At 47.7% G+C, this 72,089-nt stretch overlaps 1 protein-coding gene across 1 annotated transcript; it reads left to right on the top strand.

Moving 5' to 3' along the window:
• Positions 1–1,485: 1,485 nt before the first annotated feature.
• On the top strand, positions 1,486–35,158 carry LOC106563761 (uncharacterized). The gene is made up of 25 exons (XM_082958286.1): positions 1,486–1,506; positions 3,078–3,104; positions 3,300–3,326; positions 4,527–4,553; positions 6,372–6,398; positions 9,657–9,716; positions 10,855–10,971; positions 13,324–13,359; positions 13,442–13,468; positions 15,529–15,582; positions 15,672–15,734; positions 17,263–17,328; positions 17,523–17,567; positions 20,371–20,415; positions 20,520–20,609; positions 20,728–20,781; positions 20,902–20,958; positions 28,007–28,033; positions 28,281–28,349; positions 29,115–29,177; positions 29,405–29,431; positions 30,172–30,225; positions 31,932–32,018; positions 33,162–33,200; positions 33,886–35,158. The coding sequence occupies exons 2-25, from the start codon at positions 3,090–3,092 to the stop codon at positions 33,886–33,888; spliced, it is 1,179 nt and encodes a 392-aa protein (XP_082814412.1). The 5' UTR covers positions 1,486–1,506; positions 3,078–3,089; the 3' UTR covers positions 33,889–35,158.
• The last annotated feature ends 36,931 nt before the right edge of the window (positions 35,159–72,089 follow it).

Raw genomic sequence — 72,089 nt, forward strand, 5'->3', positions numbered from 1 at the left:
CGTTAAACCATGGTTAATGGGGTTTTAGTAGATGTTTCAGGATCTCCAGTAAGTACCGTTCCACCATGGTTAATGGGGTTTTAGTAGATGTTTCTGGATCTCCAGTAAGTACCGTTAAACCGTGGTTAATGGGGTTTTAGTAGATGTTTCTGGATCTCCAGTAAATACCGTTAAACCATGGTTAATGAGGTTTTAGTAGATGTTTCAGGATCTCCAGTAAGTACCGTTCCACCATGGTTAATGGGGTTTTAGTAGATGTTTCTGGATCTCCATTAAGTACCGTTCCACCATGGTTAATGGGGTTTTAGTAGATGTTTCAGGATCTCCAGTAAGTACCGTTACACCATGGTTAATGGGGTTTTAGTAGATGTTTCAGGATCTCCAGTAAGTACCGTTAAACCATGGTTAATGGGGTTTTAGTAGATGTTTCAGGATCTCCAGTAAGTACCGTTAAACCATGGTTAATGGGGTTTTAGTAGATGTTTCAGGATCTCCAGTAAGTACCGTTAAACCATGGTTAATGGGGTTTTAGTAGATGTTTCAGGATCTCCAGTAAGTACCGTTAAACCATGGTTAATGGGGTTTTAGTAGATGTTTCAGGATCTCCAGTAAGTACCGTTAAACCATGGTTAATGGGGTTTTAGCAGATGTTTCAGGATCTCCAGTAAGTACCGTTCCACCATGGTTAATGGGGTTTTAGTAGATGTTTCTGGATCTCCAGTAAGTACCGTTAAACCATGGTTAATGGGGTTTTAGTAGATGTTTCAGGATCTCCAGTAAGTACCGTTAAACCATGGTTAATGGGGTTTTAGTAGATGTTTCAGGATCTCCAGTAAGTACCGTTAAACCATGGTTAATGGGGTTTTAGTAGATGTTTCAGGATCTCCAGTAAGTACCGTTAAACCATGGTTAATGGGGTTTTAGTAGATGTTTCAGGATCTCCAGTAAGTACCGTTCCACCATGGTTAATGGGGTTTTAGTAGATGTTTCTGGATCTCCAGTAAGTACCGTTAAACCATGGTTAATGGGGTTTTAGTAGATGTTTCTGGATCTCCAGTAAGTACCGTTAAACCATGGTTAATGGGGTTTTAGTAGATGTTTCAGGATCTCCAGTAAGTACCGTTCCACCATGGTTAATGGGGTTTTAGTAGATGTTTCTGGATCTCCAGTAAGTACCGTTCCACCATGGTTAATGGGGTTTTAGTAGATTTATGAGTATATATGAACCTAGTGGGCTGTGTTTCAGATAAGGTAAGTGAATGGACACATGGGAGGCAACAGCAGGTAAATAATAATTTTCTGCTCAGCTCAAGTGTATTTGCTGCAGTATTTGACCTCTAGGTGTAAAGGGTAAATGCTATTTGAGAATTACAGCATTAAAATGAAAAGTCTGCCATAATAGGATTTTTTAAAAGCATCCTGATTTCAATCCTAATCCTGGCCTTTAGTTGTCTTTTCTTCTCTGTGTAATCCTAACAGGGCACGCCTGGACGGGATGGTTACCCGGTAAATGTCACTCTTAATCTCTTTTCTGAGCAAGCCTTCTATTATTCTAATACTCTAAACCAGCACGATTTAACCTAGAATATGGTCTTCCATAACCTCTAGTCCTAGACTATGGTCTTCCATAACCTCCAGTCCTAGAATATGGTCTTCCATAACCTCCAGTCCTAGAATATGGTCTTCCATAACCTCCAGTCCTAGAATATGGTCTTCCATAACCTCCAGTCCTAGAATATGGTCTTCCATAACCTCCAGTCCTAGAATATGGTCTTCCATAACCTCCAGTCCTAGAATATGGTCTTCCATAACCTCCAGTCCTAGACTATGGTCTTCCATAACCTCCAGTCCTAGACTATGGTCTTTCATAACCTCCAGTCCTAGAATATGGTCTTCCATAACCTCCAGTCCTAGAATATGGTCTTCCATGACCTCCAGTCCTAGACTATGGTCTTCCATAACCTCCAGTCCTAGACTATGGTCTTCCATAACCTCCAGTCCTCGACTATAGTGATCTTCCCTAATAACCTCCAGTCCTAGACTATAGTGATCTTCCTTCATTGCTCCAGTTAAGTGGTTCAGCTATTGTGTGTAATGTCACCTGCACCTCTCCTCGGCCCGGTTTCCCAAAAGCATCTTAAGGCTAAGTTCATTTTAGAACCATAAGAGGGCCTGCCATAAGTGTCCCCTGGCCAAATTAATATAGCAATGTATGCTAATAGTTTATGGAATCCCATTGTGACGTAGAGGGGGACATTATTTGGCATGACAGGACCTCAGGAGGATAAGACAGCCCCATCTACTGAATACATCAGGAACAGCTATCTTGTACTACATAAATAATTCAAACAAGTCTACTGACTGCATCTTTCAGAAGTTTCTCCTCAAGAAAATTATGTTTTTATGATGCTGCTGCAACTTATCCATCTCTCGGGGACTTAAAAGGTGTTATGTTGTGGTCTCAAGCAGTCACACATTTGGTGAACATCAAATGGTTCATTCTATTCAGACGAAGGTTTGAGCCAGTTGTTCTGGCATTAGGTCCAGATGCATTGGGTTGCATGTGTTGGCATCCCGCATGCTTAGATGGGATCAACAGGGAAATGCACTAGCCTGTGAAGTCGCTCCAATAATAACAGTGATGTGAGCCCAAACTCTGTGTTCAGGACAGAACCACATGTGGGCCCAGTTGGACTCACAGGTCCCCCCACAGTATTCACAGAACAGTTCATGTATGTCTCTTTTGTTTTGAATCCTTGCTTCATTCATCTGTCTTTTTCTTTTTCACTTCAATGGCTGTGGAATATTATGATAGTTCTTTGGACAGAGTTCAAGAGCATTTCAGCACTTGTGCAGCACTGGACAGCGACCTACATAATGACTTTGCTATACAGTGAACATGTGGACTCTAGACTGACTGGAGTTTTTACCTGTTTGTCTATGGCCTGCTAAATCATTTGGCCAGCAGTGCACCCAATTGATATTATATTTTTGCTACCAAAACATTCATGTACTGTACACAACTGTGTTCATCTTAAACATAATATTTATCGTCTATCCATGTTGTTGTATTCTAGGGCCCACTTGGGATGGATGGGAAGCCTGTAAGTAGCCTTCTTCATCATGCTAATGTTGTGATAACGATGTTGATATTCAGCTCACAGTCTACTTCATACAGTACAGCTCTAATTAACGATGTGTTTATTTAATTACCATAAACATTGTATGTGTTCTACTCTTGCCATGAACGACTTGTGATGTGATCATTTTGTGAATGAAACATTGTCTTCCATATACAGGGTGGTCCTGGTCCTATGGGAAGCCAGGTATGTATGATGATCTTTTTAAATATCTCTTTAACTCCACGTTTTGGATGATCAAACACCAGATGTGGACATGTGATGTAGCAGAGCTGACCGTCTGCCAAAACACTCCAGTGTTCTCCACCTGTCATCTCATTAGTATGGCTCAGTTGGTAGAGCATGGTAAATGGAATATATACTTATTATATATTCCAAAGCTGTGTTACTAGTCTGGAAAGGTGTATCCATTCTTCTGTGTGCTATATGAGTCTCTGAAGTCAGCCCTGAAGCCAGCTTTGAAGGCAGCCTTGAAGCCAGCCCTGAAGGCTTTCCTGAAGCCAGCCCTGAAGCCAGCCCTAAAGGCTGCCCTGAAGCCAGCCCTGAAGCCAGCCCTGAAGGCTTCCCTGAAGCCAGCCCTGAAGCCAGACCTGTGTTTATATCCAAGGGGATAAATGGGGTGTGTCTTGACTGACGTGAGCCTCTTTAAAAAGCAATTTCTTATTGGTCAACTGTTTAGACAGTTTGGAAAGTGAAATAGAGGCTACTTATAATTTAGCCAGAGTTTATTTTAAAGTACCCTTTTCTTAGAAGATGATCTGATTCATTAAATAGTTCCGAAGGCCTTGGCTTTTCAACACTATCCCCACATGTAATTACTCAATGATGTGTACTATATACAGAGGAAATGATTGCAAGACCTGTGTAAAGATGTTGCCTTGCGTGTGGAGACAGTCTGGGCTTTGAGGCTCCTGTTATTCTACGGTGTAGGAACATGCAACAGCCCAATGCTCCAACACCAGTATAATATATATACGGATAGAAACTACAGACAGAAACTCAATCTGTGTGTTGATTATAAACCGCCTGTGTCCATTCATTCACAAAGCCCATTCATTAGTCGCAATCTAAACACACTCCAAGAAGACCTCATCACAGAATGAATTGTAGAGTGTAATGCACTGAGGCCAAAACTCTTCATATGTCCTCCAGCCGTTCTAAGAGACACAGAGAGTTAATTAGTGAACAAAAGCTGTGTTCTTCAAACCCACACAACCCTGATCTCTGCCAGAGGTGGGGGGGGGGGGGGGGGGTCTTTGCATGGAAAGTGAAAAGTGAAAAAATCGCTGTGAATATCTTGGAAGGAATGAGATGTGTCAGAGTTCATTAAAGTCCATTATTTCCTTGTTCATAATCATGTTTTGTTTTTCTCACCTCTATCGTCAGGGACTGTCTGGGCCAAAAGGAGAAAAGGTATGACAAAACACCCCTTTTCTATTGTATAATTCATTCAGTTATGATACAATTTGAAACATGAAATGGAAAGAAATTCTGGAAGCATGATAGTAACTTGCTTTATACCTTTGATACCTGTGGTACAGTGAGGGAAAAAAGTATTTGATCCCCTGCTGATTTTGTACGTTTGCCCACTGACAAAGAAATGATCAGTCTATAATTTGAATGGTAGGTTTATTTGAACAGTGAGAGACAGAATAACAACAAAAAAATCCTGAAAAACGCATGTCAAAAATGTTATAAAATGATTTGCATTTTAATGAGGGAAATAAGTACTTGACCCCTCTGCAAAACATGACTTAGTACTTGGTGGCAAAACCCTTGTTGGCGATCACAGAGGTCAGACGTTTCTTGTAGTTGACCACCAGGTTTGCACACCAAGGGATTTTGTCCCACTCCTATTTGCAGATCTTCTCTAAGTCATTAAGGTTTCGAGGCTGACGTTTGGCAACTCGAACCTTCAGCTCCCTCCACAGATTTTCTATGGGATTAAGGTCTGGAGACTGGCTAGGCCACTCCAGGACCTTAATGTGCTTCTTCTTGAGCCACTCCTTTGTTGCCTTGGCCGTGTGTTTTGGGTCATTGTCATGCTGGAATACCCATCCATGACCCATTTTCAATGCCCTGGCTGAGGGTAGGAGGTTCTCACCCAAGATTTGATGGTACATGGCCCCGTCCATCGTCCCTTTGATGCAGTGAAGTTGTCCTGTCCCCTTAGCAGAAAAACACTCCCAAAGCATAATGTTTCCACCTCCATGTTTGATGGTGGGGATGGTGTTATTGGGGTCATAGGCAGCATTCCTCCTCCTCCAAACACGGCAAGTTGAGTTGATGCCAAAGAGCTCCATTTTGGTCTCATCTGACCAGAACACTTTCACCCAGTTGTCCTCTGAATCATTCAGATGTTCATTGGCAAACTTCAGACGGGCATGTATATGTGCTTTCTTGAGCAGGGGGACCTTGCGGGCGCTGCAGGATTTCAGTCCTTCACGGCGTAGTGTGTTACCAATTGTTTTCTTGGTGACTATGGTCCCAGCTGCCTTGAGATCATTGACAAGATCCTCCCGTGTAGTTCTGGGCTGATTCCTCACCGTTCTCATGATCATTGCAACTCCACGAGGTGAGATCTTGCATGGAGCCCCATGCTGAGGGAGATTGACAGATATTTTGTGTTTCTTCCATTTGCGAATAATCGCACCAACTGTTGTCACCTTCTCACCAAACTGCTTGGCGATGGTCTTGTAGCCCATTCCAGCCTTGTGTAGGTCTACAATCTTGTCCCTGACATCCTTGGAGAGCTCTTTGGTCTTGGCCATGGTGGAGAGTTTGGAATCTGATTGATTGATTGCTTCTGTGGACAGGTGTCTTTTATACAGGTAACAAGCTGAGATTAGGAGCACTCCCTTTAAGAGTGTGCTCCTAATCTCAGTTCGTTACCTGTATAAAAGACACCTGGGAGCCAGAAATCTTTCTGATTGAGAGGGGGTCAAATACTTATTTCCCTCATTAAAATGCAAATCAATTTATAACATTTTTGACATGCGTTTTTCTGGATTTGTTTGTTGTTATTCTGTCTCTCACTGTTCAAATAAACCTACCATTAAAATTATAGACTGATCCTTTCTTTGTCAGTGGGAAAACATACAAAATCAGTGCGGGATCAAATACTTTTTTCCCTCACTGTATAACTTGATCACCCGTAGTGTTCCTATCTGATAGTTATCGGATCACTTCCTATTTGATGTAACATTTTCTAATTGTCCTGTTTTTTTCTAGGGAGACCAAGGAGATATGGGGCCCAGGGTGAGAGAGTTAAATATGTCATAATATCATTCAAATACCACCAGAACTCATTTTACCAGCTCCACTCTCTCAGGTCAAATACAATGCTAATACGCACACGATGCATACCCTCATCCATTGTTTTAGCCTACAGTTTTTTCTGTCCACCACAGGGAGAGATATGGACCATGTCAAATCAGGAGTCCTGAAGAAAATCATGTTTCATTTGCTATATATATATATATATAGCCCCATCAGGCAACCCTACTGATTCCACTGTAACCCACAACCCAACACACTTCTATTAGAAACAGGTGTCCTGGTCTGGCTTGTTAAATTACTATTACCCTGTTATTGTATTTAAGCCCCAACTAAAATATATTCTGCTGTTCACTGTGCACATAAGTCTAGATCTCTAAAGAAAGACCCGATTACCAGCTGTCCGTGATAAGACCAAAAATAAACATGTTTTTCTGGCACTGCAAGAATGCCCTTTGGATTCATATAGTCAACAAAACTATGTGTACTGTGAGAAACAAAAAGAGATCAGCTTCATATCGCTCTGCTCAGGCTGTTGTCTTTGATGTATCTTGGTAACCTGGCAACCTGTTTTGATTGAACTAATGCCTGAGTATATTACACATAGATTCACTTGACTGTCCCCCCCCCCCCCCCCCCCCCCCCAACAAGTCTTACTGTCGCATCTGTCTTATACGGTCTGTCTTATTAATTCCTTGCCTGAGTTATCATTGCAATATCCCGTGAAACTGAACTCTGACTGGGAAGAAGTAAGGGTGTGAATGTGTAAATGTCCCAGTTAACAGCAGCTTGGTAGGAGTACATGTCACTGGAATTGTACTATACTGTAGCAGCTGTTTGGGCCTGTGTTGTGTTGCCTCTCCTGACCCTGGAAGGGAATTAAACCTCTTGGAGCAGTGTAGACATCTGGCAGAGCCCAGTGTAGAGCACATGTGGATAACTGACCCATTGGACACTGGGCTCCTTACTGTTGTCCTCTCTGCCGGGGTCAAGGCAAGTAGCACCGCGGTTAGTCATGTTCATATATCTCTATTAAGAAGCAATTAGTTTACCATCAGTTACTCTTCGCTATTAACATACTTTACACATTAGTTCATTTTTATATTGTGTTGTTGAGGCAGATGCAATGATGTGTTCGAGACCCCCTAAAGAGACAGATCCGGGGAGACCGAGTCAAGACCGAAACCGGGAGGGGGGCGAGGGGCCCGAGACCGAGTCAAGACCGAAACCGGGAAATGTCCAATTCAAGACCATGATTATAATTGCTTCAAATCGCGACTATAATAAGAGTTCGACATGTCCAGTATTTCTGTGTTCATATTTCAGAAGAATTCTTTAGACATTTAGAATGGTGAAAAGAATGCATACTGAGGGTAAATAGAGAGCCACTATAAATGATCACTGACCCAAACAGGAAAATAAATTATCACTGACCCAAACAGGAAAATAAATGATCACAAATCAAACAGGTTTATAAATGATCACTGACCCAAACAGGAAAATAAATGATCACAAATCAAACAGGTTTATAAATGATGACTGACCCAAACAGGTTTGTAAATTATCACTGACCCAAACAGGTCTATATTAGATTTAAAAAAAGACAATATACACAGAGTGTACAAAACTTTAGGAACACCAGCTCTTTCCAAGACATAGACATACCAGGTGAATCCAGGTGAAAGCTATGATCCCTTATTGATGTCACTTGTTAAATCCACTTCAATCAGTGTAGATGAAAGGGAGGAGACAAGTTAAAGAAGGATTTTTTAGCCTTGAGACAATTGAGAAATGAATTATGGGGTGAATGGGCAAGAAAAAAAATGTAAGTGCCTTTGAATGAGGTATGGTAGTAGATGCCAGGTGCACCGATTTGTGTCAAGAACTGCAACGCTGCTGGGTTTTTCACACGCAACAGTTTCCCATGTATATCAAAAATGGTCCACCACCCAAAGGACATCCAGTCAACTTGACACAACTATGGAAAGCATTGGAGTCAACATGGGCCAGTATCCCTGTGGAACACTTGCGACAACTTGTAGAGTCCATGCCCAGATGAGTTGAGGGGGTGCAACTCAATATTAGGTGTTCCTAATGTTTTGTACACTCAGTGGATGTAACAACTTCCCCCGGTCTCCCCTAATAATACTGAGCGTGCAACTTTCAAACAATTTCCCCCATTCTTCCCTACTAGGGAATCAAGGAAATTCTGAAGAGCGCAACAAAGTTTGAGGATATTTTTAAATTAAAGTAAAGGACCTTAATGTTACTAGTGAAGTAGGAAGCCCAGGTTTCAATAGGAAATAAGTTATGAATGGGTCATGAGGGAGTGTGGATATTTGGCCTGGCGAAGTGGTTTTATGAGCTGATAATTATTTGTTTTTTTACTCGGCTGGTCTCGGGAAGACATTATGAGTTTATGAGATTGTCTAAGACCGAGTCAAGACCGAGTAAAGATGTATCTGACACCGAGACAAGGCCGAGAAACTCAATATGTGGTCTTGAATACTACAACACTGAGCATATGCATTCCTGTCAATCTGGAGCCATCTCAGTCTGTCTCAAAGTTGATTCTGGCCTGCTTTCCATTTGAGTTCATTGTTCCCTAGTCGGCACTCCAAAGGGATTCTTAAGGAATAAGTACTTTAGAGTTCATAATATTAGACAGATGAGGGCACTGTTATGCTCTTTTTGTCCATACAGTCTACTGGGGGGGGGGGGGGGGGGGGGGGTTAAATTCCAGTCAATTCAGAAAGTAAACCAAATTCCAAATGTCCTTCTTTGAAAAGCAATTGAAATTTCAGTGTAGTTCCTGAATTGACTGGAGTTGACTCCAACCCTGGACAACCCCAGGGAGATAAAGCCTCTAAACCCAAAGCAATTCATATTGACCACAGCTCTGACACAAACATCATGTACAAGACTGCCAGAATCTCTCCATGGATGGTCGATAATTATATGAAGTCAATCATAAAACTTTGGGCCGCGAGACAACTAGGCTTCTATTGTTTGAGGCTTGAAACCAGACAGAAGAGCTATTATCTTTGTATACTCTAGTCTATAGTTATGGTTGAGTGGCTTTACACATGCTGGAACTGTGCCAACACAGATGGATCAATAACCTCAATAACACCCCTCTGTTGTCCCTCACTGTACTCACCCTCGTCTTTCATTATCCCCTTCTTACCCACCCCTCCTCACTCCTCCCTCCATCCCAACGCTGTCCAAACCTCAACCCAGGGACTCCCTGCACTTGCTGGCTCTGCAGGTCTGCTCAGTAATCAGATTCTCACGGTCAAGGTTTGTCCCACCTTCCTCACCCGTCTCTCATTGACCGGGTCCTCTGTCTCCATCCAGCCAGTCCCTTCTCTTTGCTTCCTTCTCCATCTCTCTTCTTCTGTTCAGCCTATAGAGAAAACGAGTTGCTGACATCAGTTGTAAATGACTGTTTAACCTCTCTCTCTCTCTCTCTCTCTCGCTCTCGCTCTCTCTCTCTCTCATCTCTCTCTCTCTCTCTCTCTCTCTCTCTCTCTCTCTCTCGCTCTCTCTCTCTCTCTCATCTCTCTCTCTCTCTCTCTCTCTCTCTCTCTCTCTCTCTCTATAACTCATTTTATTTTACTCTGTGTCTCTGGTGGCTTCTCTCTCTCTCTTCCCTTTCTCCCTATCTCTCTGGAGTCAGATGGTCTTCCCTCACTTTGACCACGGCTTTCTCTCTGGCGACCAGCACACATTTCACAAACGCCTCCTGAAGGTACTGTACAGTGGGCACATCTCAGCCCTCTTTTTCTTATCTCTTCTCTTCCTTCAAGCTGGCTCACCCTCTCTTCTTCTGTGACTTTTCCTCACTCTTTTACACCTCACACATGTACAATGTTATTGGCCTCAAGCATTTCTCTGTTTGCCGCTCTGCCACTTTTTTTCATATGTCTGCTTCAAATTAGAGAGAAAATGAGTGGGAAAGTAAATTATGCCTCTTTGTAAAGTGAGTTTGAATAAATTACATTGTTTGTGGATGATAATTGGTGGAAAGAATGCCAGTCAGAACTATGCAAATTGGAGAATAAGAATAGCTTGTTGTTTACTTGACAATATAAATGGCTGATAATATGACTGTTAAACATCTTGTTTTGAATACAACCACATCTGTCATTCAACAGTCTTATAGCGTGAATGTTATGCATAGCAGGAGTTTTAGAGTTTTAGACTCACTTTTGCACATTGGTGAAGATGGTTGGCGGCAACACCAGACACTTTGTGAAAAGAGACAAAGTTTAGAATTAACTATACAGAACATTGCTCAAACTGAAGATATTGAAAGTGGTTCAATAACTTGTCTGGGGTGTCACAATACAATTGTTTTGCAACTTGTTTGATTGATAATACTGTGGGAATTGGGATTGTTACTTCATCTCATACTTCTCCCTCCCTGTCCATAAAGGGTGACCAGGGTCAGGCTGGCCCCCCTGGACCCCCGGGGCCCCCTGGATCACCAGGGCCCAGAGGACCACCTGGGAACACAGGGAAGGATGGGCCCAGAGGACCCCCTGGAGAGCAGGTACAGTAAGACAGCTCTCCTCCTCTCATCCATGTCACTACAGTCGTCTCACTACATATGGTGGTAGGAGAGAGAGAGGAAAGGCCAAAAGACGAAATTAGTTGGTTTAACAAATAATACGCTTTTTTATTTACTTCCATTGTCCTCCAAGAGTTACTGAATCTCCTCTCTACTTCAGTTTGCTCCTCAGTTCATGCACCTTGGTTGGAAAGCGAGGTAGCGGCAGGGATCCCTTCCATTTTTACTGGTAGGAGAGATAATAATAATATATCTATTTTATATAGCGCTTTTCATTATACAGATAATCTCAATGACGCTTAAAAAACAAAAGTACATGTAGTTGTTGGTCTTCAACAGAGGCTGGCGCGTCCAGGTCACATCCCACACATAGGCCAAGCCTACAATAGTCTCCTGAAAGACAGTCAAGAACTATCACGCTCCCACCCTCAGCACTCTCCTCCGTCACGCTGTTCCCAGCTCCTCTGATGCCCTGAAGCAGAGTAGGGGGTCACCTCCAGTACGGGGGGGGGGGGGGGGGGGGGACAAGTCAGTAAGACAGGTCCCGATCTTCAGGCCAGCCCTTGCCGTTCCCAGCCTCTCTGCAGACTCCGTGGGTAGATACTCCTCAAACAACATGTAGTACCCACCTGGGTGACAGCCAGCGTCCGCTAGATTTCGCTAGGGTGCCAGAGGCTCACTGCACATCACTTATTGGGATTGTCCACTTTGGAGTGAGAGATCCACTCAAAACTACAGCAAGCCACTGTGATGTCCAAGCCTGTGCTATCTCCAGTTTTATTCAAATCAAAAGCTAGCTAACTAGCTAGCCTCTGGGCTATCTTGACAAGACAACTGACTTGCCAGTCTTATGACACAGTTGGATCGTTATATAAATCATCAAAACTTACTAAGCTAACAAAAATTTAAGTTGCCAAAAAACCCTTTAAAATAATAAAATATTTAGAAATTTACAGGAGCTCTCTGCCTAGGCCACCTCATGCCACCATGGCAACCACAAACTAATAATAATAAAATAAAAATGTTTTGGTGGTTCATGTAGATAGAGTGGAACTTGGACATTACCGTTAATCAGTCAAATGCAGAATAGTATCCAAAGCTAACCGTTCATTTCCTTTCACTCTCTCCATCTTTTCTACTGAATAAAAGAGAATCGAATTAATCTGTTTTATTTCATAAAGCCCTTTTTACATCAGCACTTGTCACAAAGTGCTTTGCAGATACCCAGCCTAAAACCCCTCAGAGCAAGCAATACAGAGGCTGAAGCTCTGATCCAGCCAGGACAGCTCTGAAATGAGGTCGATCACACCGCTCTCCGTATGCAGCAGATGTGTCAGGGTCAACAAGCACTGAGGCCATTTCCTGTTGTTGCGACCGCTGGTGGGTCTGTCATGTCATGTGATAGGGAGGGCAAGACAGACAGACAGACAGACAGACAGACAGACAGACAGACAGACAGACAGACAGACAGACAGACAGACAGACAGACAGACAGACAGACAGACAGACAGACAGACAGACAGACAGACAGACAGACAGACAGACAGACAGACAGACAGACAGACAGACAGTTGTCCTGATAAGTAGTTTGGCATGGATGCCAAAGGGATTCATTGTCAGAACACTAAAGATTTCAGAGCGCTATTTATTGTTGATGGAGATGTCACTAATCAATGTCATTATAAACACCAGATGTTTTAGCTTTAGGCCAGGGGTACTCAAATACTATTTGAGAAGGTTTGGTCATACAAATTTCCTAGGTGGCAAAGATCCGGATGGATATTGTCATTTATCGGCGTAGTAATAAATCCCCACTTCACAACCCATGCAACCACAACTGTTCAAACCCCTCTTGTTGGCAAAGAGAAAGATGCGCAGTTCTAAAGCTAATTTCCTGCAATTCTACACATTTTTCATGTCTTATGTGTGTTCATGTGATACAAGGAGTTGAATCTCGACCGAAATCCAAAAGAATGCAATAATAATTGTGGGTCCGGATTCTGCATCCGGATTCTGCGTTTGGATTCTGGGTCAGGATTCTGGGTCAGGATTCGGCCTGCGGTTTGCCTTTTGAGTATGGGTACTGAAAGGAGGGGGATTAAGAATTATCGTTTTGCTTTTGTTGTTTGTTTTTTATACATGCAAATTGCTCTACCATCCCAGTAGGTGCAGCAGAAACAGAAACACTTCACTAATTTACTGGAGGACACAACACAATTGATGTATTTGTATGAAATACTGCCATCTTGTGGAGGATCAATGGAATTGCTCTGCTCTTCAGTTTGATCTTACTTCACTTTTGGATGGATGATTGACCTTGAACTTTCTTCACAGGGTCCACCTGGTCAAGATGGAATCGATGGATTAGAGGTAAGCCTTTGTTTATTCCTGATATTATAAGGTGTTCTGTATATGCCACACATCATGCTGATAACGTGTACTCTTAACACAGGGACTGATGGGTCCTCCTGGACAGAAGGTACAATATCTACATTTCTCATGCAGACACACTTCCACACCCGTATACATGTATTATATATATGTAACTTATATCATCTGTGATTAATTCATGCATTTCAATAATCTAATGTCTTTAGATTAATTATGGAATTATGAATTTAAATTAATCTGAATATTGTACCTGTAAACTCCCCAATGAAAATAAAATAATATATATAATGTCTTGCAGGTTAATTAATATGTTCCATGAATATAATGTCTTACAGGTTAATTAATATATTCCATGAATATAATGTCTTACAGGTTAATTAATATATTCCATGAATGCAATGTCTTACAGGTTAACTAATATATTCCATGAATGTAATGTCTTACAGGTTAACTAATATATTCCATGAATGTAATGTCTTACAGGTTAACTAATATATTCCATGAATGTAATGTCTTACAGGTTAACTAATATATTCCATGAATGTAATGTCTTACAGGTTAACTAATATATTCCATGAATGTAATGTCTTACAGGTTAACTAATATATTCCATGAATGTAATGTCTTACAGGTTAACTAATATATTCCATGAATGTAATGTCTTACAGGTTAACTAATATATTCCATGAATGTAATGTCTTACAGGTTAACTAATATATTCCATGAATGTAATGTCTTACAGGTTAACTAATATATTCCATGAATGTAATGTCTTACAGGTTAACTAATATATTCCATGAATGTAATGTCTTACAGGTTAACTAATATATTACATGAATGTAATGTCTTACAGGTTAACTAATATATTCCATGAATGTAATGTCTTACAGGTTAACTAATATATTACATGAATGTAATGTCTTACAGGTTAACTAATATATTACATGAATGTAATGTCTTACAGGTTAACTAATATATTCCATGAATGTAATGTCTTACAGGTTAACTAATATATTCCATGAATGTAATGTCTTACAGGTTAACTAATATATTACATGAATGTAATGTCTTACAGGTTAACTAATATATTCCATGAATGTAATGTCTTACAGGTTAACTAATATATTCCATGAATGTAATGTCTTACAGGTTAACTAATATATTCCATGAATGTAATGTCTTACAGGTTAACTAATATATTCCATGAATGTAATGTCTTACAGGTTAACTAATATATTCCATGAATGTAATGTCTTACAGGTTAACTAATATATTACATGAATGTAATGTCTTACAGGTTAACTAATATATTCCATGAATGTAATGTCTTACAGGTTAACTAATATATTACATGAATGTAATGTCTTACAGGTTAACTAATATATTACATGAATGTAATGTCTTACAGGTTAACTAATATATTCCATGAATGTAATGTCTTACAGGTTAACTAATATATTCCATGAATGTAATGTCTTACAGGTTAACTAATATATTCCATGAATGTAATGTCTTACAGGTTAACTAATATATTCCATGAATGTAATGTCTTACAGGTTAACTAATATATTACATGAATGTAATGTCTTACAGGTTAACTAATATATTCCATGAATGTAATGTCTTACAGGTTAACTAATATATTACATGAATGTAATGTCTTACAGGTTAACTAATATATTCCATGAATGTAATGTCTTACAGGTTAACTAATATATTCCATGAATGTAATGTCTTACAGGTTAACTAATATATTCCATGAATGTAATGTCTTACAGGTTAACTAATATATTACATGAATGTAATGTCTTACAGGTTAACTAATATATTCCATGAATGTAATGTCTTACAGGTTAACTAATATATTACATGAATGTAATGTCTTACAGGTTAACTAATATATTCCATGAATGTAATGTCTTACAGGTTAACTAATATATTACATGAATGTAATGTCTTACAGGTTAACTAATATATTACATGAATGTAATGTCTTACAGGTTAACTAATATATTACATGAATGTAATGTCTTACAGGTTAACTAATATATTACATGAATGTAATGTCTTACAGGTTAACTAATATATTCCATGAATGTAATGTCTTACAGGTTAACTAATATATTCCATGAATGTAATGTCTTACAGGGTGAGGATGGACAGCAGGGCATGCCTGGATCACAGGGGTCTCCGGGGTTAAAGGTGTGACATCATATTATTTCCTCCTCTTCCTCCTCTTCCTCCTCTCCCTTCTCTTGCCCAGTCTCACTCTATCTCCATGTCTGTGACAGGGGGAGCAGGGGCCTGCTGGTGACCAGGGCAGGACTGGCCTTGATGGACTACCAGGGATGAAGGTAAATAGAGGAGGAATTTGGAAATGGATGTCTTGAAAGATGGAGAAAAGATTGGTGTTACATACAGCAATGACCCTGAGACGTTATCAATAAATGTCAATGTCATGACATTGAATCAAGGTGGGAAATTGATTGTATTTGCAATTGTTGTTTGTTGATTTCACTTTGAATTCACATTAGTTGACAAGTCATTTAAAACTACGTTTGAACTGAAGTCTGTGCCCAGTGGGGATGCACTGGAATGGGAGGCATGCTGAGGTCTTACTGTATGTATTCACTCTATGTAGGAGGGGACAGGAGACACAGGGGGAGAAGGGGGAGAGGAGACACAGGGGGAGAGGAGACACAGGGGGAGAAGGGGGAGACAGGAGACACAGGGGGAGAAGGGGGAGAGGAGACACAGGGGGAGAGGAGACACAGGGGGGGAGGAGACACAGGGGGGAGGAGACACAGGGGGAGAAGGGGGAGACAGGAGACACAGGGGGAGAGGAGACACAGGGGGAGAAGGGGGGGAGGAGACACAGGGGGGAGGAGACACAGGGGGAGAAGGGGGGGAGGAGACACAGGGGGAGAAGGGGGGGAGGAGACACAGGGGGAGAAGGGGGGGAGGAGACACAGGGGGAGAAGAGACACAGGGGGAGAAGGGGGAGAGGAGACACAGGGGGAGAAGAGACACAGGGGGTGAAGGGGGAGAAGAGACACAGGGGGAGAAGGGGGGGAGGAGACACAGGGGGAGAAGGGGGGGAGGAGACACAGGGGGAGAAGGGGGGGAGGAGACACAGGGGGAGAAGGGGGGGACAGGAGGAGAAGGGGGGGACAGGGGGAGAAGGGGGAGAGGAGACACAGGGGGAGAAGGGGGAGAGGAGACACAGGGGAGAAGGGGGTGGACAGGAGACACAGGGGGAGACAGGGGAGACAGGAGACAGAGGGGGAGAAGGGGGAGACAGGAGACACAGGGGGAGAAAGGAGACACAGGGGGAGAAGGGGGAGAGGAGACACAGGGAGAGAAGGGGGGGAGGAGACACGGGGGGGAGGAGACACAGGGGGAGAAGGGGGGGAGGAGACACAGGGGGAGAAGAGACACAGGGGGAGAAGGGGGAGAGGAGACACAGGGGGAGAAGGGGGAGAGGAGACACAGGGGAGAAGGGGGTGGACAGGAGACACAGGGGGAGAAGGGGGAGACAGGAGACAGAGGGGGAGAAGGGGGAGACAGGAGACACAGGGGGAGAAGGGGGTGGACAGGAGACACAGGGGGAGACAGGAGACACAGGGGAGAAAGGAGACACAGGGGGAGAAGGGGGTGGACAGGAGACACAGGGGGAGAAGGGGGTGGACAGGAGACACAGGGGGAGAAGGGGGAGACAGGAGACACAGGGGGAGAAGGGGGTGGACAGGAGACACAGGGGGAGAAGGGGGTGGACAGGAGACACAGGGGGAGAAGGGGGAGACAGGAGACCCCCTTCCAATACCTTTATTAATCTTTATTCATTCATTTTTTCTGTGTGTTTGTCTCTGTCTCCCTCTGCAGGGCTTACCAGGAGAGAAGGCTGTTCCTGGCTCCTATGACAACATCGGCCTTGGCCAAGTCATTCAGGTGAGTTCTATATTTTTTGTTGATCAAAAACAACATTCTGCTTTGCATTACAACCCCACCAATTCAGAATATACCATTTTATTTATTGTTAAAAGTTTCCCTCATGCCATATTTCTCTAGATATGTATTCTGTGTAACAGTCCCCTGTGCAGTGTATATTCTCACTTTCCTTTTCTACTTTTCTTTTCCTGCAGGGTCCCCCAGGGCCACCAGGGCCCCCAGGAGGCCAAGGTTCAAAGGTGAGGGTTAGTTGTGTTTGAAGAGCTGTCCGAGTGGTTAAGGCGCTGTACTGCTAATCCACTGTGCTCAGCAAACCAGGGTTCCAATCCTGTCGTCGGTGGAAGAGATTTTGTTCTGGAGATTTGTCATTGTACCCTATTTCATCATTCCATTATACACATTGCGCAATGTGTTGGTTATGACATCTGACTACAGTTCATTCGGAAAGTATTCAGACCCCTTGACTTCAACATTTTGTTACGTTACAGCCTTATTCTAAAATGGATTAAATCGTTTTCAATCTACACACAATACCCCATCATCACAAAACAAAAACAGGTTTTTTGAAATTTTTGCAAATGTACAAAAATAAAAAAAACTGAACTTTACTCAGTACGTTGTTGAAGCACCTTTGGCAGTGATTACAACTTTGAATCTTCTTGGTATGACACTACAATCTTGGCACAGGTGTATTTTGGGAGTTTCGCCCATTTTTTCTCTGCAGATCCTCACAAGCTCTGTCAGGTTGGATGGGGAGCGTCGCTGCACAGCTATTTTCAGGTCTCTCCAGAGATGTTCGATTGGGTTCAAGTCCGTGCTCTGGCTGGGCCACTCAAGGACATTCAGACACTTGTCCCGAATCCACTCCTGCGTTGTCTTGGTTGTGTGCTTAGAGTCCTCTTGGAGGGTGAACCTTCACCCCAGTCTGAGGTCCTGAGTGCTCTGGAGCAGGTTTTCATCAAGGGTCTCTCTGTAGTTTGCACCGTTCATCTTTCCCTTGATCCTGACTAGTCTCCCAGTCCCTGCCGCTGAAAAACCTCCCACATTATGATGCTGCCACCACCATGCTTCACCATAGGGATGGTGCTAGGTTTTCTCCAGATGTGTCACCCTTATTCAGGCTAAAGAGTTCAATCTTGGTTTCATCAGATCAGAGAATCTTGTTTCTCATGGTCTGAGAGTCTTTAGGTGCCTTTTGGCAAACTCCAAGCGGGCTGTCATGTGCCTTTTACTGAGGAGTGGCTTTCGTCTGGCCACTCTACCATAAAGGAGTGATTGGTGGAATGCTGCAGAGATGGTTGTCCTTCTGGAAGGTTCTCACATCTCCACAGAGGAACTCTGGAGCTCTGTCAGAGTGACTATTGGGTTCTTGGTCACCTCCCTGGACCAAGGCCCTTCTCCCCTGATTGCTCAGTTTATGGGGTATGGTGTGTTGAGAAATGAGGGGAATTTTGTTATATACATTTTTGAATAAGGCTGTAACGTAACAAAAAAAAGTCAAGGGGTATGAATACTTTCCAAATGCACTGTGTGTCGCTCTGGATAAGAGTGTCTGCTAAATGTTTCAAAGTGTCATTGTGTTTCAAATTATGTTGGCATATGCAGCAATGGAACAGTGATCTACAGTATGGCTTTGGTTTATGAATTGACAATAGGCATACAGGTTTAACAGTCTCCTTCATGTTTACCTGTCTCCTCATGTTTATCTGTCTCCTTCATGTTTACCTGTCTCCTCATGTTTCCCTGTCTCCTTCATATTACCTGTCTCCTTCATGTTTACCTGTCTCCTTCATGTTTACCTGTCTCCTCATGTTTATCTGTCTCCTTCATGTTTACCTGTCTCCTCATGTTTCCCTGTCTCCTTCATATTACCTGTCTCCTTCATGTTTACCTGTCTCCTTCATGTTTACCTGTCTCCTCATGTTTATCTGTCTCCTTCATGTTTACCTGTCTCCTCATGTTTCCCTGTCTCCTTCATATTACCTGTCTCCTTCATGTTTACCTCACTCTTCCATGTTTACCTAGTTCCTCATATTTACCTGTCTGCTTCATGTTTACCTGTCTCCTTCATATTACCTGTCTCCTTCATGTTTACCTCACTCTTCCATGTTTACCTAGTTCCTCATATTTACCTGTCTCCTTCATGTTTACCTCACTCTTCTATGTTTACCTAGTTCCTCATATTTACCTGTCTGCTTCATGTTTACCTGTCTCCTTCATATTACCTCTCTCCTCATGATTACCTCTCTCCTTCATGTTACGTGTCTCCTAATGTTTACCTGTCTCCTCATGTTACGTGTCTCCTCATGTTACGTGTCTCCTCATGTTTACCTGTGTCCTCATGTTTACCTGTCTCCTCATGTTTACCTGTCTCCTCATGTTTACCTGTCTCCTTCATGTTTACCTGTCTCCTTCATGTTTACCTGTCTCCTTCATGTTTACCTGTCTCCTCATGTTTACCTGTCTCCTCATGTTTACCTGTCTCCTCATGTTTACCTGTGTCCTCATGTTTACCTGTGTCCTCATGTTTACCTGTCTCCTCATGTTTACCTGTCTCCTTCATGTTTACCTGTCTCTTCATATTACCTCTCTCCTCATGATTACCTCTCTCCTTCATGTTACGTGTCTCCTAATGTTTACCTGTCTCCTCATGTTACGTGTCTCCTCATGTTACGTGTCTCCTCATGTTTACCTGTGTCCTCATGTTTACCTGTCTCCTCATGTTTACCTGTCTCCTCATGTTTACCTGTCTCCTCATGTTTACCTGTCTCCTTCATGTTTACCTGTCTCCTTCATGTTTACCTGTCTCCTTCATGTTTACCTGTCTCCTTCATGTTTACCTGTCTCCTCATGTTTACCTGTCTCCTCATGTTTACCTGTCTCCTCATGTTTACCTGTCTACTCATGTTTACCTGTGTCCTCATGTTTACCTGTCTCCTCATGTTTACCTGTCTCCTCATGTTTACCTGTCTCCTCATGTTTACCTGTCTCCTCATGTTAACCTGTCTCCTTCATGTTTACCTGTCTCCTTCATGCCAACAGGGAGAGTCAGGCTCACCTGGTGCACCTGGAGCTGATGGGGATAAGGTAAATGACATGACCTGTAATGACTAATTATTCTTGTACTATGAAATCAATATGAGCAGTGTTCCTCAGTGCTATCGGCGTCATGTTGCGCCGCCTCTCTATAGGGAGCCAAAGGGGATAGAGGTGATGATGGGATGCCTGGAGTGGCAGGGGAGAAGGGAGAGCGAGGCCTGATGGGCCAAGCTGGGCTTGCGGTAAGTGTGATATGAGCTGTGTCCTGATGGATACCCAATGGGATATGGGCATGGCACAGAAGTCTACTATCCCCCTGCCTTGTAGATTTTGTCCATATAGTATATTTTTCTCTCTTAGGGAGGTGACGGAAAAAAGGGAGAGCGAGGGGATTCAACGTTTGAGGACAGTCTGGTCAGTAACGGTTTAGATACCAAACTTGTATCTGTTAAGTGTGATACCTCACCAAGGTCTAGTTGTGTTATATGATTGTGTAACGTCTGGTTATGTTAACACTAATGCTCTCTGCTCCAGGCCCAGAGGATCTCTATCCCAGGCCCTCCAGGGCCTCCCGGGCCCCAGGGTTACATGGTGGGTAACTGGTCCCTCTGTCTTCTTAATGATAAGGGGTCCTCTGTAGCCTAGTTGGTAGAGCATGGCGCTTGCAACGCCAGGATAGTTGGTTAAATTGCTGGGACTAACCTTACGTAAAATGTATACACTTGTGATTGTAGGTCGCTTTGGATAAAAGCGTCTGCTAAATGGCTTATATTATATACACTGCTCAAAAAAATAAAGGGAACAGTAAAATAACACATCCTAGATCTGAATGAATGAAATAATGTTATTAAATATTTTTTTCTTTACATAGTTGAATGTGCTGACAACAAAATCACACAAAAAGAATCAATGGAAATCCAATTTATCAACCCATGGAGGTCTGAATTTGGAGTCACACTCAAAATTAAAGTGGAAAACCACACTACAGGCTGATCCAACTTTGATGTAATGTCCTTAAAACAAGTCAAAATGAGGCTCAGTAGTGTGTGTGGCCTCTACGTGCCTGTATGACCTCCCTACAACGCCTGGGCATGCTCCTGATGAGGTGGCGGATGGTCTCCTGAGGGATTTCCTCCCAGACCTGGACTAAAGCATCCGCCAACTCCTGGACAGTCTGTGGTGCAACGTGGCGTTGGTGGATGGAGCGAGACATGATGTCCCAGATGTGCTCAATTGGATTCAGGTCTGGGGAACGGGCGGGCCAGTCCATAGCATCAATGCCTTCCCCTTGCAGGAACTGCTGACACACTCCAGCCACATGAGGTCTAGCATTGTCTTGCATTAGGAGGAACCCAGGGCCAACCGCACCAGCATATGGTCTCACAAGGGGTCTGAGGATCTTATCTCGGTACCTAATGGCAGTCAGGCTACCTCTGGCGAGCACATGGAGGGCTGTGCGGCCCCCCAAAGAAATGCCACCCCACACCATGACTGACCCACCGCCAAACCGGTCATGCTGGAGGATGTTGCAGGCAGCAGAACGTTCTCCACGGCGTCTCCAGACTCTGTCACGTCTGTCACATGTGCTCAGTGTGAACCTGCTTTCATCTGTGAAGAGCACAGGGCACCAGTGGCGAATTTGCCAATCTTGGTGTTCTCTGGCAAATGCCAAACGTCCTGCACGGTGTTGGGCTGTAAGCACAACCCCCACCTGTGGACGTCGGGCCCTCATACCACCCTCATGGAGTCTGTTTCTGACCGTTTGAGCAGACACATGCACATTTGTGGCCTGCTGGAGGTCATTTTGCAGGGCTCTGGGAGTGCTTCTCCTGCTCCTCCTTGCACAAAGGCGGAGGTAGCGGTCCTGCTGCTGGGTTGTTTCCCTCCTACGGCCTCCTCCACGTCTCCTGATGCACTGGCCTGTCTCCTGGTAGCGCCTCCATGCTCTGGACACTACGCTGACAGACACAGCAAACCTTCTTGCCACAGCTCGCATTGATGTGCCATCCTGGATGAGCTGAACTACCTGAGCCACTTGTGTAGGTTGTAGACTCCGTCTCATGCTACCACTAGAGTGAAAGCACCGCCAGCATTCAAAAGTGACCAAAACATCAGCCAGGAAGCATAGGAACTGAGAAGTGGTCTGTGGTTACCACCTACAGAACCACTCCTTTATTGGAGGTGTCTTGCTAATTGCCTATCATTTCCACCTGTTGTCTATTCCATTTGCACAACAGCATGTGAAATTTATTGTCAATCAGTGTTGCTTCCTAAGTGGACAGTTTGATTTCTGTCACGATTCCCACCGACGGTGGCGCCCCCTCCTGCTCGGGTGGCGCTCGGCGGTCGTCGTCACCGGCCTATTAGCTGCCACCGATTCCCTTTTGCTTTTCCCTTTTTTTTATTTTGTGACACCTGTGGTCAATTAGCCATTAGAGGGGCTATTTAGTTTAGCTGGCCCGCTCCTGTTCGTGCGGGATTAATGATTGTTTCTTGTGTGACGGCTTGTGTTCATGTCGACGTTGTTGTACGCCGCATGTATTTTCTCCCCTGTGTGTGGGAACATTTGTTTTTTTTTGGTGAGTGTATATTAAAAACACCACTACCCTGTGTTCGCTGGTTCCTGCGCCTCATTCCTCCTCCACAATTACCAAGCCATAACAGAATCCCGCACCACGATAGAAGGCATGGAATCAGCGGGAGCAGCGGCCACTCCTCTGCCCTCGATGGAGGAACGCGTACTCCACCACACGACAGTCCTCCATTGCATCGGATCGGCAATGGACCAGATGATGGAGAGGATGGACAGATGGGAGAGAAGTGGTATCCTCTCTCCACCTCCACCTGCCCCGATACAGCCATCTTCGCCTCCCATGACGTCTGGCTCTGGCGCGCTTCGTCTGGCGCTCCCGAGGGAGTACGATGGGGCGGCGGCTGGGTGCCAGGGGTTTTTGCTCCAGCTTGAGCTGTACCTGGCCACCGTTAGACCTGCTCCCACGGGGGAGGAGAGCGTGAGTGCCCTCGTTTCCTGCCTGACGGGCAGAGCTCTGGAGTGGGCGAATGCGGTCTGGAACGGTCCAGACTCGGCGAGGGACCACTACCCGGAGTTCACCCGCCGCTTTCGGGCCGTGTTCGACCACCCTCCGGAAGGAAGAGCGGCGGGTGAACGGCTGTTCCACCTCAGGCAGGAGACGAGGAGTGCCCAGGACTTCGCGCTGGACTTCAGGACCTTGGCTGCTGGGGCGGGGTGGAACGACAGGGCCCTCATAGACCACTACCGCTGCAGTCTCCGGGCGGACGTCCGCAGGGAGCTGGCCTGTCGGGACACAGCTCTGTCCCTGGACGAACTGATAGATATGTCCATACGACTGGACAACTTGCTGGCTGCCCGCGGGCGTTCGGAGAGGGTCCTGCCCGTTCCACCCCCGTGCACCCCCGCCCCTACCCCTATGGAGGTAGGGGGGGCCGTGCCAAGGGGCACCGGAGGAGGTGGCTCCTCCTGCACCAGCTGTGGTCGGAGAGGACACACGGCCGACCGGTGCCGGAGGAGCCAGTCTGGGAGTCGAGATGGTAGGCAGAACACTTCTCGGTTACCTCAGGTGAGTCAGCACCAGATTCACCCAGAACCCCCTGTTGGTCATGTGTTTTTACCTGTTTTGTTTACTAAATTTTTTCCCTCTTCCCAGCATAGGGCGCTAGTCGATTCAGGCGCAGCTGGGAATTTTATGGACCGTGGACTTGCCATTAAGCTGGGCATTCCGCGGGTGCCGATAGATTCTCCTTTCCCCGTGCACTCCCTAGATAGCCGACCATTAGGGTCAGGGCTAGTCAGGGAGTCTACGGTGCCACTGGACATGGTAACGCTGGGGAATCATAAGGAACGCATTCGTTTTTTCCTTATTGACTCGCCTGCGTTTCCGGTGGTGCTGGGGGTCCCCTGGCTGGCTGGTCACAATCCCCGTATTTCGTGGAAACAGGGGGTTCTCCAGGGGTGGTCAGAGGAGTGTTCAGGTAGGTGCCTAGGAGTTTCCATAGGTGCCACGTCGGTGGAGAGTCCAGACCAGGTGTCCACCGTGCGCATTCCCCCCGAATACGCCGATTTGGCGATCGCTTTTTGTAAAAAGAGGGCGACTAAATTACCACCTCATCGACAGGGGGATTGTGCGATAGATCTCCAGGTTAACGCTGCGCTTCCCAGGAGTCACGTGTACCCCTTGTCACAGGAGGAGACGGCGGCTATGGAGACATATGTCACGGAATCCCTGGGACAGGGGTACATTCGGCCCTCCATCTCACCCGCTTCCTCGAGTTTCTTTTTTGTGAAGAAAAAGGAGGGAGGTCTGCGTCCGTGCATTGATTACCGAGGTCTAAACGCTATTACGGTGGGGTTTAGTTACCCACTACCTCTCATCGCTACGGCGGTGGAATCATTTCACGGAGCGCAGTTCTTCACAAAACTGGATCTCAGGAGCGCGTATAACCTGGTGCGTATCAAGAAGGGAGACGAGTGGAAAACCGCCTTTAGTACCACATCGGGCCATTATGAGTACCTCGTCATGCCGTATGGGTTGAAAAATGCTCCAGCCGTCTTTCAATCCTTTGTTGACGAGATTCTCAGGGACCTGCACGGGCAGGGCGTGATTGTATATATCGATGACATTCTGATATATTCCGCCACCCGCTCCGCGCATGTGTCCCTGGTGCGCAAGGTGCTTGGTAGACTGCTGAAGCATGACCTATACGTTAAGGCTGAGAAGTGTGAGTTTTCCAAACGAGCCGTCTCCTTTCTGGGTTATCGCATTTCCACCACGGGGGTGGTGATGGAGTGTGACCGCGTTAAGGCCGTGCGTAATTGGCCGACTCCAACCACGGTGAAGGAGGTGCAGCGGTTTTTAGGCTTTGCCAATTACTACCGGAGGTTTATCCGGGGTTTTGGCCAGGTAGCGGCTCCCATTACCTCACTGCTGAAGGGGGGGCCGGTGCGTTTGCGATGGTCGACGGAGGCGGACGGAGCCTTCAAGAAATTGAAGACGCTGTTCACCGACGCACCCGTGTTGGCGCACCCGGACCCGTCTTTAGCGTTCGTAGTGGAGGTGGACGCATCCGAGGCTGGGGTGGGTGCCGTGCTATCACAGCGCTCGGGTGCGCCATTGAAACTCCGCCCCTGCGCTTTCTTTTCGAAGAAGCTCAGTTCGGCGGAGCGTAACTACGATGTGGGGGACAGGGAGTTGCTAGCAGTGGTTAAAGCTTTGAGGGTGTGGCGGCACTGGCTTGAGGGGGCTAAACACCCCTTTCTCATCTGGACCGACCACCGAAACCTGGAGTACATCCGGGCAGCGAGGAGACTGAATCCACGTCAGGCGAGGTGGGCCATGTTCTTCGCCCGGTTTAGGTTTACCATCTCCTATAGACCGGGTTCCCTAAATACTAAGGCCGACGCGCTGTCCCGTCTCTATGACACGGAGGACCGGCCCATCGATCCAACTCCCATCATTCCAGCGTCTAGGCTGGTGGCACCTGTGGTATGGGAGGTGGACGCGGACATCGAGCGGGCATTGGTGTTGGAACCTGCGCCTGCGCAGGTGCCCGTGGGGCGCATGTATGTGCCGCTCGGTGTTCGTGATCGTTTGATTCGGTGGGCGCACACGCTACCTACTGCGGGTCATCCTGGTGAGGCGAGGACAGTGGGGAGTCTAAGGGGGAAGTACTGGTGGCCCACCTTAGCTAAGGACGTGAGGGCCTATGTCTCTTCCTGTTCGGTGTGTGCCCAGAGTAAGGCTCCTAGGCATCTACCAAGAGGGAAGTTACAGCCCCTCCCCGTTCCACAACGACCATGGTCGCACCTGTCCATTGACTTCCTGACAGATCTTCCCCCCTCTCAGGGGAACACGGCGATTCTGGTGGTTGTGGATCGGTTCTCTAAGTCCTGCCGTCTCCTCCCATTGCCCGGTCTCCCTACGGCCCTGCAGACTGCGGAGGCCCTATTTACCCACGTCTTCCGGCACTACGGGGTGCCGGAGGACATTGTCTCTGATCGAGGTTCCCAGTTCACATCCAGGGTCTGGAGAGCGTTTATGGAGCGGCTGGGGGTCTCGGTCAGTTTGACCTCCGGTTATCACCCCGAGAGCAATGGGCAGGCGGAGAGGGTGAACCAGGAGGTGGGCAGGTTCCTGAGGTCGTATTGCCAGGACCGGCCAGGGGAGTGGGCGAGGTATATTCCCTGGGCTGAGTTAGCCCAGAACTCACTTCGCCACTCCTCTACTAACATATCACCCTTTCAGTGTGTGTTAGGTTACCAGCCGGTCCTGGCACCATGGCACCGGAGTCAGACCGAGGCTCCTGCGGTGGAGGACTGGGTCCAGCACTCCAAGGAGACCTGGAGAGCCGTCCAGGACTCACTAAAGGAGGCCAGTGCGCGGCAGAAGAGGAGTGCTGACCGCCACCGCAGTGAGGCGCCCGTGTTCGCACCGGGAGACAGGGTCTGGCTCTCGACCCGGAACCTGCCCCTCCGCGTGCCCTGCCGGAAGCTGGGGCCGCAGTGTGTGGGGCCCTTCAAAGTCCTGAGGAGGATAAACGAGGTGTGTTATCGGTTGCAACTCCCTTCCTATTACCGTATTAACCCCTCGTTTCATGTGTCTCTCCTCAGGCCGGTGGTAGCTGGTCCCCTTCACGAAGATGAGGTGCCGGAGGTCCCTCCGCCCCCTCTGGACATCGGGGGGTCCCCGGCGTACAGCGTAAGGGCCATTCTGGACTCGCGACGCCGGGCGAGGGGCCTACAGTACCTCGTGGACTGGGAGGGGTACGGCCCGGAGGAGAGGTGCTGGGTGCCGGCGGCGGACGTCCTGGACCCATCTATGTTGAGGGAGTTCCACCACCTCCGTCCGGATCGCCCTGCCCCTCGCCCTCCGGGTCGACCTCGAGGCCGGTGTCGGCGCGCTGCGGGAGCCGCGCGTCAGGAGGGGGGTACTGTCACGATTCCCACCGACGGTGGCGCCCCCTCCTGCTCGGGTGGCGCTCGGCGGTCGTCGTCACCGGCCTATTAGCTGCCACCGATTCCCTTTTGCTTTTCCCTTTTTTTTATTTTGTGACACCTGTGGTCAATTAGCCATTAGAGGGGCTATTTAGTTTAGCTGGCCCGCTCCTGTTCGTGCGGGATTAATGATTGTTTCTTGTGTGACGGCTTGTGTTCATGTCGACGTTGTTGTACGCCGCATGTATTTTCTCCCCTGTGTGTGGGAACATTTGTTTTTTTTTGGTGAGTGTATATTAAAAACACCACTACCCTGTGTTCGCTGGTTCCTGCGCCTCATTCCTCCTCCACAATTACCAAGCCATAACAATTTCACAGAAGTGTGATTGACTTGGAGTTACATTGTGTTGTTTAAGTGTTCCCTTTATTTCTTTGAGCAGTGTATAATAGGGGGGATATCAAAAGCTTAAACTTTCTCTATACATATATATTCTCTCTGCAAATAACTTAGATCCTTGACAAACACTCCATAACCTCAACTTGATCTCAGAGGAACCTAGTATATCTCCAATGATATTCATGTTTTTTTTTATGCTATATGTTCTGTTACAGGCTCTTGTGATGAACAGTGTTTACAAAGAGAATGACATAACAAATTGTGTTTTTCAGGGACTTGATGGAAGGCCTGGCCCCAAGGTGAGATAGTCAGGGCTTGGATCTCCTCCTGCCCCTAAAACAAAACAACACAGGGTTCTTTAGGTTACTGAAGCTGCACTAGAATGCCCTGTCATTCCAACTTTAGCCCTATTAGATAATGAAATGCTGGGTGGAGAATAGTGAATGGAATGTGTATTTATAGAAAGTCAGAGACAAGATGGATTGTAATTCACAAGGAAAAATGTAAGCACCAGCTTGAAATTGTGTTTTTGTCAATGTCTCACAGGGGGAACCAGGTGAGGGAGTGAAAGGAGATAAGGGGGATGCAGGTGACAAAGGTCTTCCTGGGTTAAGGGTAAATATTTCCTATTCCGTCTCACTCAGACTGCATATCAGGGTTAGGGTCAATTCGGAATTTCGGAATTTAATTCAATTCAATCCATCATTTGAAATACTAATTTGAATTGGACACACCCCACAGGAAGCAGAATTAGAATTGAATTTGAGTTAAAGGAAGTAGAACTGAATGTAAATACATTCTGCTGAGACATGAAGCATAACATTATCATTCCTTTGACTAATCTTTTACCAAAAGCATCTTACACTTATTACTACAAAGAATACAGACACCATTTGATTACAACTGAAACATGTCACACATTATTTATTAATATTTGTGAGATTAGGTTGATTCCTTCCATTCTGTAGTGTTTGATGCAATCTGGGAAATGTATTTTATTTCATATTTAATAAGGTGTAACTGAATTATAATGTGTAAATTAATTATAAACATAAAAAAGTATCTTAGAATATGTAATTATTTGTAATTAATTTAGAGAGAATTAATCTTTAAAAGTCAAATGTTTCATCGATATGTTTTACATGTTATTGGTCACATACAGTATGTCAAGATAAACATATATATTTGAATGTAGAATAAATAGTCATTTGAATTTCATAGAATTTTATTTAATTGAAATCAATTTCCAAATTCCAAAGTCATATTCAAGAATTGAATAGGAATTAAAGAATAATTCGCAACTCAATTCAGAATTGTCCCCAACCCTGCTGCATATCATATTACAGATAACATAACTGATTACACTATTTCTGCACACAGGGTACCCAGGGTCTTCCAGGTTCTATAGGATTGGTTGGTCTCCCTGGCACCAAAGGGGTAAAGGTTAGCAGCATTTTTCATATGCCCTGTTTTTGTGGAAATGGAAAGAGAATGGGAAAGGGGGATACCTAGTCAGTTGTACAACTGAATGCATTCAACTGAAATATGTCTTCCGCATTTAACCCAACCCCTCTGAATCAGAGTGGACAGGGTATCAGAGACCCTTCAGAGACATTTTCCAAAGTAAACTGCTTCTGAATGAACTTGATCATATTTAATTTCTTCAACAGGGAGAGCAAGGATTGCCAGGATTAGATGTAAGTATGTCTAAATCTGTCACATTTCTTTGGAGGGATTTGAATTCCATAATTTAGAATTTGTATTAGGTTATTGAATTTAATATTTTAGAATTTGTATTGCACAAATTAAATAATTTAATTCATAAATGAACTTTGATTTGAAACTGAATTGAGTTAATATTGCATTCAGTTTAATCATTCAATTTACATTTCATTGAATATTCAGTTTCAATATGGTAGATATTGCATTAATTTTCTATGTATCAAGTTTACAACTATGGTATAATTAAAGTTGATCAAAATGTCATATATTCAACTTCAGTTTTCAAATTCAGTTCTCTAAATTCAGATTCAAAACCAGAGACAACATCCTGGTACTTTGCCAGCCAGGAAAAGTAGAGGAGTACAGGTAGAATTAAATGGTCACTGTGGTAAACAGAAGCTTCTGGTGGTTTCTGAAGCCATCATGGCATGTTTCATTTATTTCATTCCTATGAATTTGTCCGTTCAAAACGGTTCAAATTTTGCCTATAAGGGATGTGCCTTCTATTCCCCTCTATGACACAGTCTTGTGACATGCAGGATAGCTGGTTTGAACCCTGTCAGTCACAAGAGCAAGATTAAATACGGAGTGGAACAGCTATGACAAGGCTATTCAACTGTATTCTTATGGGGGCCAAATAGTGTTTTTTGTAACACTAACAACCAACACAGTCTTTTAAAGACACTTCATTAACCACCACCTCTTTCCATGCCAGGGTTTCCCCGGGCTGATGGGACAAAAGGGGGAGAGAGGGGGCAGAGGAGACAAGGTGGGTATCAGGCACAACAGTGGCTACTGTGGCTGTGATTATTCATCTTCTTTACCTAACATTATACATTTACATGTGAGTCATTTAGCAGACGCTCTTATCCAGAGCCACTACAGTTAGTGCATTCATCTTAAGATAGCTAGGTGGGACATCCACATATCACAAGCAAAGAGCATTTTTTCTCAATAACGTAGCTAACCGGTGCCCCCGCACATTGACTCTGTACCGGTACCCCCTGTATATAGCCTCCACATTGACTCTGTACTGGTACCCCCTGTATATAGCCTCCACATTGACTCTGTACTGGTACCCCCTGTATATAGCCTCCACATTGACTCTGTACTGGTACCCCCTGTATATAGCCTCCACATTGACTCTGTACTGGTACACCCTGTATATAGCCTCCACATTGACTCTGTACTGGTACCCCCTGTATATAGCCTCCACATTGACTCTGTACCGGTACCCCCTGTATATAGCCTCCACATTGACTCTGTACCGGTACCCCCTGTATATAGTCTCCACATTGACTCTGTACCGTAACACCCTGTATATAGCCTCCACATTGACTCTGTACCGGTACCCCCTGTATATAGCCTACACATTGACTCTGTACTGGTACCCCCTGTATATAGTATCCACATTGACTCTGTACCGGTACCCCCTGTATATAGTCTCCACATTGACTCTGTACCGGTACCCCCTGTATATAGTCTCCACATTGACTCTGTACCGGTACCCCCTGTATATAGTCTCCACATTGACTCTGTACCGGTACCCCCTGTATATAGTCTCCACATTGACTCTGTACCGGTACCCCCTGTATATAGTCTCCACATTGACTCTGTACCGGTACCCCCTGTATATAGCCTTGCTATTGTTATTTTACTGCTGCTCTTTCATTATTTGTTACTTTTATTTCTTATTCGCATTTTTTTTTTTAACTGCATTGTTGGTTAAGGGCTTGTAAGTAAGCATTTCACTGTAAGGTCTACACCTGTTGTATTCGGTGCATGTGACAAATAAAATTTGATTTGATTTGATCAGTAGAGTCAGAGCTAGAAGGGGGGGTCAAGTGCACGTGCTGGTTACGTTTTTTTTGGGGGGGGGGGGGGGGGGGTGTCGAGGTGAGTAGGAGGAGGATTATTTATAGTATAATCTGGAGAAGAAATGAATGCTCGATGAGAGACTTGTCTCCTCTGTGGGTCTCTGTAACTTGGATAGTAGATTTGATTCCCTGGACCACCCATATGGAAAACATGTTTGCAGCCCTGACTGTAAATCGCTTTGGATAAAAGCGTCTGCTAAATTGCATATATTATTATTATTAGGGCTGCCAAATGATGAAAAATAATTTATCGAGTTAATCGCAGGAATTGCTTTGATTAGTCACGAATAATCGCAAATTCAGAATTTACTCAAATTACAAAAAGCATTACAAGAATAGTGACGTCTTGATTTTTTCCAAAGTAATGGTTCAGGAAAATTCATGAAGCACAATTTCTTTAACATCAATGTCAACATGTTTTGACATTGCATTGTTGTTTTTATTTGTATACATTATGTATTTTGGATGTTTTCAGACTATGCAATATATATATATGTTTTATTATGCACTAAAATGACAAAAGGTTAACCTAAGTTAACTGAATAACTCTAAAAGCCCTAATTATTATATATTATTATTTGTCTCTCTTCTCTCTCAGGGCGACAGGGGGATGCTGGGAAAGAAGGGACTGAAGGGACAGAAGGGCGAGCAAGGCCCCCCTGGACTGGACCAGCCCTGTCCTGTGGTATGACACTTCTTCCTGTCTCCTCTTCACTCACTCTTTACTCTAACACTGCCTTTTCATTCAAGGGCAAACCTTTCTTTCTCTAAATAACACAATTATTAGGTTCCATTGGAGTGTAGATGTTTATAGTAATATGAGATGTTTACATAATGGAAATGTTTATATATGACTGAGATGTTTGTATGACTGAGGTCAGGACTTGAGTAAGTGGCTATAGACAGACAGTATACAAAGCACTGTATCAACTGAATAAAGGAGTGACATTTTCGGAATGGCTCTTGCTGACAGGGCACCAATGGGGGTAAAGAACACCCTGGGGAGGCGGGGCAACCCTCAGGCGCCCCTTGCCCCCTGGTATAGTATTTCTGCTTTCTCTCTTTCTGTATTTCTGTCCCCCACCCCTCATTAACTCCATCCCCTGTCTGTCTTCCTGCTTTCTGTGATGCAGTGGTAGCCATACTTACCCCCCCCCCCCCCCCCAAAAAAAAAGAAACCCGCACACTGCTCTTGCTAGTTTCCCTTTGTTTTATTCAAGCTTACGTGTTGGCCTCTTGGCCTTGGCCCAAGCTTTTAAAGGCACCTGCAACAAGATAACTCAGATATGCGAGTGCTTTTTAAAAATGTTGAGCCATACTTAGTTAGACATAATTAGCCAGCAACAAACCAGCAAGACACTGGGTCTCCTAATTGGTAGTCTTATGTTAGCGGCAAAACACAATAGTCAGATCCTCAAAACATGATAACCTGGGCCAGCATGTCTACCACTGCAGCGGAGCTACCTGTTCTTTACTGTGCTGAATGTGCTCATCCCTGCCTGTAGTCTAGCTGAACAGAAACTGTGTTTAAACTCTTATCACCGGGGGTGGGTGTGGTGTCTAATGTTGTGACATCGGTGTTGTGCTCCTCCTATGTGAAGTAATGTTGTCAGTGTTTTACGATGTTACGTCAGCTACTGAATCATGTCATGAGCTGGGATGTCACTGGTTTTAACCACTGTAACATGGTATTAGTTTAATGGATGGTTTGACAGCATGACTGCTGTGTGCTGTTAGATATCCCTCCTCCTAGCCCTTTGTTGTTACAGACCATCTGTATTCATCTATTGGCGATGCAATACTGCATGTGTTTCTTTTCCGTCACCAGGGTCGGGATGGATTACCCATACCTGGATGTTGGCATAAGGTTTGTACAGCAACACTACTTCTATGAAGCCATTTTTGGGTGTTAGGCTGTATTAAGGTATCTGCATACTAGGTTCGGGTTTGCTCCTAGCAGAACTTGGCTAGGCGAAGTGAACATCTGTGCCTTAAAAAACTAGAAAAAAGCGGGAATAGTACTGTTTTTCCATCTTGAGAAGCGTAGTCAGTATACACTTCCTCAAAATAGTCAGAATTCATCTAAGATAACTCAAGAAATCTGTCATTCATTTTGACATTTTTGCCGAAGAGATCTTAGTCGCCCAATTTTACATCAAACTAAGATGTTTGGTGCAGTATTTTTCTATGAAAAAATGTGTATGAAAACGAGTCGTCTCTCGTTGAATGACAACAAACACTTAATTGAAGAATCCCTACTGTTGACCAATGACCGACGAAGGGGCGTAGACTTCGGCTACCGACTTTGGCTTGCCTCGAGAAAACATTTGTGTGCACAAACAGCCGAAAAAACCCTTGTTGAATACCATAAAGAACAAAAACGGCACAAAATGTTGTTAGAATGTATGCACGAACTGTTTCAGATGGGAACCATTCAGACACCTTTAGGGGTGTTTAAGAAGTTATATTTCAGCTTACATAGTGTACAGTGTCATTGTACAGTATTATTTACCTGACAGTGAATGTATGTCTCTGCTCTTGCTCTTTTTCAGTGATGACTGACCCGGGACATGGGATCTGTACATATCGATATATATTTTTCAAATAAAACTCAAATGTTGTTGTTTTTTTGTTGCCAATTCTAATTTAATATATTGAGTTTTTCGTATTGGAATTTGGATTGTGGGTCTATCACAATCCATATTTTTTACTTTTAGTATATGAATTGAAAACTAGTTTTTTGTTGTTATGAGATTACTTAGAGGAAGGATATCATGCACACAAAGAGGGGAGACTGGTGACAAACGGAAAGCAGCAGCAAATGCACTCAACACCTACCGGATGGACAAATGTTGCTGCTTTCATCTATACGGGGAGAAATAAATAATTGATTCTGACTAACAGGCTCACTAGTGTTCCCATACTGGAGTGTACAACTCAGCCTGCACCTTGCAAATACATCTACCCCATCACTCCTGTGACCGCTTTGCTTTGAAAGGACCAGTCCTCACTGCAGGGACCCAATGCCAGGTGCCTATCCCAACCTTAGGAGAGAGGTATGGGGAGGCACAGAGGACGGCCCTCACAGTGGAATAGGAACCACACAGACTGACTGCGTTGGACAGAGACAGATGACTGGAGGGACTTGATTCAAACACCAGATCCCTCACAACAAATTACAGACAAACACTAGCTTAGATGAATGGATTTATTTCAAGTAATTGTAAATCCCTTACCAGTGTGTTATCCATTACATGAGGTTGTATGTTTTTGTCATAATGTGTGTTAAAACTAATCAGATCTGAAATGAACCAATGTTTTAATACCATGATCTTTCGATGGCTTTTTAGATTTAACCTTTGTCAGTAGTCGTTTTCTTAAATGTGTTTAATGTTTAGATCAATATTGGTTTAAAATGTTTTAGAATGTTTATAATGGTTTCAAAGTTGTTGCATCAAATGCTTTCTCGTTCCTCTGAGTGCTCTAACCAGTTAATTGATACAGAACACTGTAAAACTTTGTAGATAAATATTATGAGATATTCCTGTGTGTAGGTTTTGTGGAAATTCCTTAGATCTTTCTTATATTCAAGTTACATAGCCCCTGAAAAAGTTAGAGCTATTCAAACAGTCATATTTCAATTTTCATGTAAAATGAATGATAGCAAGCCTAAAAAGGTTAAGGATTTTTTAGATCTGACATCAAGGTAGAAAAAAAATACATATTTTCAAACCTACCAGGTGGGCTTATTGGGCTAATTATTGTTTGTTCTAGAAACATGCAGTATTGAAGTTGTCAGTCATATTAAATACTATCTCAAATGCACATTGTTGTCTTTTTAATTATGAAGTTTGAGTTGTATTTTATCTAATGTTGGTGGTAAGGTCATAGGCATTCATGGCCTGCTTCATGTTATAAGAAGCTAGCTAATTTGTTTTAGATATATAACTACGGAATACATATCAGGAATAATGTCATTCCTCCTCAGACCTCACCCCTTCCCTAGTCAAATATCCCCCCTCCCCTAGTCAAGTGTCACCCCTCCCCTAGTCAAATATCACCCCTGCACTCGTCAAACCTCACCCCTCCCCTAGTCAAATATCACCCCTCCCCTAGTCAAATATCACCCCTGCACTCGTCAAACCTCACCCCTCCCCTAGTCAAATATCAACCCTGCACTAGTCAAGTATCACACCTCCTCCTCCGACCTCACCCCTCCCCTAGTGAAATATCACCCCAAGCCCAGTCAAATATCATCTCTCCCCTAGTGAAATATCACCCCAAGCCTAGTCAAATATCATCCCTCCCCTAGTGAAATATCACCCCTCCCCTAGTCAAATATCCCCCCTCCCCTAGTGAAATATCACCCCTCCCCTAGTTAAATATCAACCTGCACTAGTCAAATATCCCCCCTCCCCTAGTCAAATATCCCCCCTCCCCTAGTGAAATATCATCCCTTCCCTAGTGAAGTATCCCCTCTCCCCTAGTCAAATATCCCCCCTCCCCTAGTCAAATATCCCCCCTCCCCTAGTCAAATATCACCCCTCCTCTAGTCAAATATCACCCCTCCCCTAGTCAAATATCATCCCTCCCCTAGTCAAATATCCCCCCTCCCCTAGTCAAATATCCCCCCTCCCCTAGTCAAATATCCCCCTCCCCTAGTCAAATATCCCCCCTCCCCTAGTCAAATATCACCCCACCCCTAGTCAAATATCACCCCACCCCTAGTCAAATATCACCCCTCCCCTAGTCAAATATCCCCCCTCCCCTAGTGAAATATCACCCCTCCCCTAGTCAAATATCAACCTGCACTAGTCAAATATCACCCCGTCCCTAGTCAAATATCCCCCCTCCCCTAGTCAAATATCCCCCTCCCCTAGTCAAATATCACCCCTCCCCTAGTCAAATATCCCCCCTCCCCTAGTCAAATATCACCCCACCCCTAGTCAAATATCACCCCTCCCCTAGTCAAATATCCCCCCTCCCCTAGTGAAATATCACCCCTCCCCTAGTCAAATATCAGCCTGCACTAGTCAAATATCCCCCCTCCCCTAGTCAAATATCACCCCTCCCCTAGTCAAATATCACCCCTCCCCTAGTCAAATATCCCCCTCCCCTAGTCAAATATCACCCCTCCCCTAGTCAAATATCACCCCTCCCCTATTCAAATATCACCCCTCCTCTAGTCAAATATCACCCCTCCCCTAGTCAAATATCCCCCCTCCCCTAGTCAAATATCCCCCCTCCCCTAGTCAAATATCACCCCTCCCCTAGTCAAATATCACCCCTCCCCTAGTCAAATATCACCCCTCCCCTAGTCAAATATCCCCCCTCCCCTAGTCAAATATCACCCCTCCCCTAGTCAAATATCCCCCCTCCCCTAGTCAAATATCCCCCCTCCCCTAGTCAAATATCCCCCCTCCCCTAGTCAAATATCCCCCCTCCCCTAGTCAAATATCACCCCTCCCCTAGTCAAATATCCCCCCTCCCCTAGTGAAATATCCCCCCTCCCCTAGTCAAATATCACCCCTCCCCTAGTCAAATATCACGCCTCCCCTAGTCAAATATCATCCCTCCCCTAGTCAAAAATTCCCCCTCCCCTAGTCAAATATCACCCCTCCCCTAGTCAAATATCCCCCCTCCCCTAGTGAAATATCACCCCTCCCCTAGTCACATATCCCCCCTCCCCTAGTCAAATATCAACCTCCCCTAGTCAAATATCAACCCTCCCCTAGTCAAATATCACCCCTACCCTAGTCAAATATCACCCCTCCCCTAGTCAAATATCATCCCTCCCCTAGTCAAATATCCCCTCTCCCCTAGTCAAATATCCCCCCTCCCCTAGTCAAATATCACCCCTCCCCTATTCAAATATCACCCCTCCTCTAGTCAAATATCACCCCTCCCCTAGTCAAATATCCCCCCTCCCCTAGTCAAATATCCCCCCTCCCCTAGTCAAATATCACCCCTCCCCTAGTCAAATATCACCCCTCCCCTAGTCAAATATCACCCCTCCCCTAGTCAAATATCCCCCCTCCCCTAGTCAAATATCACCCCTCCCCTAGTCAAATATCACCCCTCCCCTAGTCAAATATCCCCCCTCCCCTAGTCAAATATCCCCCCTCCCCTAGTCAAATATCCCCCCTCCCCTAGTCAAATATCCCCCCTCCCCTAGTCAAATATCACCCCTCCCCTAGTCAAATATCCCCCCTCCCCTAGTGAAATATCCCCCCTCCCCTAGTCAAATATCACCCCTCCCCTAGTCAAATATCACGCCTCCCCTAGTCAAATATCATCCCTCCCCTAGTCAAAAATTCCCCCTCCCCTAGTCAAATATCACCCCTCCCCTAGTCAAATATCCCCCCTCCCCTAGTGAAATATCACCCCTCCCCTAGTCACATATCCCCCCTCCCCTAGTCAAATATCAACCTCCCCTAGTCAAATATCAACCCTCCCCTAGTCAAATATCCCCCCTCCCCTAGTCAAATATCATCCCTCCCCTAGTCAAATATCACCCCTCCCCTAGTCAAATATCCCCCCTCCCCTAGTTAAATATCCCCCCACCCCTAGTCAAATATCATCCCTCCCCTAGTGAAATATCCCCCCTCCTCTAGTGAAATATAACCCCTCCCCATGTCAAATATCAACCTGCACTAGTCAAATATCACCCCTCCCCTAGTGAAATATCACCCCTCACCTAGTCAAATATCACCCCTTCCCTAGTCAAATATCACCCCTCCCCATGTCAAATATCAACCTGCACTAGTCAAATATCACCCCTCCCCTAGTGAAATATCCCCCCTCCCCTAGTCAAATATCCCCCCTCCCCTAGTCAAATATCATCCCTCCCCTAGTCAAATATCACCCCTCCCCTAGTGAAATATCCCCCCTCCCCTAGTCAAATATCCCCCCTCCCCTAGTCAAATATCACCCCTCTCCTAGTCAAATATCCCACCTCCCCTAGTCAAATATCACCCCTCTCCTAGTCAAATATCACCCCTCCCCTAGTCAAATATCACCCCTCCCCATGTCAAATATCAACCTGCACTAGTCAAAAATCACCCCTCCCCTAGTCAGATATCCCCCCTCCCCTTGTCAAATATCCCCCCTCCCCTAGTCAAATATCACGCCTCCCCTAGTCAAATATCATCCCTCCCCTAGTCAAAAATTCCCCCTCCCCTAGTCAAATATCACCCCTCCCCTAGTCAAATATCCCCCCTCCCCTAGTGAAATATCACCCCTCCCCTAGTCACATATCCCCCCTCCCCTAGTCAAATATCAACCTCCCCTAGTCAAATATCAACCCTCCCCTAGTCAAATATCCCCCCTCCCCTATTCAAATATCATCCCTCCCCTAGTCAAATATCACCCCTCCCCTAGTCAAATATCCCCCCTCCCCTAGTTAAATATCCCCCCACCCCTAGTCAAATATCATCCCTCCCCTAGTGAAATATCCCCCCTCCTCTAGTGAAATATCACCCCTCCCCATGTCAAATATCAACCTGCACTATTCAAATATCACCCCTCCCCTAGTGAAATATCACCCCTCACCTAGTCAAATATCACCCCTTCCCTAGTCAAATATCACCCCTCCCCATGTCAAATATCCCCCCTCCCCTAGTGAAATATCACCCCTCCCCTAGTCAAATATCACCCCTCCCCTAGTGAAATATCACCCCTCCCCTAGTCAAATATCCCCCCTCCCCTAGTCAAATATCCCCCCTCCCCTAGTCAAATATCACCCCTCTCCTAGTCAAATATCCCACCTCCCCTAGTCAAATATCACCCCTCTCCTAGTCAAATATCACCCCTCCCCTAGTCAAATATCACCCCTCCCCATGTCAAATATCAACCTGCACTAGTCAAATATCACCCCTCCCCTAGTGAAATATCCCCCCTCCCCTAGTCAAATTTCCCCCCTCCCCTAGTGAAATATCACCCCTCCCCTAGTCAAATATCCCCCCTCCCCTAGTGAAATATCACCCCTCCCCTAGTCAAATATCCCCCCTCCCCTAGTCAAATATCCCCCCTCCCCTAGTCAAATATCACCCCTCCCCTAGTCAAATATCCCCCCTCCCCTAGTGAAATATCACCCCTCCCCTAGTCAAATATCACCCCTCCCCTAGTCAAATATCCCCCCTCCCCTAGTCAAATATCACCCCTCCCCTAGTCAAATATCACCCCTCCCCTAGTCAAATATCCCCCCTCCCCTAGTCAAATATCACCCCTCTCCTAGTCAAATATCACCCCTCCCCTAGTCAAATATCCCCCCTCCCCTAGTCAAAAATCACCCCTTCCCTAGTCAAATATCCCCCCTCCCCTAGTCAAATATCAACCTGCACTAGTGAAATATCACCCCTCTCCTAGTCAAATATCCCCCCTCCCCTAGTCAAATATCCGCCCTCCCCTAGTCAAATATCCCCCCTCCCCTAGTCAAATTAACCCCTCTCCTAGTCAAATATCCCCCCTCCCCTAGTCAAATATCCCCCCCTCCCCTAGTGAAATATCACCCCTCTCCTAGTCAAATATCCCCCCTCCCCTAGTCAAATATCACCCCTCCCCTAGTCAAATATCCCCCCTCCCCTAGTGAAATATCACCCCTCTCCTAGTCAAATATACCCCCTCCCCTAGTCAAATATCACCCCTCCCCTAGTCAAATATCCCCCTCCCCTAGTCAAATATCCCCCCTCCCCTAGTCAAATATCATCCCTCCCCTAGTCAAATATCACCCCTCCCCTAGTCAAATATCCCCCCTCCCCTAGTTAAATATCCCCCCACCCCTAGTCAAATATCATCCCTCCCCTAGTGAAATATCCCCCCTCCTCTAGTGAAATATCACCCCTCCCCATGTCAAATATCAACCTGCACTATTCAAATATCACCCCTCCCCTAGTGAAATATCACCCCTCACCTAGTCAAATATCACCCCTTCCCTAGTCAAATATCACCCCTCCCCATGTCAAATATCAACCTGCACTAGTCAAATATCACCCCTCCCCTAGTGAAATATCCCCCCTCCCCTAGTCAAATATCCCCCCTCCCCTAGTGAAATATCACCCCTCCCCTAGTCAAATATCACCCCTCCCCTAGTGAAATATCACCCCTCCCCTAGTCAAATATCCCCCCTCCCCTAGTCAAATATCCCCCCTCCCCTAGTCAAATATCACCCCTCTCCTAGTCAAATATCCCACCTCCCCTAGTCAAATATCACCCCTCTCCTAGTCAAATATCACCCCTCCCCTAGTCAAATATCACCCCTCCCCATGTCAAATATCAACCTGCACTAGTCAAATATCACCCCTCCCCTAGTGAAATATCCCCCCTCCCCTAGTCAAATTTCCCCCCTCCCCTAGTGAAATATCACCCCTCCCCTAGTCAAATATCCCCCCTCCCCTAGTGAAATATCACCCCTCCCCTAGTCAAATATCACCCCTCCCCTAGTCAAATATCCCCCCTCCCCTAGTCAAATATCACCCCTCCCCTAGTCAAATATCACCCCTCCCCTAGTCAAATATCCCCCCTCCCCTAGTCAAATATCACCCCTCTCCTAGTCAAATATCACCCCTCCCCTAGTCAAATATCCCCCCTCCCCTAGTCAAAAATCACCCCTTCCCTAGTCAAATATCCCCCCTCCCCTAGTCAAATATCCCCCCTCCCCTAGTCAAATATCACCCCTCTCCTAGTCAAATATCCCACCTCCCCTAGTCAAATATCACCCCTCTCCTAGTCAAATATCACCCCTCCCCTAGTCAAATATCACCCCTCCCCATGTCAAATATCACCCCTCCCCATGTCAAATATCAACCTGCACTAGTCAAATATCCCCCCTCCCCTAGTCAAATATCATCCCTCCCCTAGTCAAATATCATCCCTCCCCTAGTGAAATATCACCCCTCCCCTAGTCAAATATCACCCCTCCCCTAGTGATATATCCCCCTCCCCATGTCAAATATCAACCTGCACTAGTCAAATATCATCCCTCCCCTAGTGAAATATCCCCCCTCCCCTAGTGAAATATCACCCCTCCCCATGTCAAATATCAACCTGCACTAGTCAAATATCCCCCCTCCCCTAGTCAAATATCATCCCTCCCCTAGTCAAATATCATCCCTCCCCTAGTGAAATATCACCCCTCCCCTAGTGAAATATCACCCCTCCCCTAGTCAAATATCCCCCCTCCCCTAGTCAAATATCACCCCTCTCCTAGTCAAATATCCCCCCTCCCCTAGTCATATATCACCCCTCCCCTAGTCAAATATCAACCTGCACTAGTCAAATATCCCCCCTCCCCTAGTCAAATATCCCCCCTCCCCTAGTCAAATATCCCCCCTCCCCTAGTCAAATATCACCCCTCCCCTAGTCAAATATCACCCCTCCCCTAGTCAAATATCACCCCTCTCCTAGTCAAATATCACCCCCCCAGTGAAATATCACCCCTCCCCTAGTCAAATATCACCCCTCCCCTAGTCAATAATCACCCCTCCCCTAGTGAAATATCACCACTCCCCTAGTGAAATATCCCCCCTCCCCTAGTCAAATATCACCCCTCCCCTAGTCAAATATCACCCCTCCCCTAGTCAAATATCAACCTGCAGTAGTCAAATATCACCCCTCCCCTAGTCAAATATCCCCCCTCCCCTAGTGAAATATCCCCCCTCCCCTAGTCAAATATCCCCCCTCCCCTAGTCAAATATCCCCCCTCCCCTAGTCAAATATCATCCCTCCCCATGTCAAATATCCCCCCTCCCCTAGTGAAATATCACCCCTCTCCTAGTCAAATATACCCCCTCCCCTAGTCAAATATCACCCCTCCCCTAGTGAAATATCCCCCTCCCCATGTCAAATATCAACCTGCACTAGTCAAATATCACCCCTCCCCTAGTCAAATATCACCCCACCCCTAGTCAAATATCACCCCTCCCCTAGTGAAATATCCCCCCTCCCCTAGTCAAATATCAACCTGCACTAGTCAAATATCACCCCTCCCCTAGTCAAATATCCCCCCTCCCCTAGTCAAATATCCCCCCTCCCCTAGTGAAATATCACCCCTCCCCTAGTCAAATATCCCCCCTCCCCTAGTCAAATATCACCCCTCCCCTAGTCAAATATAATCCCTCCCCTAGTCACATATCCCCCCTCCCCTAGTCAAATATCACCCCTCCCCTAGTCAAATATCCCCTCTCCCCTAGTCAAATATCCCCCCTCCCCTAGTCAAATATCACCCCTCCCCTATTCAAATATCACCCCTCCTCTAGTCAAATATCACCCCTCCCCTAGTCAAATATCCCCCCTCCCCTAGTCAAATATCCCCCCTCCCCTAGTCAAATATCACCCCTCCCCTAGTCAAATATCACCCCTCCCCTAGTCAAATATCACCCCTCCCCTAGTCAAATATCCCCCCTCCCCTAGTCAAATATCACCCCTCCCCTAGTCAAATATCACCCCTCCCCTAGTCAAATATCCCCCCTCCCCTAGTCAAATATCCCCCCTCCCCTAGTCAAATATCCCCCCTCCCCTAGTCAAATATCACCCCTCTCCTAGTCAAATATCCCCCCTCCCCTAGTCAAATATCCCCCCTCCCCTAGTGAAATATCACCCCTCTCCTAGTCAAATATCCCCCCTCCCCTAGTCAAATATCACCCCTCCCCTAGTCAAATATCCCCCCTCCCCTAGTGAAATATCACCCCTCTCCTAGTCAAATATACCCCCTCCCCTAGTCAAATATCACCCCTCCCCTAGTCAAATATCCCCCTCCCCTAGTCAAATATCCCCCCTCCCCTAGTCAAATATCAACCCTCCCCTAGTCAAATATCACCCCTCCCCTAGTCAAATATCACCCCACCCCTAGTGAAATATCACCCCTCCCCTAGTGAAATATCCCCCCTCCCCTAGTCAAATATCAACCTGCACTAGTCAAATATCACCCCTCCCCTAGTCAAATATCACCCCACCCCTAGTCAAATATCACCCCTCCCCTAGTGAAATATCCCCCCTCCCCATGTCAAATATCAACCTGCACTAGTGAAATATCACCCCTCTCCTAGTCAAATATCCCCCCTCCCCTAGTCAAATATCCCCCCTCCCCTAGTCAAATATCCCCCCTCCCCTAGTCAAATATCACCCCTCTCCTAGTCAAATATCCCCCCTCCCCTAGTCAAATATCCCCCCTCCCCTAGTGAAATATCACCCCTCTCCTAGTCAAATATCCCCCCTCCCCTAGTCAAATATCACCCCTCCCCTAGTCAAATATCCCCCCTCCCCTAGTCAAATATCACCCCTCTCCTAGTCAAATATACCCCCTCCCCTAGTCAAATATCACCCCTCCCCTAGTCAAATATCCCCCTCCCCTAGTCAAATATCCCCCCTCCCCTAGTCAAATATAACCCCTCCCCTAGTCAAATATCACCCCTCCCCTAGTCAAATATCACCCCACCCCTAGTCAAATATCACCCCTCCCCTAGTGAAATATCCCCCCTCCCCTAGTCAAATATCAACCTGCACTAGTCAAATATCACCCCTCCCCTAGTCAAATATCACCCCACCCCTAGTCAAATATCACCCCTCCCCTAGTGAAATATCCCCCCTCCCCTAGTCAAATATCAACCTGCACTAGTCAAATATCACCCCTCCCCTAGTCAAATATCCCCCCTCCCCTAGTCAAATATCCCCCCTCCCCTAGTGAAATATCACCCCTCCCCTAGTCAAATATCCCCCCTCCCCTAGTGAAATATCACCCCTCTCCTAGTCAAATATACCCCCTCCCCTAGTCAAATATCACCCCTCCCCTAGTGAAATATCCCCCTCCCCATGTCAAATATCAACCTGCACTAGTCAAATATCACCCCTCCCCTAGTCAAATATCACCCCACCCCTAGTCAAATATCACCCCTCCCCTAGTGAAATATCCCCCCTCCCCTAGTCAAATATCAACCTGCACTAGTCAAATATCACCCCTCCCCTAGTCAAATATCCCCCCTCCCCTAGTCAAATATCCCCCCTCCCCTAGTGAAATATCACCCCTCCCCTAGTCAAATATCCCCCCTCCCCTAGTCAAATATCACCCCTCCCCTAGTCAAATATCATCCCTCCCCTAGTCACATATCCCCCCTCCCCTAGTCAAATATCACCCCTCCCCTAGTCAAATATCCCCTCTCCCCTAGTCAAATATCCCCCCTCCCCTAGTCAAATATCACCCCTCCCCTATTCAAATATCACCCCTCCTCTAGTCAAATATCACCCCTCCCCTAGTCAAATATCCCCCCTCCCCTAGTCAAATATACCCCCTCCCCTAGTCAAATATCACCCCTCCCCTAGTCAAATATCACCCCTCCCCTAGTCAAATATCACCCCTCCCCTAGTCAAATATCCCCCCTCCCCTAGTCAAATATCACCCCTCCCCTAGTCAAATATCACCCCTCCCCTAGTCAAATATCCCCCCTCCCCTAGTCAAATATCCCCCCCTCCCCTAGTCAAATATCCCCCCTCCCCTAGTCAAATATCACCCCTCTCCTAGTCAAATATCCCCCCTCCCCTAGTCAAATATCCCCCCTCCCCTAGTGAAATATCACCCCTCTCCTAGTCAAATATCCCCCCTCCCCTAGTCAAATATCACCCCTCCCCTAGTCAAATATCCCCCCTCCCCTAGTGAAATATCACCCCTCTCCTAGTCAAATATACCCCCTCCCCTAGTCAAATATCACCCCTCCCCTAGTCAAATATCCCCCTCCCCTAGTCAAATATCCCCCCTCCCCTAGTCAAATATCACCCCTCCCCTAGTCAAATATCACCCCTCCCCTAGTCAAATATCACCCCACCCCTAGTCAAATATCACCCCTCCCCTAGTGAAATATCCCCCCTCCCCTAGTCAAATATCAACCTGCACTAGTCAAATATCACCCCTCCCCTAGTCAAATATCACCCCACCCCTAGTCAAATATCACCCCTCCCCTAGTGAAATATCCCCCCTCCCCTAGTCAAATATCAACCTGCACTAGTCAAATATCACCCCTCCCCTAGTCAAATATCCCCCCTCCCCTAGTCAAATATCCCCCCTCCCCTAGTGAAATATCACCCCTCCCCTAGTCAAATATCCCCCCTCCCCTAGTGAAATATCACCCCTCTCCTAGTCAAATATACCCCCTCCCCTAGTCAAATATCACCCCTCCCCTAGTGAAATATCCCCCTCCCCATGTCAAATATCAACCTGCACTAGTCAAATATCACCCCTCCCCTAGTCAAATATCACCCCACCCCTAGTCAAATATCACCCCTCCCCTAGTGAAATATCCCCCCTCCCCTAGTCAAATATCCCCCTCCCCTAGTCAAATATCCCCCCTCCCCTAGTCAAATATCACCCCTCCCCTAGTCAAATATCACCCCTCCCCTAGTCAAATATCACCCCACCCCTAGTCAAATATCACCCCTCCCCTAGTGAAATATCCCCCCTCCCCTAGTCAAATATCAACCTGCACTAGTCAAATATCACCCCTCCCCTAGTCAAATATCACCCCACCCCTAGTCAAATATCACCCCTCCCCTAGTGAAATATCCCCCCTCCCCTAGTCAAATATCAACCTGCACTAGTCAAATATCACCCCTCCCCTAGTCAAATATCCCCCCTCCCCTAGTCAAATATCCCCCCTCCCCTAGTGAAATATCACCCCTCCCCTAGTCAAATATCCCCCCTCCCCTAGTGAAATATCACCCCTCTCCTAGTCAAATATACCCCCTCCCCTAGTCAAATATCACCCCTCCCCTAGTGAAATATCCCCCTCCCCATGTCAAATATCAACCTGCACTAGTCAAATATCACCCCTCCCCTAGTCAAATATCACCCCACCCCTAGTCAAATATCACCCCTCCCCTAGTGAAATATCCCCCCTCCCCTAGTCAAATATCAACCTGCACTAGTCAAATATCACCCCTCCCCTAGTCAAATATCACCCCACCCCTAGTCAAATATCACCCCTCCCCTAGTGAAATATCACCCCACCCCTAGTCAAATATCACCCCTCCCCTAGTGAAATATCCCCCCTCCCCTAGTCAAATATCAACCTGCACTAGTCAAATATCACCCCTCCCCTAGTCAAATATCCCCCCTCCCCTAGTCAAATATCCCCCCTCCCCTAGTGAAATATCACCCCTCCCCTAGTCAAATATCCCCCCTCCCCTAGTGAAATATCACCCCTCTCCTAGTCAAATATACCCCCTCCCCTAGTCAAATATCACCCCTCCCCTAGTGAAATATCCCCCTCCCCATGTCAAATATCAACCTGCACTAGTCAAATATCACCCCTCCCCTAGTCAAATATCACCCCACCCCTAGTCAAATATCACCCCTCCCCTAGTCAAATATCACCCCTCCCCTAGTCAAATATCCCCTCTCCCCTAGTCAAATATCCCCCCTCCCCTAGTCAAATATCACCCCTCCCCTATTCAAATATCACCCCTCCTCTAGTCAAATATCACCCCTCCCCTAGTCAAATATCCCCCCTCCCCTAGTCAAATATCCCCCCTCCCCTAGTCAAATATCACCCCTCCCCTAGTCAAATATCACCCCTCCCCTAGTCAAATATCACCCCTCCCCTAGTCAAATATCCCCCCTCCCCTAGTCAAATATCACCCCTCCCCTAGTCAAATATCACCCCTCCCCTAGTCAAATATCCCCCCTCCCCTAGTCAAATATCCCCCCTCCCCTAGTCAAATATCCCCCCTCCCCTATTCAAATATCACCCCTCTCCTAGTCAAATATCCCCCCTCCCCTAGTCAAATATCCCCCCTCCCCTAGTGAAATATCACCCCTCTCCTAGTCAAATATCCCCCCTCCCCTAGTCAAATATCACCCCTCCCCTAGTCAAATATCACCCCTCCCCTAGTCAAATATCACCCCTCCCCTAGTCAAATATCACCCCTCCCCTAGTCAAATATCCCCCCTCCCCTAGTCAAATATCACCCCTCCCCTAGTCAAATATCACCCCTCCCCTAGTCAAATATCCCCCCTCCCCTAGTCAAATATCCCCCCTCCCCTAGTCAAATATCCCCCCTCCCCTAGTCAAATATCACCCCTCTCCTAGTCAAATATCCCCCCTCCCCTAGTCAAATATCCCCCCTCCCCTAGTGAAATATCACCCCTCTCCTAGTCAAATATCCCCCCTCCCCTAGTCAAATATCACCCCTCCCCTAGTCAAATATCCCCCCTCCCCTAGTGAAATATCACCACTCTCCTAGTCAAATATACCCCCTCCCCTAGTCAAATATCACCCCTCCCCTAGTCAAATATCCCCCTCCCCTAGTCAAATATCCCCCCTCCCCTAGTCAAATATCACCCCTCCCCTAGTCAAATATCACCCCTCCCCTAGTCAAATATCACCCCACCCCTAGTCAAATATCACCCCTCCCCTAGTGAAATATCCCCCCTCCCCTAGTCAAATATCAACCTGCACTAGTCAAATATCACCCCTCCCCTAGTCAAATATCACCCCACCCCTAGTCAAATATCACCCCTCCCCTAGTGAAATATCCCCCCTCCCCTAGTCAAATATCAACCTGCACTAGTCAAATATCACCCCTCCCCTAGTCAAATATCACCCCTCCCCTAGTCAAATATCACCCCTCCCCTCGTCAAATATCAACCTGCACTAGTCAAATATCCCCCCTCCCCTAGTGAAATATCCCCCCTCCCCTAGTCAAATATCCCCCCTCCCCTAGTCAAATATCAACCTGCACTAGTCAAATATCACCCCTCCCCTAGTCAAATATCACCCCTCCCCTAGTCAAATATCCCCCCTCCCCTAGTCAAATATCAATCCACCCCTAGTCAAATATCACCCCGTCCCCTAGTCAAATATCCCCCCTCCCCTAGTCAAATATCACCCCTCCCCTAGTGAAATATCACCCCTCCCCTAGTCAAATATCCCCCCTCCCCTAGTGAAATATCACCCCTCCCCTAGTCAAATATCCCCTCTCCCCTAGTCAAATATCCCCCCTCCCCTAGTCAAATATCCCCCCTCCCCTAGTCAAATATCCCCCCTCCCCTAGTCAAATATCCCCCCTCCCCTAGTCAAATATCCCCCCTCCCCTAGTCAAATATCACCCCCCCAGTGAAATATCACCCCTCCCCTAGTCAAATATCACCCCTCCCCTAGTCAAATATCCCCCCTCCCCTAGTGAAATATCACCCCTCCCCTAGTCAAATATCCCCCCTCCCCTAGTCAAATATCACCCCTCCCCTAGTAAAATATCACCCCTCCCCTAGTCAAATATCACCCCTCCCCTAGTCAAATATCAACCTGCACTAGTCAAATATCACCCCTCCCCTAGTCAAATATCCCCCCTCCCCTAGTGAAATATCCCCCCTCCCCTAGTCAAATATCCCCCCTCCCCTAGTCAAATATCCCCCCTCCCCTAGTCAAATATCATCCCTCCCCTAGTCAAATATCCCCCCTCCCCTAGTGAAATATCCCCCCTCCCCTAGTGAAATATCCCCCCTCCCCTAGTCAAATATCCCCCCTCCCCTAGTCAAATATCACCCCTCCCCTAGTCAAATATCGCCCCTCCCCTAGTCAAATATCCCCCCTCCCCCTAGTCAAATATCACCCCTCCCCTAGTCAAATATCCCCCCTCCCCTAGTGAAATATCCCCCCTCCCCTAGTGAAATATCCCCCCTCCCCTAGTCAAATACCCCCCCTCCCCCAGTGAAATATCCCCCCTCCCCTAGTCAAATATCCCCCCTCCCCTAGTCAAATATCATCCCTCCCCTAGTCAAATATCATCCCTCCCCTAGTCAAATATCACCCATCCCCTAGTCAAATATCATCCCTCCCCTAGTCAAATATCCCCCCTCCCCTAGTCAAATATCACCCCTCCCCTAGTCAAATATCCCCCCTCCCCTAGTCAAATATCACCCCTCCCCTAGTCAAATATCATCCCTCCCCTAGTCAAATATCACCCCTCCCTTAGTCAAATATCACCCCTCCCCATGTCAAATATCCCCCCTCCCCTAGTCAAATATCCCCCCTCCCCTAGTCAAATATCACCCCTCCCCTAGTCAAATATCACCCCTCCCCTAGTCAAATATCACCCCTCCCCTAGTCAAATATCACCCCTCCCCTAGTCAAATATCATCCCTCCCCTATTCAAATATCACCCCTCCCCTAGTCAAATATCCCCCCTCCCCTAGTCAAATATCACCCCATCCCCTAGTCAAATATCACCCCACTCCTAGTCAAATATCACCCCTCCCCTAGTCAAATATCACCCCTCCCCTAGTCAAATATCATCCCTCCCCTAGTCAAATATCACCCCGTCCCCTAGTCAAATATCACCCCACCCCTAGTCAAATATCACCCCTCCCCTAGTCAAATATCACCCCTCCCCTAGTCAAATATCACCCCTCCCCTAGTCAAATATCCCCCCTCCCCTAGTCAAATATCCCCCCTCCCCTAGTCAAATATCCCCCCTCCCCTAGTCAAATATCCCCCCTCCCCTAGTCAAATATCAACCTGCACTAGTCAAATATCACCCCTCCCCTAGTCAAATATCACCCCTCCCCTAGTCAAATATCACCCCTCCCCTAGTCAAATATCACACCTCCCCTAGTCAAATATCACCCCTCCGCTAGTCAAATATCACCCGTCCCCTCGTCAAATATCAACCTGCACTTGTCAAATATCCCCCCTCCCCTAGTGAAATATCCCCCCTCCCCTAGTCAAATATCCCCCCTCCCCTAGTCAAATATCAACCTGCACTAGTCAAATATCACCCCTCCCCTAGTCAAATATCACCCCTCCCCTAGTCAAATATCCCCCCTGCCCTAGTCAAATATCACCCCTCCCCTAGTCAAATATCACCCCTCCCCTAGTCAAATATCACCCCTCCCCTAGTCAAATATCACCCCTCCCCATGTCAAATATCCCCCCTCCCCTAGTCAAATATCCCCCCTCCCCTAGTCAAATATCACCCCTCCCCTAGTCAAATATCACCCCTCCCCTAGTCAAATATCACCCCTCCCCTAGTCAAATATCCCCGCTCCCCTAGTCAAATATCCCCCCTCCCCTAGTGAAATATCCCCCCTCCCCTAGTCAAATATCACCCCTCCCCTAGTCAAATATCAACCTGCACTAGTCAAATATCCCCCCTCCCCTAGTCAAATATCACCCCTCCCCTAGTCAAATATCACCCCTCCCCTAGTCAAATATCCCCCCTCCCCTAGTCAAATATCACCCCATCCCCTAGTCAAATATCACCCCACCCCTAGTCAAATATCACCCCTCCCCTAGTCAAATATCACCCCTCCCCTAGTCAAATATCATCCCTCCCCTATTCAAATATCCCCCCTCCCCTAGTCAAATATCCCCCCTCCCCTAGTCAAATATCACCCCGTCCCCTAGTCAAATATCACCCCACCCCTAGTCAAATATCACCCCTCCCCTAGTCAAATATCACCCCTCCCCTAGTCAAATATCACCCCTCCCCTAGTCAAATATCACACCTCCCCTAGTCAAATATCACCCCTCCCCTAGTCAAATATCACCCCTCCCCTCGTCAAATATCAACCTGCACTAGTCAAATATCCCCCCTCCCCTAGTGAAATATCCCCCCTCCCCTAGTCAAATATCCCCCCTCCCCTAGTCAAATATCAACCTGCACTAGTCAAATATCACCCCTCCCCTAGTCAAATATCACCCCTCCCCTAGTCAAATATCCCCCCTCCCCTAGTCAAATATCAATCCACCCCTAGTCAAATATCACCCCGTCCCCTAGTCAAATATCCCACCTCCCCTAGTCAAATATCACCCCTCCCCTAGTGAAATATCACCCCTCCCCTAGTCAAATATCCCCCCTCCCCTAGTGAAATATCACCCCTCCCCTAGTCAAATATCCCCTCTCCCCTAGTCAAATATCCCCCCTCCCCTAGTCAAATATCCCCCCTCCCCTAGTCAAATATCCCCCCTCCCCTAGTCAAATATCCCCCCTCCCCTAGTCAAATATCAACCTGCACTAGTCAAATATCACCCCTCCCCTAGTCAAATATCATCCCTCCCCTAGTCAAATATCCCCCCTCCCCTAGTCAAATATCACCCCTCCCCTAGTCAAATATCACCCCTTCCCTAGTCAAATATCAACCTGCACTAGTCAAATATCACCCCTCCCCTAGTCAAATATCCTCCCCCCTAGTGAAATATCCCCCCTCCCCTTGTCAAATATCCCCCCTCCCCTAGTCAAATATCCCCCCTCCCCTAGTCAAATATCATCCCTCCCCTAGTCAAATATCCCCCCTCCCCTAGTGAAATATCCCCCCTCCCCTAGTGAAATATCCCCCCTCCCCTAGTCAAATATCACCCCTCCCCTAGTCAAATATCCCCCCTCCCCTAGTCAAATATCACCCCTCCCCTAGTCAAATATCGCCCCTCCCCTAGTCAAATATCCCCCCTCCCCTAGTCAAATATCACCCCTCCCCTAGTCAAATATCCCCCCTCCCCTAGTGAAATATCCCCCCTCCCCTAGTGAAATATCCCCCCTCCCCTAGTCAAATACCCCCCCTCCCCCAGTGAAATATCCCCCCTCCCCTAGTCAAATATCCCCCCTCCCCTAGTCAAATATCACCCCTCTCCTAGTCAAATATCCCCCCTCCCCTAGTCAAATATCCCCCCTCCCCTAGTGAAATATCACCCCTCCCCTAGTCAAATATCCCCCCTCCCCTAGTCAAATATCACCCCTCCCCTAGTCAAATATCCCCCCTCCCCTAGTCAAATATCACCCCTCCCCTAGTCAAATATCATCCCTCCCCTAGTCAAATATCACCCCTCCCTTAGTCAAATATCACCCCTCCCCATGTCAAATATCCCCCCTCCCCTAGTCAAATATCCCCCCTCCCCTAGTCAAATATCACCCCTCCCCTAGTCAAATATCACCCCTCCCCTAGTCAAATATCACCCCTCCCCTAGTCAAATATCCCCGCTCCCCTAGTCAAATATCCCCCCTCCCCTAGTGAAATATCCCCCCTCCCCTAGTCAAATATCACCCCTCCCCTAGTCAAATATCAACCTGCACTAGTCAAATATCCCCCCTCCCCTAGTCAAATATCACCCCTCCCCTAGTCAAATATCACCCCTCCCCTAGTCAAATATCACCCCTCCCCTAGTCAAATATCCCCCCTCCCCTAGTCAAATATCACCCCATCCCCTAGTCAAATATCACCCCACTCCTAGTCAAATATCACCCCTCCCCTAGTCAAATATCACCCCTCCCCTAGTCAAATATCATCCCTCCCCTAGTCAAATATCACCCCGTCCCCTAGTCAAATATCACCCCACCCCTAGTCAAATATCACCCCTCCCCTAGTCAAATATCACCCCTCCCCTAGTCAAATATCACCCCTCCCCTAGTCAAATATCCCCCCTCCCCTAGTCAAATATCCCCCCTCCCCTAGTCAAATATCCCCCCTCCCCTAGTCAAATATCCCCCCTCCCCTAGTCAAATATCAACCTGCACTAGTCAAATATCACCCCTCCCCTAGTCAAATATCACCCCTCCCCTAGTCAAATATCACCCCTCCCCTAGTCAAATATCACACCTCCCCTAGTCAAATATCACCCCTCCGCTAGTCAAATATCACCCGTCCCCTCGTCAAATATCAACCTGCACTTGTCAAATATCCCCCCTCCCCTAGTGAAATATCCCCCCTCCCCTAGTCAAATATCCCCCCTCCCCTAGTCAAATATCAACCTGCACTAGTCAAATATCACCCCTCCCCTAGTCAAATATCACCCCTCCCCTAGTCAAATATCCCCCCTGCCCTAGTCAAATATCACCCCTCCCCTAGTCAAATATCACCCCTCCCCTAGTCAAATATCACCCCTCCCCTAGTCAAATATCACCCCTCCCCATGTCAAATATCCCCCCTCCCCTAGTCAAATATCCCCCCTCCCCTAGTCAAATATCACCCCTCCCCTAGTCAAATATCACCCCTCCCCTAGTCAAATATCACCCCTCCCCTAGTCAAATATCCCCGCTCCCCTAGTCAAATATCCCCCTCCCCTAGTGAAATATCCCCCCTCCCCTAGTCAAATATCACCCCTCCCCTAGTCAAATATCAACCTGCACTACTCAAATATCACCCCTCCCCTAGTCAAATATCAACCTGCACTACTCAAATATCCCCCCTCCCCTAGTCAAATATCACCCCTCCCCTAGTCAAATATCACCCCTCCCCTAGTCAAATATCCCCCCTCCCCTAGTCAAATATCACCCCATCCCCTAGTCAAATATCACCCCACCCCTAGTCAAATATCACCCCTCCCCTAGTCAAATATCACCCCTCCCCTAGTCAAATATCATCCCTCCCCTATTCAAATATCCCCCCTCCCCTAGTCAAATATCCCCCCTCCCCTAGTCAAATATCACCCCGTCCCCTAGTCAAATATCACCCCACCCCTAGTCAAATATCACCCCTCCCCTAGTCAAATATCACCCCTCCCCTAGTCAAATATCACCCCTCCCCTAGTCAAATATCACACCTCCCCTAGTCAAATATCACCCCTCCCCTAGTCAAATATCACCCCTCCCCTCGTCAAATATCAACCTGCACTAGTCAAATATCCCCCCTCCCCTAGTGAAATATCCCCCCTCCCCTAGTCAAATATCCCCCCTCCCCTAGTCAAATATCAACCTGCACTAGTCAAATATCACCCCTCCCCTAGTCAAATATCACCCCTCCCCTAGTCAAATATCCCCCCTCCCCTAGTCAAATATCAATCCACCCCTAGTCAAATATCACCCCGTCCCCTAGTCAAATATCCCCCCTCCCCTAGTCAAATATCACCCCTCCCCTAGTGAAATATCACCCCTCCCCTAGTCAAATATCCCCCCTCCCCTAGTGAAATATCACCCCTCCCCTAGTCAAATATCCCCTCTCCCCTAGTCAAATATCCCCCCTCCCCTAGTCAAATATCCCCCCTCCCCTAGTCAAATATCCCCCCTCCCCTAGTCAAATATCCCCCCTCCCCTAGTCAAATATCAACCTGCACTAGTCAAATATCACCCCTCCCCTAGTCAAATATCACCCCTCCCCTAGTCAAATATCCCCCCTCCCCTAGTCAAATATCACCCCTCCCCTAGTCAAATATCACCCCTTCCCTAGTCAAATATCAACCTGCACTAGTCAAATATCACCCCTCCCCTAGTCAAATATCCTCCCCCCTAGTGAAATATCCCCCCTCCCCTAGTCAAATATCCCCCCTCCCCTAGTCAAATATCCCCCCTCCCCTAGTCAAATATCATCCCTCCCCTAGTCAAATATCCCCCCTCCCCTAGTGAAATATCCCCCCTCCCCTAGTGAAATATCCCCCCTCCCCTAGTCAAATATCCCCCCTCCCCTAGTCAAATATCACCCCTCCCCTAGTCAAATATCGCCCCTCCCCTAGTCAAATATCCCCCCTCCCCCTAGTCAAATATCACCCCTCCCCTAGTCAAATATCCCCCCTCCCCTAGTGAAATATCCCCCCTCCCCTAGTGAAATATCCCCCCTCCCCTAGTCAAATACCCCCCCTCCCCCAGTGAAATATCCCCCCTCCCCTAGTCAAATATCCCCCCTCCCCTAGTCAAATATCATCCCTCCCCTAGTCAAATATCATCCCTCCCCTAGTCAAATATCACCCATCCCCTAGTCAAATATCATCCCTCCCCTAGTCAAATATCCCCCCTCCCCTAGTCAAATATCACCCCTCCCCTAGTCAAATATCCCCCCTCCCCTAGTCAAATATCACCCCTCCCCTAGTCAAATATCACCCCTCCCCTAGTCAAATATCCCCCCTCCCCTAGTCAAATATCCCCCCTCCCCTAGTCAAATATCCCCCCTCCCCTAGTCAAATATCAACCTGCACTAGTCAAATATCCCCCCTCCCCTAGTCAAATATCACCCCTCCCCTAGTCAAATATCCCCCCTCCCCTAGTCAAATATCACCCCTCCCCTAGTCAAATATCCCCGCTCCCCTAGTCAAATATCCCCCTCCCCTAGTGAAATATCCCCCCTCCCCTAGTCAAATATCACCCCTCCCCTAGTCAAATATCAACCTGCACTACTCAAATATCACCCCTCCCCTAGTCAAATATCAACCTGCACTACTCAAATATCCCCCCTCCCCTAGTCAAATATCACCCCTCCCCTAGTCAAATATCACCCCTCCCCTAGTCAAATATCCCCCCTCCCCTAGTCAAATATCACCCCATCCCCTAGTCAAATATCACCCCACCCCTAGTCAAATATCACCCCTCCCCTAGTCAAATATCACCCCTCCCCTAGTCAAATATCATCCCTCCCCTATTCAAATATCCCCCCTCCCCTAGTCAAATATCCCCCCTCCCCTAGTCAAATATCACCCCGTCCCCTAGTCAAATATCACCCCACCCCTAGTCAAATATCACCCCTCCCCTAGTCAAATATCACCCCTCCCCTAGTCAAATATCACCCCTCCCCTAGTCAAATATCACACCTCCCCTAGTCAAATATCACCCCTCCCCTAGTCAAATATCACCCCTCCCCTCGTCAAATATCAACCTGCACTAGTCAAATATCCCCCCTCCCCTAGTGAAATATCCCCCCTCCCCTAGTCAAATATCCCCCCTCCCCTAGTCAAATATCAACCTGCACTAGTCAAATATCACCCCTCCCCTAGTCAAATATCACCCCTCCCCTAGTCAAATATCCCCCCTCCCCTAGTCAAATATCAATCCACCCCTAGTCAAATATCACCCCGTCCCCTAGTCAAATATCCCCCCTCCCCTAGTCAAATATCACCCCTCCCCTAGTGAAATATCACCCCTCCCCTAGTCAAATATCCCCCCTCCCCTAGTGAAATATCACCCCTCCCCTAGTCAAATATCCCCTCTCCCCTAGTCAAATATCCCCCCTCCCCTAGTCAAATATCCCCCCTCCCCTAGTCAAATATCCCCCCTCCCCTAGTCAAATATCCCCCCTCCCCTAGTCAAATATCAACCTGCACTAGTCAAATATCACCCCTCCCCTAGTCAAATATCACCCCTCCCCTAGTCAAATATCCCCCCTCCCCTAGTCAAATATCACCCCTCCCCTAGTCAAATATCACCCCTTCCCTAGTCAAATATCAACCTGCACTAGTCAAATATCACCCCTCCCCTAGTCAAATATCCTCCCCCCTAGTGAAATATCCCCCCTCCCCTAGTCAAATATCCCCCCTCCCCTAGTCAAATATCCCCCCTCCCCTAGTCAAATATCATCCCTCCCCTAGTCAAATATCCCCCCTCCCCTAGTGAAATATCCCCCCTCCCCTAGTGAAATATCCCCCCTCCCCTAGTCAAATATCCCCCCTCCCCTAGTCAAATATCACCCCTCCCCTAGTCAAATATCGCCCCTCCCCTAGTCAAATATCCCCCCTCCCCCTAGTCAAATATCACCCCTCCCCTAGTCAAATATCCCCCCTCCCCTAGTGAAATATCCCCCCTCCCCTAGTGAAATATCCCCCCTCCCCTAGTCAAATACCCCCCCTCCCCCAGTGAAATATCCCCCCTCCCCTAGTCAAATATCCCCCCTCCCCTAGTCAAATATCATCCCTCCCCTAGTCAAATATCATCCCTCCCCTAGTCAAATATCACCCATCCCCTAGTCAAATATCATCCCTCCCCTAGTCAAATATCCCCCCTCCCCTAGTCAAATATCACCCCTCCCCTAGTCAAATATCCCCCCTCCCCTAGTCAAATATCACCCCTCCCCTAGTCAAATATCACCCCTCCCCTAGTCAAATATCCCCCCTCCCCTAGTCAAATATCCCCCCTCCCCTAGTCAAATATCCCCCCTCCCCTAGTCAAATATCAACCTGCACTAGTCAAATATCCCCCCTCCCCTAGTCAAATATCACCCCTCCCCTAGTCAAATATCACCCCTCCCCTAGTCAAATATCACCCCTCCCCTAGTCAAATATCCCCCCTCCCCTAGTCAAATATCACCCCTCCCCTAGTCAAATATCACCCCTCCCCTAGTCAAATATCAACCTGCACTAGTCAAATATCCCCCCTCCCCTAGTCAAATATCACCCCTCCCCTAGTCAAATATCACCCCTCCCCTAGTCAAATATCACCCCTCCCCTAGTCAAATATCCCCCCTCCCCTAGTCAAATATCACCCCATCCCCTAGTCAAATATCACCCCACTCCTAGTCAAATATCACCCCTCCCCTAGTCAAATATCACCCCTCCCCTAGTCAAATATCATCCCTCCCCTAGTCAAATATCACCCCGTCCCCTAGTCAAATATCATCCCACCCCTAGTCAAATATCACCCTTCCCCTAGTCAAATATCACCCCTCCCCTAGTCAAATATCACCCCTCCCCTAGTCAAATATCCCCCCTCCCCTAGTCAAATATCCCCCCTCCCCTAGTCAAATATCCCCCCTCCCCTAGTCAAATATCAATCTGCACTAGTCAAATATCACCCCTCCCCTAGTCAAATATCACCCCTCCCCTAGTCAAATATCCCCCCTCCCCTAGTCAAATATCCCCCCTCCCCTAGTCAAATATCAATCTGCACTAGTCAAATATCACCCCTCCCCTAGTCAAATATCCCCCCTCCCCTAGTCAAATATCCCCCCTCCCCTAGTCAAATATCCCCCCTAGTGAAATATCACCCCTCCCCTAGTCAAATATCCCCCCTCCCCTAGTCAAATATCACCCCTCCCCTAGTCAAATATCCCCCCTCCCCTAGTCAAATATCACCCCACCCCTAGTCAAATATCACCCCTCCCCTAGTCAAATATCCCCCCTCCCCTAGTGAAATATCACCCCTCCCCTAGTCAAATATCCCCCCTCCCCTAGTCAAATATCCCCCCTCCCCTAGTGAAATATCACCCCTCCCCTTGTCAAATATCAACCTGCACTAGTCAAATATCACCCCACCCCTAGTCAAATATCCCCCCTCCCCTAGTCAAATATCCCCCCTCCCCTAGTCAAATATCCCCCCTCCCCTAGTGAAATATCACCCCTCCCCTAGTCAAATATCCCCCCTCCCCTAGTCAAATATCCCCCCTCCCCTAGTCAAATATCCCCCCTAGTGAAATATCACCCCTCCCCTAGTCAAATATCCCCCCTCCCCTAGTCAAATATCACCCCTCCCCTAGTCAAATATCCCCCCTCCCCTAGTCAAATATCACCCCACCCCTAGTCAAATATCCCCCCTCCCCTAGTCAAATATCCCCCCTCCCCTAGTCAAATATCCCCCCTCCCCTAGTCAAATATCACCCCTCCCCTAGTCAAATATCCCCCCTCCCCTAGTCAAATATCCCCCCTCCCCTAGTCAAATATCACCCCGTCCCCTAGTCAAATATCACCCCACCCCTAGTCAAATAACACCACTCCCCTAGTCAAATTTCACCCCTCCCCTAGTCAAATATCACCCCTCCCCTAGTCAAATATCCCCCCTCCCCTAGTCAAATATCCCCCCTCCCCTAGTCAAATATCCCCCCTCCCCTAGTCAAATATCAACCTGCACTAGTCAAATATCCCCCCTCCCCTAGTCAAATATCACCCCTCCCCTAGTCAAATATCACCCCTCCCCTAGTCAAATATCACCCCTCCCCTAGTCAAATATCCCCCCTCCCCTAGTCAAATATCACCCCTCCCCTAGTCAAATATCACCCCTCCCCTAGTCAAATATCACCCCTCCCCTAGTCAAATATCCCCCCTCCCCTAGTCAAATATCCCCCCTCCCCTAGTGAAATATCACCCCTCCCCTAGTCAAATATCAACCTGCACTAGTCAAATATCACCCCACCCTTAGTCAAATATCCCCCCTCCCCTAGTCAAATATCCCCCCTCCCCTAGTCAAATATCCCCCCTCCCCTAGTGAAATATCACCCCTCCACTAGTCAAATATCCCCCCTCCCCTAGTCAAATATCCCCCCTCCCCTAGTCAAATATCCCCCCTAGTGAAATATCACCCCTCCCCTAGTCAAATATCCCCCCTCCCCTAGTCAAATATTACCCCTCCCCTAGTCAAATATCCCCCCTCCCCTAGTGAAATATCACCCCTCCCCTAGTCAAATATCAACCTGCACTAGTGAAATATCACCCCTCCCCCAGTCAAATATCCCCCCTCCCCTAGTCAAATATCCCCCCTCCCCTAGTCAAATATCCCCCCTCCCCTAGTGAAATATCACCCCTCCCCTAGTCAAATATCCCCCCTCCCCTAGTCAAATATCCCCCCTCCCCTAGTCAAATATCCCCCCTAGTGAAATATCACCCTTCTCCTAGTCAAATATCCCCCCTCCCCTAGTCAAATATCACCCCTCCCCTAGTCAAATATCCCCCCTCCCCTAGTCAAATATCCCCCCTCCCCTAGTGAAATATCACCCCTCCCCTAGTCAAATATCAACCTGCACTAGTGAAATATCACCCCTCCCCCAGTCAAATATCCCCCCTCCCCTAGTCAAATATCCCCCCTCCCCTAGTCAAATATCCCCCCTCCCCTAGTGAAATATCACCCCTCCCCTAGTCAAATATCCCCCCTCCCCTAGTCAAATATCCCCCCTCCCCTAGTCAAATATCCCCCCTAGTGAAATATCACCCTTCTCCTAGTCAAATATCCCCCCTCCCCTAGTCAAATATCACCCCTCCCCTAGTCAAATATCCCCCCTCCCCTCGTCAAATATCACCCCACCCCTAGTCAAATATCACCCCTCCCCTAGTCAAATATCCCCCCTCCCCTAGTGAAATATCACCCCTCCCCTAGTCAAATATCCCCCCTCCCCTAGTCAAATATCCCCCCTCCCCTAGTGAAATATCACCCCTCCCCTAGTCAAATATCAACCTGCACTAGTCAAATATCACCCCTCCCCTAGTCAAATATCCCCCCTCCCCTAGTCAAATATCCCCCCTCCCCTAGTCAAATATCACCCCTCCCCTAGTCAAATATCCCCCCTCCCCTAGTCAAATATCCCCCCTCCCCTAGTCAAATATCCCCCCTCCCCTAGTCAAATATCCCCCCTAGTGAAATATCACCCCTCCCCTAGTCAAATATCCCCCCTCCCCTAGTCAAATATCCCCCCTCCCCTAGTCAAATATCACCCCACCCCTAGTCAAATATCCCCCCTCCCCTAGTCAAATATCCCCCCTCCCCTAGTCAAATATCCCCCCTCCCCTAGTCAAATATCACCCCTCCCCTAGTCAAATATCCCCCCTCCCCTAGTCAAATATCCCCCCTCCCCTAGTCAAATATCACCCAGTCCCCTAGTCAAATATCACCCCACCCCTAGTCAAATATCGCCCCTCCCCTAGTCAAAATTCACCCCTCCCCTAGTCAAATATCAACCCTCCCCTAGTCAAATATCACCCCTCCCCTAGTCAAATATCACCCCTCCCCTCGTCAAATATCAACCTGCACTAGTCAAATATCCCCCCTCCCTAGTGAAATATCCCCCCTCCCCTAGTCAAATATCCCCCCTCCCCTAGTCAAATATCCCCCCTCCCCTAGTCAAATATCAACCTGCACTAGTCAAATATCCCCCCTCCCCTAGTCAAATATCACCCCTCCCCTAGTCAAATATCACCCTTCCCCTAGTCAAATATCCCCCCTCCCCTAGTCAAATATCAACCTGCACAAGTCAAATATCCCCCCTCCCCTAGTCAAATATCACCCCACCCCTAGTCAAATATCACCCCGTCCCCTAGTCAAATATCCCCCCTCCCCTAGTCAAATATCACCCCTCCCCTAGTGAAATATCCCCCCTCCCCTAGTGAAATATCCCCCCTCCCCTAGTCAAATATCCTCCCTCCCCTAGTCAAATATCCCCCCTCACCTAGTCAAATATCCCCCCTCCCCATGTCAAATATCACCCCGTCCCCTAGTCAAATATCACCCCACCCCTAGTCAAATATCACCCCTCCCCTAGTCAAATATCACCCCTCCCCTAGTCAAATATCACCCCACCCCTAGTCAAATATCACCCCTCCCCTAGTCAAATATCCCCCCTCCCCTAGTGAAATATCACCCCTCCCCTAGTCAAATATCCCCCCTCCCCTAGTCAAATATCCCCCCTCCCCTAGTGAAATATCACCCCTCCCCTAGTCAAATATCAACCTGCACTAGTGAAATATCACCCCTCCCCCCATCAAATATCCCCCCTCCCCTAGTCAAATATCCCCCCTCCCCTAGTCAAATATCCCCCCTCCCCTAGTGAAATATCACCCCTCCCCTAGTCAAATATCCCCCCTCCCCTAGTCAAATATCCCCCCTCCCCTAGTCAAATATCCCCCCTAGTGAAATATCACCCTTCTCCTAGTCAAATATCCCCCCTCCCCTAGTCAAATATCACCCCTCCCCTAGTCAAATATCCCCCCTCCCCTAGTCAAATATCCCCCCTCCCCTAGTGAAATATCACCCCTCCCCTAGTCAAATATCAACCTGCACTAGTGAAATATCACCCCTCCCCCAGTCAAATATCCCCCCTCCCCTAGTCAAATATCCCCCCTCCCCTAGTCAAATATCCCCCCTCCCCTAGTGAAATATCACCCCTCCCCTAGTCAAATATCCCCCCTCCCCTAGTCAAATATCCCCCCTCCCCTAGTCAAATATCCCCCCTAGTGAAATATCACCCTTCTCCTAGTCAAATATCCCCCCTCCCCTAGTCAAATATCACCCCTCCCCTAGTCAAATATCCCCCCTCCCCTAGTCAAATATCACCCCTCCCCTAGTCAAATATCCCCCCTCCCCTAGTCAAATATCCCCCCTCCCCTAGTCAAATATCACCCCGTCCCCTAGTCAAATATCACCCCACCCCTAGTCAAATATCACCCCTCCCCTAGTCAAATTTCACGCCTCCCCGAATCAAATATCACCCCTCCCCTAGTCAAATATCCCCCCTCCCCTAGTCAAATATCCCCCCTCCCCTAGTCAAATATCCCCCCTCCCCTGGTGAAATATCCCCCCTCCCCTAGTCAAATATCCCCCCTCCCCTAGTCAAATATCAACCTGCACTAGTCAAATATCCCCCCTCCCCTAGTCAAATATCACCCCTCCCCTAGTCAAATATCACCCCTCCCCTAGTCAAATATCCCCCCTCCCCTAGTCAAATATCACCCCACCCCTAGTCAAATATCCCCCCTCCCCTAGTCAAATATCCCCCCTCCCCTAGTCAAATATCCCCCCTCCCCTAGTCAAATATCCCCCCTCCCCTAGTCAAATATCAACCAGCACTAGTCAAATATCCCCCCTCCCCTAGTCAAATATCACCCCTCCCCTAGTCAAATATCACCCCTCCCCTACTCAAATATCACCCCTCCCCTAGTCAAATATCACCCCTCCCCTAGTCAAATATCACCCTTCCCCTAGTCAAATATCCCCCCTCCCCTAGTCAAATATCAACCTGCACAAGTCAAATATCCCCCCTCCCCTAGTCAAATATCACCCCTCCCCTAGTCAAATATCACCCCTCCCCTAGTCAAATATCCCCCCTCCCCTAGTCAAATATCACCCCACCCCTAGTCAAATATCACCCCGTCCCCTAGTCAAATATCCCCCCTCCCCTAGTCAAATATCACCCCTCCCCTAGTGAAATATCCCCCCTCCCCTAGTGAAATATCCTCCCTCCCCTAGTCAAATATCCTCCCTCCCCTAGTCAAATATCCCCCCTCCCCTAGTCAAATATCCCCCCTCCCCATGTCAAATATCACCCCGTCCCCTAGTCAAATATCACCCCACCCCTAGTCAAATATCACCCCTCCCCTAGTCAAATATCACCCCTCCCCTAGTCAAATATCCCCCCTCCCCTAGTCAAATATCCCCCCTCCCCTAGTCAAATATCCCCCCTCCCCTAGTCAAATATCCCGCCTCCCCTAGTCAAATATCAACCTGCACTAGTCAAATATCCCCCCACCCCTAGTCAAATATCACCCCTCCCCTAGTCAAATATCACCCCTCCCCTAGTCAAATATCACCCCTCCCCTAGTCAAATATCCCCCCTCCCCTAGTCAAATATCCCCCCTCCCCTAGTCAAATATCACCCCTCCCCTAGTGAAATATCACCCCTCCCCTAGTCAAATATCCCCCCTCCCCTCGTCAAATATCACCCCACCCCTAGTCAAATATCACCCCTCCCCTAGTCAAATATCACCCCGTCCCCTAGTCAAATATCCCCCCTCCCCTAGTCAAATATCCCCCCTCCCCTAGTCAAATATCCCCCCTCCCCTAGTCAAATATCCCCCCTCCCCTAGTCAAATATCCCCCCTCCCCTAGTCAAATATCCCCCCTCCCCTAGTCAAATATCCCCCCTCCCCTAGTGAAATATCACCCCTCCCCTAGTCAAATATCCCCCCTCCCCTCGTCAAATATCACCCCACCCCTAGTCAAATATCACCCCTCCCCTAGTCAAATATCCCCCCTCCCCTAGTGAAATATCACCCCTCCCCTAGTCAAATATCCCCCCTCCCCTAGTCAAATATCCCCCCTCCCCTAGTGAAATATCACCCCTCCCCTAGTCAAATATCAACCTGCACTAGTCAAATATCACCCCTCCCCTAGTCAAATATCCCCCCTCCCCTAGTCAAATATCCCCCCTCCCCTAGTCAAATATCACCCCTCCCCTAGTCAAATATCCCCCCTCCCCTAGTCAAATATCCCCCCTCCCCTAGTCAAATATCCCCCCTCCCCTAGTCAAATATCCCCCCTAGTGAAATATCACCCCTCCCCTAGTCAAATATCCCCCCTCCCCTAGTCAAATATCCCCCCTCCCCTAGTCAAATATCACCCCACCCCTAGTCAAATATCCCCCCTCCCCTAGTCAAATATCCCCCCTCCCCTAGTCAAATATCCCCCCTCCCCTAGTCAAATATCACCCCTCCCCTAGTCAAATATCCCCCCTCCCCTAGTCAAATATCCCCCCTCCCCTAGTCAAATATCACCCAGTCCCCTAGTCAAATATCACCCCACCCCTAGTCAAATATCACCCCTCCCCTCGTCAAATATCAACCTGCACTAGTCAAATATCCCCCCTCCCTAGTGAAATATCCCCCCTCCCCTAGTCAAATATCCCCCCTCCCCTAGTCAAATATCCCCCCTCCCCTAGTCAAATATCAACCTGCACTAGTCAAATATCCCCCCTCCCCTAGTCAAATATCACCCCTCCCCTAGTCAAATATCACCCTTCCCCTAGTCAAATATCCCCCCTCCCCTAGTCAAATATCAACCTGCACAAGTCAAATATCCCCCCTCCCCTAGTCAAATATCACCCCTCCCCTAGTCAAATATCACCCCTCCCCTAGTCAAATATCCCCCCTCCCCTAGTCAAATATCACCCCACCCCTAGTCAAATATCACCCCGTCCCCTAGTCAAATATCCCCCCTCCCCTAGTCAAATATCACCCCTCCCCTAGTGAAATATCCCCCCTCCCCTAGTGAAATATCCCCCCTCCCCTAGTCAAATATCCTCCCTCCCCTAGTCAAATATCCCCCCTCACCTAGTCAAATATCCCCCCTCCCCATGTCAAATATCACCCCGTCCCCTAGTCAAATATCACCCCACCCCTAGTCAAATATCACCCCTCCCCTAGTCAAATATCACCCCTCCCCTAGTCAAATATCCCCCTCCCCTAGTCAAATATCCCCCCTCCCCTAGTCAAATATCCCCCCTCCCCTAGTCAAATATCCCGCCTCCCCTAGTCAAATATCAACCTGCACTAGTCAAATATCCCCCCACCCCTAGTCAAATATCACCCCTCCCCTAGTCAAATATCACCCCTCCCCTAGTCAAATATCACCCCTCCCCTAGTCAAATATCCCCCCTCCCCTAGTCAAATATCCCCCCTCCCCTAGTCAAATATCCCCCCTCCCCTAGTCAAATATCCCCACTCCCCTAGTCAAATATCCCCCCTCCCCTAGTCAAATATCCCCCCTCCCCTAGTCAAATATCCCCCCTCCCCTAGTGAAATATCACCCCTCCCCTAGTCAAATATCCCCCCTCCCCTCGTCAAATATCACCCCACCCCTAGTCAAATATCACCCCTCCCCTAGTCAAATATCCCCCCTCCCCTAGTGAAATATCACCCCTCCCCTAGTCAAATATCCCCCCTCCCCTAGTCAAATATCCCCCCTCCCCTAGTGAAATATCACCCCTCCCCTAGTCAAATATCAACCTGCACTAGTCAAATATCACCCCTCCCCTAGTCAAATATCCCCCCTCCCCTAGTCAAATATCCCCCCTCCCCTAGTCAAATATCACCCCTCCCCTAGTCAAATATCCCCCCTCCCCTAGTCAAATATCCCCCCTCCCCTAGTCAAATATCCCCCCTCCCCTAGTCAAATATCCCCCCTAGTGAAATATCACCCCTCCCCTAGTCAAATATCCCCCCTCCCCTAGTCAAATATCCCCCCTCCCCTAGTCAAATATCACCCCACCCCTAGTCAAATATCCCCCCTCCCCTAGTCAAATATCCCCCCTCCCCTAGTCAAATATCCCCCCTCCCCTAGTCAAATATCACCCCTCCCCTAGTCAAATATCCCCCTCCCCTAGTCAAATATCCCCCCTCCCCTAGTCAAATATCACCCAGTCCCCTAGTCAAATATCACCCCACCCCTAGTCAAATATCGCCCCTCCCCTAGTCAAATTTCACCCCTCCCCTAGTCAAATATCAACCCTCCCCTAGTCAAATATCACCCCTCCCCTAGTCAAATATCACCCCTCCCCTCGTCAAATATCAACCTGCACTAGTCAAATATCCCCCCTCCCTAGTGAAATATCCCCCCTCCCCTAGTCAAATATCCCCCCTCCCCTAGTCAAATATCCCCCCTCCCCTAGTCAAATATCAACCTGCACTAGTCAAATATCCCCCCTCCCCTAGTCAAATATCACCCTTCCCCTAGTCAAATATCACCCTCCCCTACTCAAATATCACCCCTCCCCTAGTCAAATATCACCCCTCCCCTAGTCAAATATCACCCTTCCCCTAGTCAAATATCCCCCCTCCCCTAGTCAAATATCAACCTGCACAAGTCAAATATCCCCCCTCCCCTAGTCAAATATCACCCCTCCCCTAGTCAAATATCACCCCTCCCCTAGTCAAATATCCCCCCTCCCCTAGTCAAATATCACCCCACCCCTAGTCAAATATCACCCCGTCCCCTAGTCAAATATCCCCCCTCCCCTAGTCAAATATCACCCCTCCCCTAGTGAAATATCCCCCCTCCCCTAGTGAAATATCCCCCCTCCCCTAGTCAAATATCCTCCCTCCCCTAGTCAAATATCCCCCCTCCCCTAGTCAAATATCCCCCCTCCCCATGTCAAATATCACCCCGTCCCCTAGTCAAATATCACCCCACCCCTAGTCAAATATCACCCCTCCCCTAGTCAAATATCACCCCTCCCCTAGTCAAATATCCCCCCTCCCCTAGTCAAATATCCCCCCTCCCCTAGTCAAATATCCCCCCTCCCCTAGTCAAATATCCCGCCTCCCCTAGTCAAATATCAACCTGCACTAGTCAAATATCCCCCCACCCCTAGTCAAATATCACCCCTCCCCTAGTCAAATATCACCCCACCCCTAGTCAAATATCACCCCTCCCCTAGTCAAATATCCCCCCTCCCCTAGTCAAATATCCCCCCTCCCCTAGTCAAATATCACCCCTCCCCTAGTGAAATATCACCCCTCCCCTAGTCAAATATCCCCCCTCCCCTCGTCAAATATCACCCCACCCCTAGTCAAATATCACCCCTCCCCTAGTCAAATATCACCCCGTCCCCTAGTCAAATATCCCCCCTCCCCTAGTCAAATATCCCCCCTCCCCTAGTCAAATATCCCCCCTCCCCTAGTCAAATATCCCCCCTCCCCTAGTCAAATATCCCCCCTCCCCTAGTCAAATATCCCCCCTCCCCTAGTCAAATATCCCCCCTCCCCTAGTGAAATATCACCCCTCCCCTAGTCAAATATCCCCCCTCCCCTCGTCAAATATCACCCCACCCCTAGTCAAATATCACCCCTCCCCTAGTCAAATATCCCCCCTCCCCTAGTGAAATATCACCCCTCCCCTAGTCAAATATCCCCCCTCCCCTAGTCAAATATCCCCCCTCCCCTAGTGAAATATCACCCCTCCCCTAGTCAAATATCAACCTGCACTAGTCAAATATCACCCCTCCCCTAGTCAAATATCCCCCCTCCCCTAGTCAAATATCCCCCCTCCCCTAGTCAAATATCACCCCTCCCCTAGTCAAATATCCCCCCTCCCCTAGTCAAATATCCCCCCTCCCCTAGTCAAATATCCCAACTCCCCTAGTCAAATATCCCCCCTAGTGAAATATCACCCCTCCCCTAGTCAAATATCCCCCCTCCCCTAGTCAAATATCCCCCCTCCCCTAGTCAAATATCACCCCACCCCTAGTCAAATATCCCCCCTCCCCTAGTCAAATATCCCCCCTCCCCTAGTCAAATATCCCCCCTCCCCTAGTCAAATATCACCCCTCCCCTAGTCAAATATCCCCCCTCCCCTAGTCAAATATCCCCCCTCCCCTAGTCAAATATCACCCAGTCCCCTAGTCAAATATCACCCCACCCCTAGTCAAATATCGCCCCTCCCCTAGTCAAAATTCACCCCTCCCCTAGTCAAATATCAACCCTCCCCTAGTCAAATATCACCCCTCCCCTAGTCAAATATCACCCCTCCCCTCGTCAAATATCAACCTGCACTAGTCAAATATCCCCCCTCCCTAGTGAAATATCCCCCCTCCCCTAGTCAAATATCCCCCCTCCCCTAGTCAAATATCAACCTGCACTAGTCAAATATCCCCCCTCCCCTAGTCAAATATCACCCCTCCCCTAGTCAAATATCACCCCTCCCCTACTCAAATATCACCCTTCCCCTAGTCAAATATCCCCCCTCCCCTAGTCAAATATCAACCTGCACAAGTCAAATATCCCCCCTCCCCTAGTCAAATATCACCCCTCCCCTAGTCAAATATCACCCCTCCCCTAGTCAAATATCCCCCCTCCCCTAGTCAAATATCACCCCACCCCTAGTCAAATATCACCCCGTCCCCTAGTCAAATATCCCCCCTCCCCTAGTCAAATATCACCCCTCCCCTAGTGAAATATCCCCCCTCCCCTAGTGAAATATCCCCCCTCCCCTAGTCAAATATCCTCCCTCCCCTAGTCAAATATCCCCCCTCACCTAGTCAAATATCCCCCCTCCCCATGTCAAATATCACCCCGTCCCCTAGTCAAATATCACCCCACCCCTAGTCAAATATCACCCCTCCCCTAGTCAAATATCACCCCTCCCCTAGTCAAATATCCCCCCTCCCCTAGTCAAATATCCCCCCTCCCCTAGTCAAATATCCCCCCTCCCCTAGTCAAATATCCCGCCTCCCCTAGTCAAATATCAACCTGCACTAGTCAAATATCCCCCCACCCCTAGTCAAATATCACCCCTCCACTAGTCAAATATCACCCCTCCCCTAGTCAAATATCACCCCTCCCCTAGTCAAATATCCCCCCTCCCCTAGTCAAATATCCCCCCTCCCCTAGTCAAATATCCCCCCTCCCCTAGTCAAATATCCCCACTCCCCTAGTCAAATATCCCCCCTCCCCTAGTCAAATATCCCCCCTCCCCTAGTCAAATATCCCCCCTCCCCTAGTGAAATATCACCCCTCCCCTAGTCAAATATCCCCCCTCCCCTCGTCAAATATCACCCCACCCCTAGTCAAATATCACCCCTCCCCTAGTCAAATATCCCCCCTCCTCTAGTGAAATATCACCCCTCCCCTAGTCAAATATCCCCCCTCCCCTAGTCAAATATCCCCCCTCCCCTAGTGAAATATCACCCCTCCCCTAGTCAAATATCAACCTGCACTAGTCAAATATCACCCCTCCCCTAGTCAAATATCCCCCCTCCCCTAGTCAAATATCCCCCCTCCCCTAGTCAAATATCACCCCTCCCCTAGTCAAATATCCCCCCTCCCCTAGTCAAATATCCCCCCTCCCCTAGTCAAATATCCCCCCTCCCCTAGTCAAATATCCCCCCTAGTGAAATATCACCCCTCCCCTAGTCAAATATCCCCCCTCCCCTAGTCAAATATCCCCCCTCCCCTAGTCAAATATCACCCCACCCCTAGTCAAATATCCCCCCTCCCCTAGTCAAATATCCCCCCTCCCCTAGTCAAATATCACCCCTCCCCTAGTCAAATATCACCCCTCCCCTAGTCAAATATCCCCCCTCCCCTAGTCAAATATCCCCCCTCCCCTAGTCAAATATCACCCAGTCCCCTAGTCAAATATCACCCCACCCCTAGTCAAATATCGCCCCTCCCCTAGTCAAATTTCACCCCTCCCCTAGTCAAATATCAACCCTCCCCTAGTCAAATATCACCCCTCCCCTAGTCAAATATCACCCCTCCCCTCGTCAAATATCAACCTGCACTAGTCAAATATCCCCCCTCCCTAGTGAAATATCCCCCCTCCCCTAGTCAAATATCCCCCCTCCCCTAGTCAAATATCCCCCCTCCCCTAGTCAAATATCAACCTGCACTAGTCAAATATCCCCCCTCCCCTAGTCAAATATCACCCCTCCCCTAGTCAAATATCACCCCTCCCCTACTCAAATATCACCCCTCCCCTAGTCAAATATCACCCCTCCCCTAGTCAAATATCACCCTTCCCCTAGTCAAATATCCCCCCTCCCCTAGTCAAATATCAACCTGCACAAGTCAAATATCCCCCCTCCCCTAGTCAAATATCACCCCTCCCCTAGTCAAATATCACCCCTCCCCTAGTCAAATATCCCCCCTCCCCTAGTCAAATATCACCCCACCCCTAGTCAAATATCACCCCGTCCCCTAGTCAAATATCCCCCCTCCCCTAGTCAAATATCACCCCTCCCCTAGTGAAATATCCCCCCTCCCCTAGTGAAATATCCCCCCTCCCCTAGTCAAATATCCTCCCTCCCCTAGTCAAATATCCCCCCTCCCCTAGTCAAATATCCCCCCTCCCCATGTCAAATATCACCCCGTCCCCTAGTCAAATATCACCCCACCCCTAGTCAAATATCACCCCTCCCCTAGTCAAATATCACCCCTCCCCTAGTCAAATATCCCCCCTCCCCTAGTCAAATATCCCCCCTCCCCTAGTCAAATATCCCCCCTCCCCTAGTCAAATATCCCGCCTCCCCTAGTCAAATATCAACCTGCACTAGTCAAATATCCCCCCACCCCTAGTCAAATATCACCCCTCCCCTAGTCAAATATCACCCCTCCCCTAGTCAAATATCACCCCTCCCCTAGTCAAATATCCCCCCTCCCCTAGTCAAATATCCCCCCTCCCCTAGTCAAATATCACCCCTCCCCTAGTGAAATATCACCCCTCCCCTAGTCAAATATCCCCCCTCCCCTCGTCAAATATCACCCCACCCCTAGTCAAATATCCCCCCTCCCCTAGTCAAATATCCCCCCTCCCCTAGTCAAATATCCCCCCTCCCCTAGTCAAATATCCCCCCTCCCCTAGTCAAATATCCCCCCTCCCCTAGTGAAATATCACCCCTCCCCTAGTCAAATATCCCCCCTCCCCTCGTCAAATATCACCCCACCCCTAGTCAAATATCACCCCTCCCCTAGTCAAATATCCCCCCTCCCCTAGTGAAATATCACCCCTCCCCTAGTCAAATATCCCCCCTCCCCTAGTCAAATATCCCCCCTCCCCTAGTGAAATATCACCCCTCCCCTAGTCAAATATCAACCTGCACTAGTCAAATATCACCCCTCCCCTAGACAAATATCCCCCCTCCCCTAGTCAAATATCCCCCCTCCCCTAGTCAAATATCACCCCTCCCCTAGTCAAATATCCCCCCTCCCCTAGTCAAATATCCCCCCTCCCCTAGTCAAATATCCCCCCTCCCCTAGTCAAATATCCCCCCTAGTGAAATATCACCCCTCCCCTAGTCAAATATCCCCCCTCCCCTAGTCAAATATCCCCCCTCCCCTAGTCAAATATCACCCCACCCCTAGTCAAATATCCCCCCTCCCCTAGTCAAATATCCCCCCTCCCCTAGTCAAATATCCCCCCTCCCCTAGTCAAATATCACCCCTCCCCTAGTCAAATATCCCCCCTCCCCTAGTCAAATATCCCCCCTCCCCTAGTCAAATATCACCCAGTCCCCTAGTCAAATATCACCCCACCCCTAGTCAAATATCGCCCCTCCCCTAGTCAAATTTCACCCCTCCCCTAGTCAAATATCAACCCTCCCCTAGTCAAATATCACCCCTCCCCTAGTCAAATATCACCCCTCCCCTCGTCAAATATCAACCTGCACTAGTCAAATATCCCCCCTCCCTAGTGAAATATCCCCCCTCCCCTAGTCAAATTTCCCCCCTCCCCTAGTCAAATATCAACCTGCACTAGTCAAATATCCCCCCTCCCCTAGTCAAATATCACCCCTCCCCTAGTCAAATATCACCCCTCCCCTAGTCAAATATCACCCCACCCCTAGTCAAATATCCCCCCTCCCCTAGTCAAATATCCCCCCTCCCCTAGTCAAATATCACCCCTCCCCTAGTCAAATATCACCCCTCCCCTAGTCAAATATCCCCCCTCCCCTAGTCAAATATCCCCCCTCCCCTAGTCAAATATCACCCCGTCCCTTAGTCAAATATCACCCCACCCCTAGTCAAATATCACCCCTCCCCTAGTCAAATTTCACCCCTCCCCTAGTCAAATATCACCCCTCCCCTAGTCAAATATCACCCCTCCCCTAGTCAAA

Source organism: Salmo salar, chromosome 11 (genome assembly GCF_965601325.2).
Source record: "Salmo salar chromosome 11, fSalSal1, whole genome shotgun sequence".
Lineage (NCBI taxonomy): Eukaryota > Metazoa > Chordata > Actinopteri > Salmoniformes > Salmonidae > Salmo > Salmo salar.

Bases quoted from the DNA above. Each gene is read 5' to 3' on its own strand.
- LOC106563761 (XM_082958286.1), top strand. The intron at 15,583-15,671 runs GTGTGACATCAT...TGTCTGTGACAG, and splicing joins AGGGGTCTCCGGGGTTAAAG to GGGGAGCAGGGGCCTGCTGG. The intron at 20,416-20,519 runs GTAAATGACATG...GCCTCTCTATAG, and splicing joins CTGGAGCTGATGGGGATAAG to GGAGCCAAAGGGGATAGAGG.